General features: G+C 43.8%; 3 protein-coding genes and 1 long non-coding RNA gene across 7 annotated transcripts in view; 1 reads left to right on the top strand and 3 right to left on the bottom strand.

Moving 5' to 3' along the window:
- The window catches only part of LOC141599104 (uncharacterized), an 8,987-nt gene extending 4,144 nt beyond the window's left edge, over positions 1 to 4,843 (bottom strand). Inside the window, exons 1-2 of the mRNA XM_074419012.1 lie at positions 4,146 to 4,843; positions 1 to 261 (exon numbers count right to left, since the gene is read on the bottom strand). The exon at positions 1 to 261 is cut by the window's left edge and continues 389 nt beyond it. Of these exons, the coding sequence (XP_074275113.1) occupies positions 1 to 261; positions 4,146 to 4,701 (817 nt within the window). The 5' untranslated portion in view covers positions 4,702 to 4,843. The remainder of the gene's footprint in view (positions 262 to 4,145) is intronic.
- A 31,036-nt stretch (positions 4,844 to 35,879) lies between these two features.
- LOC141600587 (uncharacterized) lies at positions 35,880 to 58,349 on the bottom strand. Its single transcript, XM_074420827.1, has 4 exons — positions 57,685 to 58,349; positions 56,661 to 57,002; positions 36,948 to 37,096; positions 35,880 to 36,431 (listed from the first exon to the last, which is right to left on the bottom strand). The coding sequence occupies exons 1-4, from the start codon at positions 58,202 to 58,204 to the stop codon at positions 35,880 to 35,882; spliced, it is 1,563 nt and encodes a 520-aa protein (XP_074276928.1). The 5' UTR covers positions 58,205 to 58,349.
- Positions 37,182 to 41,553, top strand: LOC141599098 (uncharacterized). Of its 4 annotated transcripts, none has more exons than XR_012523714.1 (4): positions 37,182 to 37,740; positions 37,848 to 37,961; positions 38,640 to 38,753; positions 41,248 to 41,553. It is a non-coding gene; the product is annotated as an uncharacterized LOC141599098 (long non-coding RNA). The 4 variants fall into 4 exon arrangements; XR_012523717.1 differs by lacking the exon at positions 41,248 to 41,553 and adding an exon at positions 40,813 to 41,214 and having other exon boundaries at positions 37,188 to 37,740; positions 38,640 to 38,713; XR_012523716.1 differs by lacking the exon at positions 41,248 to 41,553 and adding an exon at positions 40,809 to 41,213 and having other exon boundaries at positions 37,189 to 37,740; positions 38,640 to 38,713.
- A 5,339-nt stretch (positions 58,350 to 63,688) lies between the features above and the next one.
- LOC141600586 (protein ACCELERATED CELL DEATH 6-like) lies at positions 63,689 to 64,276 on the bottom strand. The gene has a single exon (XM_074420826.1). It carries the CDS (start codon positions 64,274 to 64,276, stop codon positions 63,689 to 63,691), a length of 588 nt encoding a protein of 195 aa, XP_074276927.1.
- Positions 64,277 to 72,089: the final 7,813 nt, after the last annotated feature.

Here is a 72,089-nt window from a genome sequence, read left to right as displayed (position 1 = left end):
AATCACACATTTCCGCAGTTTCCGGAAATTCGCTTGCTATAGCTTGAATAGCACAAATATTGGACTGCTTTGCTGCTTTAAGTATAGGTGTCATGCCTCCTTCGTCAACAATATTGATCGACGCATTATTTCGACGAAGAAGAAGTTGTTTTATCAAATTTGATGATTCTTCGTTTGTTGGACATTTGCTTCCTTTGTATGTCAAACTTCCATGTTGCTTGTTCACTAGCTCTATGGTCTCTATTACCAATTGCTTGTCATCTGGAAAAACACTCAACAATTTTAGTTTCTCCTATATCTATTTAGAGCTGGCAAGTCTGACCCGGTCCGAGTAACCCTAACCCGACCCGTTAGAACCCGAAAATATTGCGATCCGAAACCCACCCGCCCCAATGACGACCCGTTACCCGACACGACCTGATGATCAGTGACCCGAACCCCACCCAGACCCGACTAAAATGATAATCTGACAATTATTAAGCTTAATATTGATCAAATTGAAAGCGATTTAATTTAGTGTTTAGTTTGATACCTTTGACTTAATTATGAACTAATTAAGCCAAATAATGGTCGAAAAAATAATTTTAATGGTAAAAAGTTGAAGTGATGCGATAAAATATCTAATAGACTCGATAGTGACCCGACCAGACACATTATTTGACCCGAAATGACCCGACCCGATAATGACCTAAACCCGACTCGACTCAATCCGAAAGGATATGCTGACCCGATACAACCCGAATTAGATATAACCCATCCCGACTTGACCCAACCCAAACCCGACCCGATTGCGGCATGGTAGTATCAGAGTTGCCCCTCTGAGTTGCCTCCAATCCAATCCAAAAGTAATACTCCCTCTGTCTCTGTCATTTGTTGTCCTTTTTCATTTTGAGGTGTCTCAGTCATTTGTTGTCCTTTCTATTTTAATAATGAATTTGATGAACAATTTGATCATTCACTGTCTATTTATTCCACTTGTCATTTAGTAATTGGACTCCGCCTCTTTCCTTGGTCTTTGTACCATAACCAAAAGACAACAATTAACCGGAACGGAGGGAGTATCTTTTTTTGGATGGTTTTCGTGATGATACTTTAAATGGGATTTTCTTTAGAAAAGAAATTTAGCTTAGCAAAAGATTTTTTTTTTAACAAATCTAAATATGTAGGTTAGTTTAATATTAAAAAAATAGTACTTTTTACTAAGCTAATAGTCAAAGTTTTAGAAGTTTGACCTCTGAAAAGTAGATGTGGGTATTTGGTACACGACGTGTTGAGAGAACGTTAATATATGCAAGATTTTTAATATATTTGACCAATCAATATGTTAATTTTAGGGTATGATCTGACATGCTGTTTACTCTCCTACTGGTTGACGTATTCTAAAATAGAAAACGTTATTTTCTTTTCTAAAAATAATCTATTAATATTAAACTGCTAATTATCAAACACTTTAATTAATTTTGCTAATTAAAATATGTAGATCAATCTTGTAATAAAATCTGTCATTTATAATCTGTTAGTTTTTGTAATATACTTATGTTAAAAATAATCCGCTGAATTGCAAACATAACTGTTACTTTTGAATTGGATATGACTGATTATATATTTTGATAAATGAACACATATTTATATTTCTCTTATATAATAAGTACGCCTTACTAATAGGTAGGGTTGTGACCGGAATGGACCGAACTGGAATTTCAAAAAATCATGCATAGGCCTACTTTTTCAAAATTCGGTTCATTGGACCAAATATGACCTAAGTTAAACCAGTCATTAAGCAGATCAAAATTTTACATACCTATTTTTAATAGATATGTTAAGAGAAAAGATCATGTAACGATAATTCCGGCTTTTTCGGTCCAAATCGGAGAAAACCGATCCCGGATCGAAAATCGAATGTTAAAAATTATTGGATCGGTGACCAAATCAAATTTTTAATCCCGATTCCAATCCAAACCGGTTCATTTTTTCGATGTCATTAATTTTGCACACCCCTAGTGATAGGGTGTTATGTTTAAGTCAATTTCCGTATTTGGCTACATAATCTCAAAAGATGTTCACGCCATGCATGTTTATTTATTTGGATGTCTAAAACTGAATTGAACTTAATTTATATTATCTGAATTAAATTGGAATTAATTAAACTATTTACTCAACTAAATACTAAACTAATCTTAATTTAAGTGAGTTTAACATAATTTAAATTAATCAAACTTAAATTAGCTAAACTTAAATTAACTTAATAAAACTTAACCCTTAATTTAACTAACTTTAAATTAACATAAGTATTTTTTTTTTCGAGTAAACTTTAAAGATGTTCACGCCATCCGTTCTAATAATTTGTTTATCTTTGATTAAAATACTTTTTTATCAGGGGCGGACCCACACTATGCTGAGGTGTAGCAAATGCTACACAAAAAAAAAATCCCATGGAAAAAACTGCTACACCAAAAAAATAAAAAAATTCCGTATCTTTTATTACTCTTTCTCCAATCAGTTAATAAATTCCTAAATTATCTCACCCATATTCCTAAAAATCTGTTGAATGAATTTCATTAATTATGTTGAATTCTCACCTCTATCAAAATCTAATCTCCACAACTTCCTTTTTTATCTTTAATTACCAAATGAACAATATCACTTTTCATTTGGGGAAAACTTTCATACCTTTTCAATTTACTCTCAAATTTCTTAATTTCAAACACAAATCACTATGGCGGATGATCCGACCCCGGGCATCACTGGAGCACCGCTTCATCAGACGTCTGACTCGCCGTGGACAATCGGACCACAGCTGCATCGCCCCACCACCACAAATCCGCCAGGTAATTTTAATTTCTACCTCTTATTTGTCATGTTGCCCTTTTTAGCAATTCAATTTCATTTGTACTATACAGTGAAGAGTTTGATTGAATGATTGTTGATTTACAATGATACAATGTCGACTGTCGTAGTAATGGGTTCATTAAAATGATGGTTAATTTTTGCAATTTAAGTAATTGGTTAATTGATGAAAATTGTAGTGCAAATTGAAACTGTTGGGAATTGGGATTTTGGGTACAAGAGACAAAAAGTTGCCGAGTAAAAATTGATGAAAATTGCATTGTTCATTACTTCATTTGTTTTAACAAAGGAAGTAGTCAAGTAGATAAGTACTCCGTAAGATGGTAGATTGCTTATTGATTAGTGACTTGTTTTGGAATCTTGTGACAAATCTAACTTCTTAAGTCTTGCTTAAGACGGACACTATTCATCTTAAATTTAAGACGGGTAAAATACTAATCACACGGTGGTAAATAAACATAATTTTTGACATTTTCATGGCAACAAGTGGGGTAATTTAAGCCGTCTTAAGTTTAAGACGGATAATACCGTCTTGGCGTCTTAAATGAGAATACAGTGAAGAGTTTTGGTGAATTTCTGACATTTACAATGTAGACATGTAGTAATGGGTTCATTTCTACTAAACAGTGAAGAGTTTTGGTGAATTTCTTTGTTTCTAATATTTGAACTTTCAGTAATCAGTAGATTAATTGTACATTATTTGACATATGACTCTAGATTCTAAATCCAAAAGAACAAGAGATGGAGTAATTACAAGTTTGTTGTCGAAAAAGGTTTCCAAATCAAACGAAGAATCAATCAGATCGATTGGCGAGTTCTTCGCCACTTAATGCTAATACTCAAGAAGGTGAAACTCATGAGAGAGGTAATTCAAACCCTACATCACAACCTTCTATTGTACTAAGATTAAGTGAAACTGAGATTGCATCGCTTCCACATGATCCGGGATTGAGGAAAAGAATATCAGATTATCATCCTAATGATCAGGAAATAGTCCAAAGGGAATATATTCGTAGAGGTCCTTGTCAACCTAAAGATTATGATTTTCCTCAAAAACTAATGGGCAAGGCAATTTTTAGATATGCGAACTCGTCGAATAGTGTAGAAATAGTTTAATATTTATTGTAATTGACTTTTTTTTTTAAAAATATTATCAATATTAGAATTTTGCTACACCGAATGAAAAATCCTGAGTTCGTCCCTGCTTTTTATAAAAAATATAAAAAGTAAATAAATGAGCGAATATGATGTGATAAAGATATAATACGAGTGCAAGAGAGAAGGGAGAGTAAAATTACCGTTGGCATTGTGTGTAACAGCAAGATGTAGAGGAGTCTCATTACGTTTGTTAACAAAGCCAGCAAGCTCTTCATCATGATCAACTAGATATTTAGCCACCTCAATCCTACCATGGATAATCGCCTCGTGAAGTGCCGTGTTGCCCTCTGAATTTGCGACTGCCCAAGGCCGCCGCTTCCTCGCCTCAGCCGCTCCTCCACCTCCTGCCACCTCGATTTCTCCTTGATACTGTACAGGCTCACCTATAGCCATATAGCGAACTAAAAGCTGGACAATTCCCATATTGCCCTTCTTCGAGGCAATGTGTAGAGGGGTATTACCGTCATTATTTTTTTGAGAGATTAATTTGAGTGGCGAGAAGTTGACCAAAGTCAACACAAATTTTATGAAGTCAATGCGGCCGTGAAGGGTTGCTATGTGTATAATATTATTTTTTCTCTGAGTTTTCGAGACCAGGTACTCGTCCCAAGACCCGGTCTCAATTTCTCTCACACGAGCTTCACTCAGGAAGCCCGTGTCCCCCTTCATCGCCGCCATGTATAACCCTTTTTCCATTGAATTTTTGTTAGTTAGAATGTAGCAAGTAGGTTAAGATTAAGAGTTGTCGCGAATTATGTAGCCATGCATGCATGTTCTATTTATAGAGTACGTACGTAGAAGCGTAGAACCAATGAACCATGCATGTTCATATTACGTAAGAAAACTTGAGTGGTACTACTTCGGACTTTACTAGTTAAAGCAATTGCTTTATTTTATTCTTTGCTTTCAAAACAATAAAATAATACTGTATTCCTTTATTTAATTCGTTCCTTGCTTTTGAAACCATATAAAATAAAGTTTTCCTTGTTTTTTTTCTTCGTGATTAACGTTAGAACACTATTACACTAATCGAAAAGAGGAATTTGTAAATATAATAATGTGTTTAATTATTTATTGTTTAACATTTTTTTTGAGAGAAAAGAACAATTCATTAATAGAACGCCATACGGCACTTACAACGAATAATTATAATCGAAAACAAATTTAATGGAAACCAAAGAAAAATAATTTTCTTATAAACTAGGGATCTCAAAACAGCATCTGACAATTCGGCTCGTCCTATTATCGCTATCTTTATGTAGCTTTTGAGAGGATTCTTCGTGTGATTTATGAGATAAAATTTACCTCTGACTGGTTCCAAAGATTGTTGACAAATCACTTTTACCCTTTGAAAGAACACGCTGCAAACCATCAACGAACTACTCTTGACCATATTACTGATTGATGGGGCATATTCTGCACCCTCTGACCAAGTCAACATATTGAGCAAGGTCAAAGATATCCACAGCAAGTCAACGGCTGGAACAGCCTAACCGACGCAGCCTGTCGGTCTGCCTCTTGTGCCTCGGCTAGGACACCTTGTCCGCCGGGGCACACATCCGCGAACTCATATCCAAGACCCCTCGGCGGCGAGCCAACAGGGCCCGACGGCCTGCCATGGGTCCCTCGGCCGAGGGTAGCTCAGTCTTTCCACCTACTAGCCACTTGGCCACTTGGCCACTACGTGACAAAAGGTGAAAGTCTATAAATACTCCTCAACTATCATTGAAGAAAGGATCCACAATTAACCTAAGAATCACTATTCATCTGGTAATATCTTCCTTATCTCTCTACAATACGCGCTTTGCTAAGTAACAACCACTTACCTCTCTAAGTTACTGACTTGAGCGTCGGAGTGAGTTCGCTCGGCCCAAAGCCGAGCCCTCAGTTTGTTCATCGTTTCAGGAGACCGCAAGGAGGATTCAACCAAGGGCATCATTCTACAAGCACGGGTGGTGACAAATAACTGCTCTGGAATTACACCCGGAACAATTGGCGCCGTCTGTGGGGAAAGATACTAGAAGCTAGTCACATTCATTCCCAAACAAAAAAAAAAACAAAACAAAAACCCACCCAAAAAGCTAAAAAGATGTCGAAACAACCAGAGAAGGTGTTGGTGGAGAACAAATTCTACCAAGACGACACATTCCACAATTCGAAATCGGGCGCCCCCACCTACCGTATCACCGATACAACGAACGGCACGCCCAAGGAACAAGATATGCCGCTGCCCGCCGACCAAGTCACCGTCCTGGGACATGTGGTTGATGCAAAGAAAGTCAAGCTACTCCTGGACATAATTGCTAGTACGCCGGCTCACACTGTCACACCGACAAGAGCGGCGGAACCTGTCCAGGAGACCAGGGCCCAAAATGTGACTCCAAGAGACTTGAATGGAGCACTAGAAGAAGCCAGCCCTGTCAAGACGCCGGGGGAACCCAGAGCGCTAGTGGTAGACCTTAGTCCTTCCCGCACTCGAGGGAGGACAGCGTCGCCGCAGCGCCGACGAGGCACCCCCCAGAGGAGTGAAAGAAGTCCGACTCGCCAAAGTCGGAGAAGAAGCCCGACTCATCAGAGTCGGAGAAGAAGCCCTTCCCGCCACGGGGAGAGGAGCCGGACTAGGGATGTGAGGAGCCGATCGCCGCGTGTCGTTCGGCACGTGGTCAGACAGCCCCCCTCGCGCCTACGTCCTAGATACCCCGGTGCCGACTAAGCTGAAGTTGCCACCTATAGCATACAAAGGAGAAGGCGACCCAACTGACCACGTCGAGGCTTACGAGTCTCACATGTCAGTATAGGAGCAACCCGATGAAGTTTGGTGCCGAACCTTCCCAACGACACTGCATGGGATGGCACAAAGTTGGTACAAGGGGCTAACCGACGGGTCGGTATACTGTTACGCCGACCTGAAGGACACGTTCCTAGCCCATTATTCCTGCAACAAGAGGAGGGCCGTGGAGACCTCGGACCTCCCGACTATCGACAGAAGGAGGCGAATCTCTCCGGTTATGTGAAGAGGTTCGACGCCAAGGTGCAAAGCAGATTCGTGAGTGAACAATGAACCGGCGCACCTTTCGCGCGATGAAAGGTCTCCCGAGAGGAGACCTAAAGAATGAGCTCATCAAGTGCGGCGGCCAAAGATTAGACTCCGCCAGGAAAATGGCCGATCAAGCCATTAAGGTGGAGGACTACCACAAAACCAGGGCAGCCCCCAAACCGAGGCCGAGCACTCGTAAAGAAAGCCGCCGGAGGACAACCCGGATGAAAGACGCCGAGACGATAATGGTTCACGGTCTGACAGGTCCACCAGGAAGCACAACTCGGCGGACGCCGGGTGGAGTTCGGGAACGAACCGCCAGAAGCGGTACAATGATTACACCCCACTGGCCGTGTCTGCCGCTGAGGTTTTCGCCTTGAGCAAGAACGAGGGTCAGAAGTGGGAGAGGCCACCCAGGCCGAGGAGTGACGGTGACACGAGCCAGTACTGTGAGTACCACGGCCACACCGGTCACCATACGGACAACTGCCGGCATCTGAAAAATGCCATTGAAGAACTAATCCGGAAGGGGAGCCTCGGCAAGTATGTCGCCAAAGGTCAAAAGACTGATGCCGGCGGTTCAGATAAGAAGTCCGTCTTCGAACGGATAGGAGTAATCCATGTTGTCATCGGGGGCAACGAGAACGGTGGGTCCGCTCATGGGCACAAACGACACCTGAACGAGCCGTATCAGCCATCAACTTTGTGCCCGACACAAATACTCCCGCTTCCAAAGATCCCCGATATAACCATTAGGAAGAGGGACTACGAAGGAGTCATCGCCCCTCACAAATGACCCGCTCGTAGTCCACTTGGACATAGCCCACCACCTGGTGAAGAGGTGCCTGGTCGACACAGGCGCCTACACAAACATCATGTACAGCGAATGCTTTCTCAACCTCGGTCTGAGGGTTGAAGACTTGAGCCCCTGCACCAACCCGTTGTACAACTTTTCTGGGGCCGGCCTGGTACCCCTAGGGTCAATCAGGCTGCCGGTGAGGTTCGGCGAGGGAAGTGCAGCCAAGAACGTTATGTCCGAGTTCGTGGTCATTGACGGCTCGTCCGCCTACAACGTTCTCATAGGCCGAGTCACCCTGAGCGAGGCCGATGCAGTAATGTCCGTCCGGGCTCTGACGTTGATGTACGTCTCGGACCGGGGGGAAGCGCATAAGCTCGTTTCAAAGAACGAAAAGAACGAAGTGGTCAATGTCCAAGTGTCCGCCAAAGGGTGCAACATGCAATCCTTCAAAGTGGCGAAGAAGTCAGAAAGGGGGAAGAGCCCGTCCTTGCAACATGAGGGCGAGCGCATGGATACCACCGTCGGCATGGTCGAAGGAGCGGAGACCGAAGAGGTAGAGATTGACCCAGGCCGCACCGTAACTATCGGTGTCAACCGGAGCCAAAATTCGAGTCGCACTCCTAGATCTCGCGAAAAAGAACAAAGACGTCTTCGCCTACTCAGCGGCCGAGATGCCAGGCGTGAGCCGGGAGGTAATTGTTCACAAGCTGAACGTACTCCCCACCGCTCGCCCTATCAAGCAAAGGATGAGGAACTCCTCAGCCGAGAAGGATGAGGCCATCAAAACCGAGGTAGATAAATTGCTGGCAGCAGGTTTCATCATGCCTTGTACCTATCCTGAGTGGTTAGCTAATGTTGTAATGGTGAGGAAATCATCGGGGGCATGGAGGATGTGCGTAGATTTTACCAATCTTAATAAAGCATGCCCCAAAGATTGCTATCCCTTGCCTCGAATAGATAGTTTAATCGACGTGACGGCAGGCTACACTATGCTGAGCCTGCTGGACGCCTTCTCAGGGTATCATCAGGTGTTCATGGCCGAGGAAGACATGCCCAAATGCGCATTCATCACTGCTAACGGCACATACATGTACAAAATGATGCCGTTTGGTTTAAAGAACGTCGGTGCAACTTACACAAGACTGGTGGACAAAGTGTTCCAAAATAAAAAAAGGGCGAAACATTGAGGCTTACGTCGACGATGCTATTGTAAAAAGCAGGTCCGACAGCGAGCACTTAGCCGATTTGCACGAGACATTTTGTTCACTAAGGAAGTACAAGATGAAGCTCAACCCAATGAAATGCAACTTCGGTGTCCGAGCAGGTAAGTTCCTCGGCGTACTTGTCAGCGCCATGGGAATTGACGCCAATCCGGACAAAGTCCAGGCGATCCTAGACCTGCCGGAGCCGAGGAATCGAAAAGAGGTCATGATGCTGACCGGGAGGATGGCGGCTCTAGCCCGATTCATCTCTCGGTCAGCCGACAAGAGCACCTCATTCTTCAAGGTGTTGAAGGGAAATAAAGACTTCGGCTGGGGGGAGGAGCAGAGCACAGCTTTCAAACAACTGAAAGCTCATCTTCAGACTCTCCCAACCCTGTCCAGGCCGATGCTGGGGGAAACACTGTACCTATACATAGCAGTTACCTCGGCCACGGTCAGTGCCGTGATCGTCAGAGAAGAGGACAAGCAACAACACCCAATCTACTTTGTCAGCCATACACTGTTGCCCGCCGAGAGAAATTACCCGCTGATTGAAAAAGCAGCCTTTGCCGTCGTCGTCGCTTCAAGGAAACTGAAACCCTACTTCGACGCACATCCCGTGACGGTCCTAACCGACCAGCCTTTGGAGAAAGCATTGGAAAAATTTGAGCAATCCGGCAGGCTCATCAAATGGGCAGTAGAGCTATCCGGCTTCGGCATTCAATACAAGCCGAGGCCCTCGATAAAAGGACAGGCACTAGCAGATTTCCTAGCCGAATGCACATACCAAGAAGAGCAAAACCCCGGAGTATGGGAGGTATACACCGACGGATCCTCCACGACGAACAGCTCAGGGGCTGGCATACTTATCATCAGCCCAAACGGGGACGAGTTTGAGTACGCCTTGAAGTTTACCTTCTCGGCCTCAAACAACGAGTCCGAATACGAGGCGGTGATAACCGGAGTCGAGCTAGCTGAGTCACGGGCAGAGCACATCATTTTGAAAACAGATTCACTCTTAGTGGCTAATCAAATCGAGAGAGAGTACGAGACTCGGGACGACGGGATGGTAAGATACCTGGAAAAGGTAAAAGCCGACACTTCGAAGTTAAAATCCTTCCAAATACTATGCATTCCCAGGTCCGAGAACAATCGAGCCGACGCTCTCTCAAAACTTGCCAGTTCAACTATCAAGAATATCAGTCGAACCGTGCTGGTGGACATCAGGAATGCCAAAAGCATTACTGAGGCCATCGGCGTGGTGGGCGACACAGAGGCCGAGACGACTTGGATGACTCCGATAATGAAGTACAAACTGATGAATGAGTTACGGAGGACCGCAGCTCTCGCGAAGATAAAGAGGATCGCAGCAAGATACTTGGTGTTTGAAGGAGAATTATACAGGAGGTCCGTGACAAGGCCACTCTTGAAGTGTGTCGGTCCAACCGACGCGGAGCTAATATTGACAGAAATTCACGAAGGCATCTGCGGCCATCACATGGGGGCAAGAACACTAGCCCACAAAGCTCTCCGAGCCGGCTACTTCTAGCCCACCATGCTTGCGGATTCCAGAGCCAAGACCAAAAAGTGCAACAACTGCCAAATGCATGCTCCGGTGATACATGCGCCATCCCGAGACCTCGCAGCCGTTTTAATCCCCTTCCTTTCGCACAGTGGGGGATGGATCTACTAGGGCCATTTCCAACGGCATCCGGCGGAAGAAAGTTCTTGATCGTCGCTGTTGATTACTTCACCAAATGGGTTGAAGCTGTGGCGCATTTCGCAAAGACGACGGCAAAATTTCGTCGAAAGGTAATCTGGGAAAATGTCATAACTCGGTTCGGGTTACCCCAAGTCATGGTATTCGACCACGGCCGAGAGTTTTGGAGTGACACAATAATGAGCTGGCTGGAAGAACTCGGTATCAAATTTGCATACTCCTCCGTCTGTCACCCACAGAGCAACGGACAAAGTGAGGCGCCAATAAAACAATCCTCAACGGTTTGAAGAAGACAAATTGAAGACCTAAAGGGAAGATGGGCCGATGAACTACCCGGCGTCCTGTGGTCCCTGCGAACCACGGAGAAAGAAGCAACGGGGTACAGTCCATTCCACCTAGTTTATGGGTCCGAAGCAGTCCTACCAATTGAAACAACGGTGCCAACATTCAGAACGGCCACCTTTAACCCGGTTGAAAATGAGGAAGGCTTAAGAACCTCGATAGACCTAGTTGAAGAAAGCCGAGATACAGCACGCCTCAACTTGGCGGTATACCAAAACCGAATGAGAAGAGCTTACAACCGAAGAGTCCACAAAAGGGACTTGAAAGTAGGGGATCTAGTCCTAAGAAAGTCAGCCGCCACCAACAAGGGAAACATTTATGGTAAACTAACGGCCAACTGGGAGGGCCCCTACAAAGTGGTTGAAGAGATGAGGCCGGGTACATACCGGCTGACCGACATGGAGGGTGTGCCTCTAATGAGCCATTGGAACACTGACAATCTCAGAAAATACTTTGTGTAGCGGCGGAGGTGTCCAAAACAATTGTTGACACCCCAACGCATGTTTATATCTAATGAAGAATCACCCAATTTTTCCATCAAAGTGTTAACCCCCTCCGCGGTCATATCAAGGCGACGCCCGCCCAAGCCAGGCAAATACCCCAAGAATGCTTTGTCGCGTCAGAACCCCTAGTCGCCTCGGTCAACCGAAGGCCTGGCAGGGGACACAACGATCGATACGCCAACTTGCGCTGTCGCGTCGTAACCCCTAGTCGCCTCGGTCAACCGAAGGCCTGGCACGGGACACAACGATCGATACACCAACTTGCGCTGTCGTGTCGTAACCCCTAGTCGCCTCGGCCAACCGAAGGCCTGGCAGGGGACACAACGATCGATACGCCAACTTACGCTGTCGCGTCGTAACCCCTAGTCGCCTCGGCCAACCGAAGGCCTGGCAGGGGACACAACGATCGATACGCTAACGTCGCTGCTCTTGCCAGAACCCCTAGTCACCTCGGCCAATCGAAGGCCAGGCAGGGGACACAACGGTCGATACGCTGACATGTTCAAAAAAAAAAAAGACGTTAAACACAACTGATGCGCATTCTAGCTGCCTCGGCTGAGCCGAAGGTAAAAATGAAAAAGCGCTCAGTTAATATCGGAAGAAGGCAAGAAAAGACCTCGGCCAAGCCAGAGGCAAAACAAGCGAACTTTGATTAATGACAACAGATTACAAACAAGGAGAATGCAGACGACGGCCGTCCCCATAGGGATAAGCCTAAACACAACCTACCAAGAGTTTTACAACAAAACAAGGGAAAGAAAAGCAAAAGATTACAAACATATCATGTGAAGCGCCAAAAATGGCAGGGAGGAAAGGCTCAATAGTTAGCCCCCGAACAGCTAAAGCTATCCGAGATGCCGGGTGAGTCTGGTGACGACCGCCCGTCTCCCTATGCCTCGTTGCCCGCCCCATCCATCGCAGCAGCATCTTCGGTGGCCGGCTCAGAAGAAGGCTCGACGTTTTCAAGTGCCTTTAGCCTCTCAGCCTCCTTCACCTTTGCATCATAGGCCGCCTTGGCCTCAGCTATCTGAGCCGCCTTCGCCGCCTCCGCCTTCTCCGCAAAGATCGCCCATCTCATCCGTGTCCGGTCGAATTTATCCCACGGGAAAGAGCCCTCGGGGACGAGTCTTTTGATTGCCTCCCTGGTCGCCTCCTCAGCCTGGTCCCGGAATTGGGCGCATATTTTAGGGAGGAGATCATCTTGAAGCATTTCAATATCCTTCTCCTTTTGAGCAAGGGTAGCCTGCGTGTCCCTGAGCGCCTCCGCCTGGTTATGGAACAGATCCTTCCACTCTTCCCTCTTGGCAACCACGGCGTCATAAGCGCCCTTATACCGTCCCGCTCCTCCATCATCTTGGCGTGGCGGCATCAAGATCCTCAACTTTGGCCCTCTCGGCCCCTAGCGCCTTCTCGCCTTCCTCCACACGCTTCTTGGCGAAGGAGATCCACTTAGCCTTCCCGCTTCTCCCTTTGCAAATGAGAGGTCAAGCTTGAGCCGTTGGATCAGTGGCCTAGCCTGGGCCATGGGCTCTTCTTGCTCCATAATGTAGGAGCCGGCCAGTTAAGTCCACTTCGCCAGCCTCTTGGATATTTTTGCACCCTCTGCCACAAGCTCGGCGGGGAACCTTCCGAGTACGGAGTCAACAAAGTGACATTCCTATCATCCGCCCCTCAGGTCGCTTCTCTATCTGCCGCTCGAAGAAACGGCGGCTACCGACGGCGGATCTACAAAAATTTACACAACAGATCCACGTCAACATTCATCGACACATCGTAGAGTCTCACATCGGGAATGCACAATGAACCAGCTAAGTCTGAACCACAAGTTAGGTCCGTACCAGTCTGGACCCTCTTAGTTGGAGGACCGGGTGAACCAGCCTTTTCCCCGGCAGCGGCGGAAGCCGGCAATGGCTCTTTCCTCTTCTTGGGAGAAGGAGGGCCCTTCGCAATGGTCACCATCCCCTGAGACATCGATGACCTCCACACGCTCCTTCGGACCGTTGGGGTTGAAGAGGAGCCGGGATCGACAACGCCGCAGACTGACCTTGCCTTTGATGTTCTCTTCGCACACACCCCGAGAACCCGTGCTTGAGCCGCCGCCTGATCCAGCGCCTTCAGCTGCTTGTCCATAAGTTCGTTGGAAGCCAACCTACGATCACGCGTGTCAGCCTGAGGGTGCTGCTCAACGACGTTCCCGTCCCTATCAAGCCCCAACTTCTTCAAGGTCTCCTCGTAAAGATCTTGGCCAAACCGGTCTGCAAGAAACCAGACAAGAGTTACGTAAAAGAAGTAAAACAAAGCTCTAAAAATAGGAGCGTAATAGGCAAAGATGGGCCTCACACCGACCCTACTCACCCTGGTTGAGGGCCGGTATGAGGCCGACGCGGCAAAGCAGCTCATCCTGCAGAATAATCTGAGTCGGGGCACCCATCCCTTCTCGATCAAATAGTCAGACGCCCGCTCCTCGTCGACTAAGGGCAACCTTGCTAGCATCCATCTTGTGCTTGCTCTGGGAGACCCATTTTTCACGCTCCCTTTTACTCTCGCACCGTAAGTTGACTTGGTGCTTTGAAGGACCGGGGCAACGGATAGTCATCCGGACTTTGACATACACCCACCGCCCCTTCCAAATCCTTGCAAGAGGAAAGCTTATCAACGGAGAGGACGCCCGCTCCATCTCGCACGCCGTACCACCCCACCTTACCGGGGGTCGATGCCCGAAGATGATGAAGCCGGCGGAATAAATTAACTGTAGGTACCTCCCCCTTGAAAAGACAGAGCCACACGAAGCCAACTATCGTCCTAACAGCCAACGGATGCAGCTGAGCCACGGCAACGTTCATAGCTTTGACGATGGCCGCGACGTATTTATTCAAAGGAAACCGGAGGCCATACTCCAGATGCCTGATATATACGCCGATATGCCCCGGAGGAGGGCAACAGACCGCCTGACCCTTCCTGGGATAACAATTTTGTACCCCTCACCGAAGTAGAAATGACCCTCGAAAGAGTTCCACCGAACAATCGGCGAATTTATTGGTCCAGTGCACGGTCGGACCGCCTCGCACGCCTCGCCGTGGCCTAGGATAGGCGGTCTCTCCGCACTGTAAGGAATCCCTCCCTCACATTCATCATCCTCCCCACCCTCCGGAGCTTTTGGATCGACTTCAGGAGACGGAGACCTAGGGCCCCCAAACCTTATCGGGACGGCGTTTAGTATCTCCTCCTCGTCAAGACGCGACGGAACCCCGCGCAGCTCACTAGGTCCAAAGACCAAAGAGAAGACATGTTACAACAAAACTTACGAGTTAAAAAGAGAATTTATTTGTTTACCTTGAAGAAAACTGCCACGCCGGAGTAATAATTCTGAAAGCTAGAGAGAGGTTTCGTCACAAGGGCTAGAAAGAAGGAAATTTTTGAGGAAATGAAATTGGTGGCCAATTTCAGGGACTAAGTACCCTATTTATAGAGGAAAGCCCATGAAGAGGGACCAATCAGGGCACAACCCATGAAACGTCACCAACCAGCGATTAGACACGTGTCGACATGCGACCACGGAATGTCAATCGTTGCAACAAATCGAATGTCAATCAATGCAACAGTGACCAAGCGTCTTCAACACGCCCTTCATATCTCTCTGCTGTTCATCTTCCTCGCCAAATTCCTAAGTATCTTTTCCGCCGCCACATGATCAACCAAGCCAAAAGCACCGCCAGGGGGCAATCAGAAACAAGCCGGCACTCTAAACCCTGGTCTCAGCCAGCGTCATTGCCTTTTCCACATCGGATGTCCATTGCACAACCATGTGGAGGGGGGATATCGTACGGCCTAAGCAGAGCGGCCTAAGCAGAGCCACGCCGAGGTAGAAGAAGCCGGGGCATAAAATTTTGAGTTACGCAGAATATACGCTCAACGTACATCGGAGCCCATACCACGGCATAGACTACGCTGGGGGCAAATTGATGGGGCATATTCTGCACCCTTTGACCAAGTCAACATATTGAGCAAGGTCAAAGATATCCACAGCAAGTCAACGGCTGGAACAGCCTAACCGACGCAGCCTGTCGGCCTGCCTCTTGTGCCTCGGCTAGGACACCTTGTCCGCCGGGGCACACATCCGCGAACTCATATCCAAGACCCCTCGGCGGCGAGCCAACAGGGCCCGACGGCCTGCCATGGGTCCCTCGGCCGAGGGTAGCTCAGTCTTTCCACCTACTAGCCACTTGGCCACTTGGCCACTACGTGACAAAAGGTGAAAGTCTATAAATACTCCTCAACTATCATTGAAGAAAGGATCCACAATTAACCTAAGAATCACTATTCATCTGGTAATATCTTCCTTATCTCTCTACAATATGCGCTTTGCTAAGTAACAACCACTTACCTCTCTAAGTTACTGACTTGAGCGTCGGAGTGAGTTCGCTCGGCCCAAAGCCGAGCCCTCAGTTTGTTCATCGTTTCAGGAGACCGCAAGGAGGATTCAACCAAGGGCATCATTCTACAAGCACGGGTGGTGACAAATAACTGCTCTGGAATTACACCCGGAACAATTGGCGCCGTCTGTGGGGAAAGATAGTAGAAGCTAGTCAAATTCATTCCCAAACAAAAAAAAAATAAAACAAAAACCCACCCAAAAAGCTAAAAAGATGTCGAAACAACCAGAGAAGGTGTTGGTGGAGAACAAATTCTACCAAGACGACACATTCCACAATTCAGAAATCGGGCAGTCCCCCACCGGCCGTATCACTGATACAACGAACGGCACGCCCAAGGAACAAGATATGCCGCTGCCCGCCGACCAAGTCACCGTCCTGGGACATGTGGTTGATGCAGCAAAGCTGAAGCTACTCCTGGACATAATTGCTAGTACGCCGGCTCACACTGTCACACCGACAAGAGCGGCGGAACCTGTCCAGGAGACCAGGGCCCAAAATGTGACTCCAAGAGACTTGAATGGAGCACTAGAAGAAGCCGGCCCTGTCAAGACGCCGGGGGAGCCCAGAGCGCTAGTGGTAGACCTTAGTCCTTCCCGCACTCGAGGGAGGACAGCGTCGCCGCAGCGCCGACGAGGCACCCCCCAGAGGAGTGAAAGAAGTCCGACTCGCCAGAGTCGGAGAAGAAGCCCGACTCACCAGAGTCGGAGAAGAAGCCCTTCCCGCCACGGGGAGAGGAGCCGGACTAGGGATGTGAGGAGCCGATCGCCGCGTGTCGTTCGGCACGTAGTCAGACAGCCCCCGCGCCTCGTCCTAGATACCCCGGTGCCGACTAAGCTGAAGTTGCCACCTATAGCATACAAAGGAGAAGGCGACCCAACTGACCACGTCGAGGCTTACGAGTCTCACATGTCAGTATGGGAGCAACCCGATGAAGTTTGGTGCCGAATCTTCCCAACGACACTGCATGGGATGGCACAAAGTTGGTACAAGGGGCTACCCGACGGGTCGGTATACTGTTACGCCGACCTGAAGGACACGTTCCTAGCCCATTATTCCTGCAACAAGAGGAGGGCCGTGGAGACCTCGGACCTCCTGACTATCAGACAGGAAGGAGGCGAATCTCTCCGAAGTTATGTGAAGAGGTTCGACGCCAAGGTGCAGCAGATTCGTGAGCTGAACAGCGAACTGGCAGCCTTCGCGCTGATGAAAGGTCTCCCGAGAGGAGACCTAAAGAATGAGCTCATCAAGTGCGGCGGCCAAAGATTAGACTCGCCAGAAAATGGCCGATCAAGCCATTAAGGTGGAGGACTACCACAAAACCCGGCAGCCCCAGCGAGGCCGAGCACTCGAAAAAAAAGCCGCGGGAGGACAACCCGGATGAAAGACGCCGAGACGATAATGGTTCACGGTCCGACAGTCCACCAGGAAAGCACAACTCGGCGGACGCCGGTGGAGTTCGGAACGAACCGCCGAAGCGGTACAATGATTACACCCCACCGGCCGTGTCTCGCGCCGATGTTTTCGCCCGAGCAAGAATGAGGGTCGGGAAGTGGGAGAGGCCACCTGGCCGAGGAGTGACGGTGACACGAGCCAAGATCGTGAGTACCACGGCCACACCGGTCACCATACGGACAACCGCCGCATCGAAAAATGCCATTGAAGAACTAATCCGGAAGGGGAGCCTCGCAAGTATGTCGCCAAAGGTCAAAAGACGATGCCGGCGGTTCGATAAGAAGTCCGTCTTTGAACGGATAGGAGTAATCCATGTTGTCATCGGGGCAACGAGAACGGTGGGTCCGCTCATGGGCACAAACGACACCAACGAGCCGTATCGGGCCATCAACTTTGTGCCCGACATACGACTCCCGCTTCCAAAGATCCCCGATATAACCATTAGGAAGAGGGACTACGAAGGAGTCATCGCCCCTCACAGCGACCCGCTCGTAGTCCACTTGGACATAGCCCACCACCTGGTGAAGAGGTGCCCAGTCGACACAGCGCCTACACAAACATCATGTACAAATAATGCTTTCTCAACCTCGGTCTGAGGGTTGAAGACTTGAGCCCCTGCACCAACCCGTTGTACAGCTTTTCCGGGGCCGGCCTGGTACCCCTAGGGTCAATCAGCCGCCGTGAGGTTCGGCGAGGGAAGTGCGGCCAAGAACGTTATGTCCGAGTTCGTGGTCATTGACGGCTCGTACGCCTACAACGTTCTCATAGGCCGAGTCACCCTGAGCGAGGCCGATGCAGTAATGTCCGTCCGGGCTCTGACGTTGATGTACGTCTCGGACCGGGGGGAAGCGCATAAGCTCGTTTCAAAGAACGAAAAGAACGAAGTGGTCAATGTCCAAGTGTCCGCCAAAGGGTGCAACATGCAATCCTTCAAAGTGGCGAAGAAGTCAGAAAGGGGGAAGAGCCCGTCCTTGCAACATGAGGGCGAGCGCATGGATACCACCGTCGGCATGGTCGAAGGAGCGGAGACCGAAGAGGTAGAGATTGACCCAGGCCGCACCGTAACTATCGGTGTCAACCTGGAGCCAAAATTCAGAGTCGCACTCCTAGATCTGCTGAAAAAGAACAAAGACGTCTTCGCCTACTCAGCGGCCGAGATGCCAGGCGTGAGCCGGGAGGTAATTGTTCACAAGCTGAACGTACTCCCCACCGCTCGCCCTATCAAGCAAAGGATGAGGAACTCCTCAGCCGAGAAGGATGAGGCCATCAAAACCGAGGTAGATAAATTGCTGGCAGCAGGTTTCATCATGCCTTGTACCTATCCTGAGTGGTTAGCTAATGTTGTAATGGTGAGGAAATCATCGGGGGCATGGAGGATGTGCGTAGATTTTACCAATCTTAATAAAGCATGCCCCAAAGATTGCTATCCCTTGCCTCGAATAGATAGTTTAATCGACGCGACGGCAGGCTACACTATGCTTGAGCCTGCCGGACGCCTTCTCGGGTATCATCGGTGTTCATGGCCGAGGAAGACATGCCCAAATGCGCATTCATCACTGCTAACGGCACATACATGTACAAAATGATGCCGTTTGGTTTAAAGAACGCCGGTGCAACTTACACAAGACTGGTGGACAAAGTATTCCAAAATAAAAAAAGGGCGAAACATTGAGACTTACGTCGACGATGCTATTGTAAAAAGCAGGTCCGACAGCGAGCACTTAGCCGATTTGCACGAGACATTTTGTTCACTAAGGAAGTACAAGATGAAGCTCAACCCAATGAAATGCAACTTCGGTGTCCGAGCAGGTAAGTTCCTCGGCGTACTTGTCAGCGCCATGGGAATTGACGCCAATCCGGACAAAGTCCAGACGATCCTAGACCTGCCGGAGCCGAGGAATCGAAAAGAGGTCATGATGCTGACCGGGAGGATGGCGGCTCTAGCCCGATTCATCTCTCGGTCAGCCGACAAGAGCACCTCATTCTTCAAGGTGTTGAAGGGAAATAAAGACTTCGGCTGGGGGGAGGAGCAGAGCACAGCTTTCAAACAACTGAAAGCTCATCTTCAGACTCTCCCAACCCTGTCCAGGCCGATGCTGGGGGAAACACTATACCTATACATAGCAGTTACCTCGGCCACGGTCAGTGCCGTGATCGTCAGAGAAGAGGACAAGCAACAGCACCCAATCTACTTTGTCAGCCATACACTGTTGCCCGCCGAGAGAAATTACCCGCTGATTGAAAAAGCAGCCTTTGCCGTCGTCGTCGCTTCAAGGAAACTGAAACCCTACTTCGACGCACATCCCGTGACGGTCCTAACCGACCAGCCTTTGGAGAAAGCATTGGAAAAATTTGAGCAATCCGGCAGGCTCATCAAATGGGCAGTAGAGCTATCCGGCTTCGGCATTCAATACAAGCCGAGGCCCTCGATAAAAGGACAGGCACTAGCAGATTTCCTAGCCGAATGCACATACCAAGAAGAGCAAAACCCCGGAGTATGGGAGGTATACACCGACGGATCCTCCACGACGAACAGCTCAGGGGCTGGCATACTTATCATCAGCCCAAACGGGGACGAGTTTGAGTACGCCTTGAAGTTTACCGTCTCGGCCTCAAACAACGAGTCCGAATACGAGGCGGTGATAACCGGAGTCGAGCTAGCCAGGGCTGCCGGGGCAGAGCACATCATTTTGAAAACAGATTCACTCTTAGTGGCTAATCAAATCAGAGGAGAGTACGAGACTCGGGACGACGGGATGGTAAGATACCTGGAAAAGGTAAAAGCCGACACTTCGAAGTTAAAATCCTTCCAAATACTATGCATTCCCAGGTCCGAGAACAATCGAGCCGACGCTCTCTCAAAACTTGCCAGTTCAACTATCAAGAATATCAGTCGAACCGTGCTGGTGGACATCAGGAATGCCAAAAGCATTACTGAGGCCATCGGCATGGTGGGCGACACAGAGGCCGAGACGACTTGGATGACTCCGATAATGAAGTACAAACTGATGAATGAGTTACCGGAGGACCGCAGTCTCTCACAGAAGATAAAGAGGATCGCAGCAAGATACTTGGTGTTTGAAGGAGAATTATACAGGAGGTCCGTGACAAGGCCACTCTTGAAGTGTGTCGGTCCAACCGACGCGGAGCTAATATTGACAGAAATTCACGAAGGCATCTGCGGCCATCACATGGGGGCAAGAACACTAGCCCACAAAGCTCTCCGAGCCGGCTACTTCTGGCCCACCATGCTTGCGGATTCCAGAGCCAAGACCAAAAAGTGCAACAACTGCCAAATGCATGCTCCGGTGATACATGCGCCATCCCGAGACCTGCAGCCGGTACTTAATCCCCTTCCTTTCGCACAGTGGGGGATGGATATACTAGGGCAATTTCCAACGGCATCCGGCGGAAGAAATTTCTTGATCGTCGCTGTTGATTACTTCACCAAATGGGTTGAAGCTGTGGCAGTACCTGCAAAGACGACGGCAGCCGTCAGAAAGGTAATCTGGGAAAATGTCATAACTCGGTTCGGGTTACCCCAAGTCATGGTATTCGACCACGGCCGAGAGTTTTGGAGTGACACAATAATGAGCTGGCTGGAAGAACTCGGTATCAAATTTGCATACTCCTCCGTCTGTCACCCACAGAGCAACGGACAAAGTGAGGCGCCAATAAAACAATCCTCAATGGTTTGAAGAAGACAGTTGAAGACCTAAAAGGAAGATGGGCCGATGAACTACCCGGCGTCCCCGTGGTCCCTACGAACCACGGAGAAAGAAGCAACGGGTACACCCATTCCACCTAGTTTATGGGTCCGGCGCCTTACCAATTAAGCAACGGTGCCAACATTCAGAACGGCCACCTTTAACCCGGTTGAAAATGAGGAAGGCTTAAGAACCTCCCTAGACCTAGTTGAAGAAAGCCGAGATACAGCACGCCTCAACTTGGCGGTATACCAAAACCGAATGAGAAGAGCTTACAACCGAAGAGTCCACAAAAGGGACTTGAAAGTAGGGGATCTAGTCCTAAGAAAGTCAGCCGCCACCAACAAGGGAAACATTTATGGTAAACTAACGGCCAACTGGGAGGGCCCCTACAAAGTGGTTGAAGAGATGAGGCCGGGTACATACCGGCTGACCGACATGGAGGGTGTGCCTCTAATGAGCCATTGGAACACTGACAATCTCAGAAAATACTTTGTGTAGCGGCGGAGGTATCCAAAACAATTGTTGACACCCCAACGCATGTTTATATCTAATGAAGAATCACCCAATTTTTCCATCAAAGTGTTAACCCCCTCCGCGGTCATATCAAGGCAGACGCCCCGGCCCAAGCCAGGCAGTCACCCCAAGAATGCTGTCGCGTCGTAACCCCTAGTCGCCTCGGTCAACCGAAGGCCTGGCAGGGGACACAACGATCGATACGCCAACTTGCGCTGTCGCGTCGTAACCCCTAGTCGCCTCGGTCAACCGAAGGCCTGGCAGGGGACACAACGATCGATACGCCAACTTGCGCTGTCGCGTCGTAACCCCTAGTCGCCTCGGCCAACCGAAGGCCTGGCAGGGGACACAACGATCGATACGCCAACTTACGCTGTCGCGTCGTAACCCCTAGTCGCCTCGGCCAACCGAAGGCCTGGCAGGGGACACAACGATCGATACGCTAACGTACGCTGTCGCGCCGTAACCCCTAGTCACCTCGGCCAATCGAAGGCCAGGCAGGGGACACAACGGTCGATACGCTGACATGTTCAAAAAAAAAAAGACGTTAAACACAACTGATGCGCATTCTAGCTGCCTCGGCTGAGCCGAAGGTAAAAATGAAAAAGCGCTCAGTTAATATCGCAAGAAGGCAAGAAAAGACCTCGGCCAAGCCAGAGGCAAAACAAGCGAACTTTGATTAATGACAACAGATTACAAACAAGGAGAATGCAGACGACGGCCGTCCCCATAGGGATAAGCCTAAACACAACCTACCAAGAGTTTTACAACAAAACAAGGGAAAGAAAAGCAAAAGATTACAAACATATCATGTGAAGCGCCAAAAATGGCAGGGAGGAAAGGCTCAATAGTTAGCCCCCGAACAGCTAAAGCTATCCGAGATGCCGGGTGAGTCTGGTGACGACCGCCCGTCTCCCTATGCCTGTTGCTGCCCTCCATCAGTAGCAGCAGCATCTTCGGTGGCCGGCTCAGAAGAAGGCTCGACGTTTTCAAGTGTCTTTAGCCTCTCAGCCTCCTTCACCTTTGCATCATAGGCCGCCTTGGCCTCAGCTATCTGAGCCGCCTTCGCCGCCTCCGCCTTCTCCGCAGCCTTCCGCCGCAAAGATCGCCCATCTCATCCGTGAAGTGGTCGAATTTATCCCACGGGAAGGAGCCCTCGGGGACGAGCTTTTTGATTGCCTCCCTGGTCGCCTCCTCAGCCTGGTCCCGGAATTGGGCGCATATTTTAGGGAGGAGATCATCTTGAAGCATTTCAATATCCTTCTCCTTTTGAGCAAGGGTAGCCTGCGTGTCCCTGAGCGCCTCCGCCTGGTTATGGAACAGATCCTTCCACTCTTCCCTCTTGGCAACCACGGCGTCATAAGCGCCTTATACCCGTCCCGCTCCTCCATCATCTTGGCAAAGTGGCGGCATCGCATCCTCAACTTTGGCCCTCTCGGCCCCTAGCGCCTTCTCGCTTCCTCCACACGCTTCTTGGCGGAAGGAGATCCACTTAGCCTTCCCGCTTCTCCCTTTGCAGCGGAGAGGTCAAGCTTGTGCCGTTGGATCGTGGCCTAACCCGGGCCATGGCCTCTTCTTGCTCCATAATGTAGGAGCCGGCCGATTAGTCCACTTCGTCGACCTCTTGGATATTTTTGCACCCTCTGCCACAAGCTCGGCGGGGGGAACCTTCTGGAGTACGGAGTCAACAGTGACATTCCTATCATCCGCCCCCTCAGGCTGCTTCTCTATCTGCCGCTCAGTAAGAACGGCGGCTACCGACGGCGGATCTACAAAAAATTTACACAGCGCATCCACGTCAACATTCATCGACACATCAGAGAGTCTGTCATCGGGAATGCACAATGAACCAGCTAAGTCTGAACCACAAGTTAGGTCCGTACCAGTCTGGACCCTCTTAGTTGGAGGACCGGGTGAACCAGCCTTTTCCCCGGCAGCGGCGGAAGCCGGCAATGGCTCTTTCCTCTTCTTGGGAGAAGGAGGGCCCTTCGCAATGGTCACCATCCCCTCGGAGACATCGATGACCTCCACACGCTCCTTCTGGACCGTTGGGGTTGAAGAGGGAGCTGGGATCGACAACGTCGCAGACCTGGACCTTGCCTTTGATGTTCTCTTCGGCACACCTTCGAGAACCCGTGCTTGAGCCGCCGCCTGATCCAGCGCCTTCAGCTGCTTGTCCATAAGTTCGTTGGAAGCCAACCTACGATCACGCGTGTCAGCCTGAGGGTGCTGCTCAACGACGTTCCCGTCCCTATCAAGCCCCAACTTCTTCAAGGTCTCCTCAGAAAGATCTTGGCCAAACCGGTCTGCAAGAAACCAGACAAGAGTTACGTAAAAGAAGTAAAACAAAGCTCTAAAAATAGGAGCGTAATAGGCAAAGATGGGCCTCACACCGACCCTACTCACCCTGGTTGAGGGCCGGTATGAGGCCGACGCGGCAAAGCAGCTCATCCTGCAGAATAATCTGAGTCGGGGGCACCCATCCCTTCTCAGCATCAAATAGCTGCATCGCCCGCTCCTCGTCATCACTAAGGGCAACCTTGCTAGCATCCATCTTGTGCTTGCTCTGGGAGACCCATTTTTCACGCTCCCTTTTACTCTCGCACCGTAAGTTGACTTGGTGCTGGAAGGACCGGGGCAACGGATAGTCATCCGGCACTTTGACATACACCCACCGCCCCTTCCAGTCCTTGCAAGAGGAAATCTTATCAACGAAGAGGACGCCCGGCTCCATCTGCACGCTGTACCACCCCACCTTACCGGGGATCGATGCCCGAAGATGATGAAGCCGGCGGAATAAATTAACGGTAGGTACCTCCCCCTCGAAAAGACAGAGCCACATGAAGCCAACTATCGTCCTAACAGCCAACGGATGCAACTGAGCCACGACAACGTTCATAGCTTTGACGATGGCCGCGACGTATTTATTCAAAGGAAACCGGAGGCCATACTCCAGATGCCTGATATATACGCCGATATGCCCCGGAGGAGGGCAATAGACCGCCTGACCCTTCCCAGGGATACCAATTTTGTACCCCTCACCGAAGTAGAAATGACCCTCGAAAAGAGTTCCACCAGAACAACTGGCGAATTTATTGGTCCAGGCACGGTCAGGACCAGTCTCGCACGCCTCGCCGTGGCCTAGGATAGGCGGTCTCTCCGCACCAGAAGGAATCCCTCCCTCACAGTCATCATCCTCCCCACCCTCCGGAGCTTTTGGATCGACTTCAGGAGACGGAGACCTAGGGCCCCCAAACCTTATCGGGACGGCGTTTAGTATCTCCTCCTCGTCAAGACGCGGCGGGGAACCCCCCGGCGCAGGCTCACTAGGTCCAGCACCAGCAGAAGACATGTTACAACAAAACTTACGAGTTAAAAAGAGAATTTATTTGTTTACCTTGAAGAAAACTGCCACGCCGGAGTAATAATTCTGAAAGCTAGAGAGAGGTTTCGTCACAAGGGCTAGAAAGAAGGAAATTTTTGAGGAAATGAAATTGGTGGCCAATTTCAGGGACTAAGTACCCTATTTATAGAGGAAAGCCCATGAAGAGGGACCAATCAGGGCACAGCCCATGAAACGTCAGCCAACCAGCGATTAGACACGTGTTAGACATGCAGCCACGGAATGTCAATCGTTGCAACAGTCGAATGTCAATCAATGCAACAGTGACCACGCGTCTTCAACACGCCCCTTCATATCTCTCTGCCTGTTCATCTTCTTCGCCAAATTCATAAGTATCTGTTCTCCGCCGGCCACATGATCAACCAAGCCAAAAAGCACCGGCCAGGGGGCAATCATAAACAAGCCGGCACTCTAAACCCTGGTCTCAGCCAGCGTCATTGCCTTTTCCACATCGGATGTCCATTGCACAACCATGTGGAGGGGGGATATGGTACGGCCTAAGCAGAGCGGCCTAAGCTGAGCCACGCCGAGGTAGAAGAAGTCGGGGCAGAAAATTTTGAGTTACGCAGAATATACGCTCAACGTACATCGGAGCCCATACCACGGCATAGACTACGCTGGGGGCAAATTGATGGGGCATATTCTGCACCCTTTGACCAAGTCAACATATTGAGCAAGGTCAAAGATATCCACAGCAAGTCAACGGCTGGAACAGCCTAACCGACGCAGCCTGTCGGCCTGCCTCTTGTGCCTCGGCTAGGACACCTTGTCCGTCGGGGCACACATCCGCGAACTCATATCCAAGACCCCTCGGCGGCGAGCCAACAGGGCCCGACGGCCTGCCATGGGTCCCTCGGCCGAGGGTAGCTCAGTCTTTCCACCTACTAGCCACTTGGCCACTTGGCCACTACGTGACAAAAGGTGAAAGTCTATAAATACTCCTCAACTATCATTGAGGAAAGGATCCACAATTAACCTAAGAATCACTATTCATCTGGTAATATCTTCCTTATCTCTCTACAATACGCGCTTTGCTAAGTAACAACCACTTACCTCTCTAAGTTACTGACTTGAGCGTCGGAGTGAGTTCGCTCGGCCCAAAGCCGAGCCCTCAGTTTGTTCATCGTTTCAGGAGACCGCAAGGAGGATTCAACCAAGGGCATCATTCTACAAGCACGGGTGGTGACAAATAACTGCTCTGGAATTACACCCGGAACACTGATGAAACTAACCCCATGAATAAATGGAAAAACCCCGAAATAAGGGACGGAAAAACGATTCTCACCAAAAGGGAGACTTTTATTGAATAAAAGATAGATATGCATACTATTGATTGAAATTTGAAACAATTTTGGGGCTTACCATCGATCGATTGATGATCGATAGGAGCCCCCTGTATAATATGATGGAGGCTAGGGTTTTTTTAGAGAGAGTTTTTTTAGAGAGAGGTATATGATTCTTGAATAACCTATTTATTGTTTAACATTAGTATAAAACATTCGCGTAACAAAATGTATACCATGAAACCGTCGTATGGTGTGAGTGTGCGACTACTTAAAAAGATCAATGAAGTTGAGGCATCGTCAAATCGATCAATCAGAGCTCGGGATACATGCTTTAGAGTATATGCGACTATATATAGTCGTAGAGCATTGTTTAGGTGTAGAGCATTGTTTAGCATCGTCAAGAAGTTGTTGTGTCATGATATGATAACCATTGAAATGACTGAATAAGGGTGTACTCAACTATAAGGAATTGGAACTCGGAATCGTATGTGAAAGATGTAATGCTTGGGTTTTCATTGATGATCAACGTGCATATAAATATAAAGATGTTAATAGATATTTCTTCCTAAATTACATGGGAACATATCTCTAATTATCTAATTAGTTTCTACAAATTAGGGAGGATAATATTTACAGAATAAACTGAATATATTGACAATATATTCTAACACTCCCCCTTAGTCGAACCGGGAGGAAGTCGTACGCTGAGACTAGAACGAAAATCTGTAAACAGAACCGAAGGGAGTCCCTTCGTAAAAATATCGGCTATTTGAGACCGAGTAGGAACATGATGAACCCGTACGTCGCCTCTTGATACTTTTTCACGAACAAAATGGATGTCGATTTCAATGTGTTTAGTTCGTTGGTGCTGTACGGGATTGCTAGCTAAGTAGATAGCGCTGACATTGTCACAATAAATAATGGTTGCTTTACGCAATGGGTGATGGAGCTCAAGAAGTAAATTTCGCAACCAACAAGATTCTGACACGACATTCGCTACTCCACGATACTCGGCCTCGGCGCTTGAACGTGAGATAGTAGGTTGCCGTTTGAGGCCCATGAAACTAAATTGTCCCCTAAAAAAACACAATAACCACTTGTAGACGAGTGTCGGGACAAAGCCGCCCAATCGGCATCGGTATAAGTAGTAAGAGTAGTAGGTGATGATTTAGTTAACCATAAGCCATGTTTCAAAGTGCCTTGTATATAACGTAAAATCCTCTTGAGGGCATTCATGTGAATTTCCATAGGATTATGCATGAACAAGCAAACTTGTTGAACCGCATAAGAAATATCCGGACGTGTAAATGTAAGATATTGCAAAGCGCCTGCCAAACTACGATAAAGAGTAGGATCACTAAAAAGAGGACTAACCGTGGAACTCAGTTTTGGTTTAGTGTCTACCGGAGTCGAGGAAGCCTTACAATTTGACATACCAGCCCGTTCCAAAATATCTGCTGCATATTTATGTTGAGATAAAAAAATTCCCGTATCATATCGAGTAACTCCAATGCCCAAAAAATAGCTAATAGGACCTAGGTCCTTCATAGCAAACTCACGTCCAAGGTTAGACATGATTTCCCGACGAAGTAACTCCGAAGAAGCGGTTAACAATATATCATCAACATATAATAAGATGAAAGCCGAATTACCCTTCCCCGTCACGGTAAATAAAAAGAGAATTATCACACTTACTATGCACAAAGCCGAGTTGATGCACAAACGTAGCAAATCGATTATACCATGCTCGTGGTGCTTGCTTAAGCCCGTAGAGCGATTTCCGAAGCAAACACACGTGATCCGGAAAACGTTTGTCGCGATACCCGATTGGCTGATGCATGTATACGGTCTCCTTTAGTTCCCCATGTAGAAAAGCATTTTTGACATCCACTGCCTAATAGACCACCCATGAGCTAAGGCAATAGACAATACCGTTCGAATAGTGGCGGTTTGGACAACCGGACTAAAAGTCTCACCACAATCAATTCCTGCTTACTGCGTTTTCCCGTCACCTACAAGGCGAGCATTGTGCCTTTCAAAAGAACCATCAGATTTTACCTTATGTCGAAAAATCCACATAGACCGTATTATATTCCCATGAGTAGGACGTGGAACAAGATCCCAAGTTTTATTACTAATTAAAGCATTAAACTCGTCATCCATTGCCAATTTCCAATTAAGGTCACGGAGGGCTATTAACGGACTTTTGGGCAGGGGTGATATGGCTACGGATGTATGAAGGCTAACTATAGTTTTCGGTTTGCGTATGCCATGGTCACCTTTAGTAACAGCCTTGGTGCCAACTGGAATGGTGCGAGGTGGGTTGGCTGTATTTGTGGTGTTCGAAACAGGGGAATCTGATGGAGGTGTGTGAGACACTGGTTCGTTGGTAGGTGTAGAAGACACGGTGGAGGAAGCAGATGCGGGTTGGGACGGTGGTATGAGTGGTGTGTTAGGCTGCCTGTTAAGGTAATCAAGGATATAGGGGGAGACATCATTACTAAGAAAATCATAAGACTTTGGGTCAGGGGAGTTGGTTTTAGAAAAGGGAAAAATACTTTCATCAAAACGAATGTGACGACTTATGATAATTCTATTAGTTTGACGGTCAAAACATTTATAACCTCGATGTTGGTCCGGAAAGCCTAGGAACACACATGGTAAGGAACGAGCCTGAAGCTTGTTAATTTGGGTCGATGGAATTAGGGGATAACAAAGACATCCAAATACTCTAATATGAGAATAAGAAGGTATTTTGTGATACAGTAAATGAACAGGGATTAATAGACTCAATTGTTTATTTGGTAAAATATTAAGCAAATAGGTCGTCATAGCAAGAGAGTGATGCCAAAAACTAGCGGGAATGGATGCATGAAGAAGTAAGGTTCGATTTATGTTATTGATGGATCTAATTTTTCTCTCAACCTTACCGTTTTGTAGAGACGTATGAAGACACGAGAAACGGAAAGTTAATCCATTAGATGCACAGAATTCGGTAAATGGAGTATTATCGAACTCTTTTCCATTGTCACATTGGATCGTCTTTATACTTCTTTCAAATTGAGTCTTGACAAAATTGTGAAATTTAACGAAAACATCAAATACTTGGGACTTTTTAGCTAATGGAAAAGTCCATAAATAATTTGTGAAATCATCAAGAAGCACTAAATAATAACGATGACCTACGGAACTTGAGACGGGCGACGTCCATAAATCGCTATGAATTATATCAAAAGGCATAAAAGTTCTTGTAATTGACGGAACAAATGGTTGCTTAATATGTTTACCAATAGAACAAGAATGACAAATTGTCTTTTTATTACTAGAATTACAATTAATCAAATTTTTGAGTCTAAGAGAATTAAAAATAACATCGCCAGGATGTCCAAGACGATCATGCCATATTGTGGACTCGAGAGCTGCAAAGGCGGCAGGATGTTGGACTAAATTCGTGGGTGTTATAGGATAGAGCGCCCCCTGACTCTCACATCTCATTAGCGGTGTCCCCGTCTTGTAATCCTTCACACAAAATCCAAAAGGGTCAAACTCAACTGTCACAGAGTTGTCAGTCGTAAACTTTCTAACTGAGACTAAATTTTTGACAATTTTGGGTGCATAAAGAATATTTCGAAGGGATAGGGGTGGATGTGGTTTGGGTAAACTGGTTGTACCGGTACCAATAATTGGAATTGATTGGTCATTTCCGACAAGAATCGAATTAGAAATGCTCGAATTAGTAAAAGACGAGAGATTACCTGTGTCGATGTCATGTGAGAAGTGGCTCCAGTATCCATATACCACGGATCAGGAGGAGAGAGCCCAAGAGTATACATAGCCTGTTTAATATCCGTTTGCGACGGGGGCGATTCAGCTGTGTATGCTTGAGGGCGAGCAGTGGGAGGGCGAACACCAGCCGGAGGGCGACTCCATGGAGCCTGAGGTCGAGTCCAAGGAGCAGTCGGGTAGGGGCAAGGAGGGCAGGCCCAAGGAGAGGGTCCCCAAGGCCAACCACCAAAACCGCCATAGCCACCACCGTATGCCGCTGCTTGCCATGGATATGACATCGCCGTAGCAGGAACCGAAGGTTGATTTGACTGACCATTATCACCCTGTTTTCCTTTCCCACCTTTACCTTTCTTTTTGTGCTTGTTGGACTTCCCCTGCGATGGAGGACGGCCAAGAATCGACGCTGTTGGCGACGCATCAGAATCATTTGCATACATGGCCGAAGACGAAGCCCCCGTTGCAGCCTGTTTTGCGATCCCTGCTTCCTCCAATGTCAACATCGACCGAGCCTGAGAGAAAGGTGGTAATGGTGAAGCTTGCCGAATTATGGTGCCCACACTGTGATATGCGTTTGTCAGTCCCGACACTAATTGAAGCACTAAACGGGTGTCGGAGACGGGAGAGCCAACGTTCTTAAGTTGATCAGCAAGGTTCTTAAGACGTTGACAATACGCAGAGACAGATGCGAAATCTGCCATCACCGTGTGAGAAAATTCTTGCTCGAGAGTCACCGCTCTCGAGTGTTGATTGTCTTGAAAAAGATCGCGAATGCGATTCCAACACTCCATGGCGGTGGAGTCATCTTCAACCACCGTGTGCAATAAATCCGTAAATATTGTTGCATAGATCCATTGTAGAACCGTCGCATCAATAGTGTCCCATAACTCTTTGTCCTCATCGGTCGTAGGTTTAGGAGCCTTTTTCTTTGGATCGATGATATGATGCAAGACACGATTGGCCTTAGCATAATTGGTAAAGAGAGCAACCCACAAACGATATTGGTCATTGTCCATATCGAGAGTGACGGAGACATGATTTTTGATGTTACTGACGGCAAAAACCGATGGCAGAGGAGAAGAGTTGCCTGTTTTTGAAGTTGCTGGAATGGTCACGGTGAATTGAAAAAGACAAAGATTGGATTAAAAAATTAAATGTCGTGAGGACTTAGAAAATAGCGGAAGCGATATCGATTTTAAGAGAGAAACCTGATACCATGAAAGATGTAATGCTTGGGTTTTCATTGATGATCAACGTGCATATAAATACAAAGATGTTAAGAGATATTTCTTCCTAAATTACATGGGAACATATCTCTAATTACCTAATTAGTTTCTACAAATTGGGGAGGATAATATTTACAGAATAAACTGAATATATAGACAATATATTTTAACAGTATGCTCAGGAATTATCATAGTGAAGTATGTAGGAGGAGAATGTATATATGATTCATTCTAGCACACTCCATATATCTCTCATTTATGTGTGTAGTAGTCGTATGATGGTTATTGGAGGATTTGTGCAAATTTGGGACCAATTTGGATAGTTTTATTTTGGAACCAAGATGGTGGAATGATGTGTTAGAATGCTGATGACTCGATTGAATGTATGGATTAGAGCATATTTTTCCAATTGCTAAAAATTGTTGACATATTATTTTAAATTGTTGATAATATTAATGAACTCGACTACTCGAGACTTCTAGTTAAGTTAGAACAATAACCTTTTACCAGTAGATTTAATTGCTAATGGATCGATAAATCATGTATGTACTTGTGTGCCTGAATATGCATGCATGCATCGATTTATATCGAGGTAAGCACTAGCGCGCCTATTTTCAAGAAAATGCAAAAAAAAACTTCTAATTTTTCAGTTGATTTTTCTTAAGACAGTCATATCCGTCACAAGTAGGGGCGGAGCCAGAAACTGATTATATGTAGGGCTAAATTGTCATTAGAGATTTATTTTTAAAAAAAAAACTAACTATTTAGTTAACGAATTTTTTTTTTGTCCCTCGGGAAGGACCGTACTCCTTACACCTAAGTCATTATAATAATTACATTTGGTAGATTGCCTTTAAGTGTAAATAGTACAGTCAATTTTTCCTAGTTAAATTTTGCTTCGTTAGGTTTCATTTGTACTAATCAAGATACATAATTTTTATCAAAAACAAAATCCAACTCTATTGTTTAATTTTTCACAAATATATCACCAAAAAGTCACTTTATAATCCAATTAATGAAATATAAAAGACAATTTTTACAAGGATATTATTTCATTAATTACGGACTATGGTAAATATTAGTTTGTACATTAGTTTTCGATCATATATTCTTAAGAATACTTCTCTAGTTAGTTTCTTATCGTGTATAAAAAAACCGTTTCTCATAATTTATTATTGTTAGAATAATTTACTACTCCCTCCATTCAACTCCACTTTGCAACTTTGGTTTTTACACGGATATTAAGGAACGGATTAAAAAAGTATTAAAAGTACATGGGGAAAGAGAAAGAAGAGGTTAAAAATATTAAAAAAACATAAAGGTGGGGTTTTATGGTGGGTTAGTGTGGGGTTTGGGTGACATTTTTTGTAAATAAAGATTTTCAATAAGGATAGAATTATCATTTTTTTAGCCAAATAAAGAAACCTGTAAAGTGGAGTTGAATGGACGGAAATGGAATACATGTAAAGTGGAGTTGAATGGAGGGAGTATACATTTAAGAAACTTAAAATGTCAACTTCACCATTAGAAAAGCTTGAAGGGCCTTGTTGTGGAATTTAAATAAAATTACGGATCTAATACCACCACTACGGTTTAATAATCTATAGACCAGAAAATAACGAATATGAAATTTTAATGTCCTAGAAAAGATAAATAGTTTGAGTAGTGGAGTACTAGGATATACTTGGGGGTAGTGTTGAAGAAGAAAAAGAAAAATGAAAAAAAAACCTCCACTTGGAGTTGAACGCGGGAATCCTAGGAAAGTTTATCATATATGAACCACTAGACTCATTGATTGTACTGATCCCTTGAACCTTTATATTTTTTTTATCCTCAAAAAGACCCTGGGCTACAGCCCATATAGCCCAATGGCTGGGTCCGCCCCTGGTCACAAGTATAAAACTGGTTAAATATTTTTCCATAGATAGATAGGAAAAGAGTTTATCATTCCTTAGTCATTCCGCATGCATTATATTTATCCTATCTATTTATTTAATTGTTTAAGAGGGATATGTCAATTTTAAAAGAGCATTTTAATTTTTATAATTTTCATCGGTTCAAAAGCAGGAAAGAACATTGATTATTATTATATTGATGCAGAAGCAAAGAATACATTATTTTATTGTGTTTAAAGCAAAGAACATAACAAAGTAGTCGACTTTTACGTACAAGTAACATGGATTGTCTCGTAGGAACTAGAGAGTACGAGTAGTATATAAATAGAACTATGCCTGCATGCATGGCTTCATAATTCACCAAAAATAACATAACCTCAATCCAATATAATCTTAATATAATCTCCACATTCATGGCTAATTCGAAGGGGAATACGCCACTTCACCAGGCGATTATCCATGGCAGGATTGAGGTGGCGAGGTATCTAGTTGAGCATGATGAGGACCTTGCTGGCCTTTTCAAGAAACGTAATGAGACTCCTCTACATCTTGCTGTTACATACACAATGCCAATGGTAATTTAATTCTTCTTTTTCTCTTGTTTACTTTGTCTTAATAATCTTATGTTTCATTCTACTAGGAAAATAAATAATAATATAATATGGTGTCACCGTGTCCGTGTGATACGGAACCTAGGTAACACCAAATTAGATATATTACGTATTCTATCTTTTAAATAGTCTTTCTTTTGATCTTGACTTGTGGGTGAGTAGCTTAAAGTCTTGTACTTAAGTGTTGAGCAGTTCCTTTAATGGAATATTTGACAATATCGATATCGATATTGAAATTGAGATGGACATTGGTTACTAGTATTGAGTTATAAGTTATAGGGCCTTTGAGCCGAGTTATGTTTACGGTCCACAGAGACCATGGTTATTGAGTTATTGAGTTGAAGTCGATATTGAGATGGAAATATTGTTTCGCGGTTTTATCCGCCAGTTCACTCACCCCTTGTCTTTGTCTTAGGGTCCACGACGAGAATACGATACATGGTTACATTGGATTATTATATTAAAAGATAGAGTAATGAGATGAGACTTGGTTAACTATTGGAATAAGAGAGTTTGTTATATAATGGAAATAGAAAGGAGTTTGGCTGATTAGTTATCAGGGAGTATTTTTAGCAAAGATAGTTTAAGAGGAGCACATACAATTGAAGAGAACTTGACTTTGTTGGATTGTCATAATGGTATATGGCTAGAGGATGAGCATGATGGTGATTCCTATTTGAGGTGAACTATTCGTACAATAGGATAACACAAGTTATTGGCACAATATTAGTTATCTTAAGAGTGAATTAGCTTCATTTGAAATTGACTTTGTTTCATTATCAAAAAAGAGCTTCATTATCAGTATTTGTGTCAAATTAAAATATAATTCTGATATTTGATTATTGTGTTCAAATTATCGTTTTATTTGACCTTAATTAGTGGTAGTAAGTTTTCTTTAGTTATAGTTTGCTTGTATAAAAATGATAATGTAAGTTTATAGCATTGATTAGTGGCTAATAGAAGGATAACTATAAAACTGAGACGAAGAGTTTATAGAAGAATCTCTGTGAACCACTGGAACATGAATTGTCACTTTAAAGGTAAGGAACTAAACTCTATTGTTTTGAAAATATTGATTGTAAGTGATAATTGTCCTCTATTTATTTTATATATCATCTAAGCAAAGTGAGTAAGTTTCCGAGTTATATTATTTTTGGAAGTAATTATACTATATTCTTAATAATATGACAACTTAGTTTTGTTTCAGAATTTACAATTTATTTAGCGTATTCGCTAAATTTGAAAGCTATAAGATTAGAGGATTAGAGTTTGGCTCACAACCCGCAGTGGCGAGCCGACATACAAAAATGCCCAGAATTATAGTTTGGCTCACAACCCGCAGTGGCGAGCCCGACATGAAATAATGCCTTAGTAGTTGTATGGAGTGGATTGATCCCCACTCCCGCCATTAGATGCTCGTATCTGGTGTAGAGGTGTGCACATTAAGTCTATGGCCAGTCGTTTCTTGTTAACCTCTTAGTCTCAAGGAAGTAAAGTTCTTACTATATAATTGTTGCCTACTTTGTTTATTTATGTCCTAAGGTGAATTATCCTCACTCTAATATTATTTATAAATAAGCAGAGATAGCTAATGTAATTTTGGTATAGCTAGAGATATGTTATTATGATAAGGAGGCCATGAATGTGGAGATTTAAGGAGTATTAACTAAGTGAACGTGAGTGCAGGAGAACACGCAATGAATTAAGTTGGTGTCCATATGTTGTTAGAAGGCTGATTATTTATATTTGACAGAAGAAAGATTTTATGAATATTAAGTTTCACATTGGTTTTGAGGTTGTGATATTTATGGGATTGGGCAGGGTACTTTGTACATTTGACAATATGGATTGAGATTGGTTACTTGTATTGGGGGTAGTTCCTTCCTATCTTATGATTTTATTTCAGGTTACTTCCGCTGCAGTTCAAAAGGATTTTATTTCAAGAGAAGATTTTTATTAAAGAATTTCAACCGCTAAATAAGCCAACGAAGGTTGGACTTGTATTGTAGTTGCGAAAACACCCATCATAAACATGATCATAATTGTGTAAAAGCAAATTTGAAGGATAAAGATAGTCAAGTCGATCAAAACCATCTTCATTTTAGCGCTTTTCATCATCCACAGAAGGCAATATATAACAAATGTGGATAAACACATTGTTATGATGTCTGCAACCATAAAAACCCAATATGCAGCTCGAACTAAAGAGGGTATTAAGTCCGAGCCAAGGAGAACTGGAGTTCCGATTATATCTGAGGTTATATTACGTGGATCGAGTTCACCATTCGTGTTAATATTGAATGTAATTGATGTTTTGTTGCTATTAAGATATTGATGCTCTTGTCGAAATCCGCCTGGTACTGTAAATGCTGCTGTGAATGCAATGGTTGCTAAAAGTACTGCTGTTACTCCAAGGGTTTGGGCGTAATTACTTACTTCTGATTGATCTACTCCGAAAAAGCTCTTCTCAGGTACATTCTTTAATATATTCCAAAGGGTTTGTTCCAACTGTTCCAAGAAAAAACAACATTGTTTATAATCCGTTTATAACGTGTGTTTTAAGGATACATGACAGAAAGTTAAACAATTGGATCAAACTGGGTATGGAAGATCAAATTGTTCATCAAAAACATTCTCATAACAGAAAGTTAAACAATTAACTGAGACACCCAAAATATATATAATAGGTAAACAACCGGGTGAAGTAAGTATTTATTAATTTATTTATTTATTTGTTAAAGTGAAGGTATTAGGTTCTCAGGGTGACTTTTAGAATCATGCTTCTCAAATTCACTAGAGAACCATCAACATTAAGTGAATTAAATAAACAGTTTTTATAGGACACATGTTAAAATTAGTAAGATCGATATTCTCATTAATTATAGCAAACTCTTTTTTTTTTGTTAACTAAAAAACGAGTTTGTACTTAAATATCTCATGAGAATATCTTGTTAATCATTAGATTATTAAAGTGCGCACGCACATTAGAAAAACCAATGAACAAAAATGGATGAAGCGACATACCGTACGAGGAAGATATTTTGCAAATATGATGGATGACATTACAAGTTGAGTGTCAATGTCACTATCCTTAACTATTTTATCAACTTCCTTATAACAATCAGGATACGGCTTAAGAGCTTTTAAGAGGTGATAGTTTTGCACTTTGACGGCTACTTTGAAGAGTTTAATTATGCAACAGGAGGTAGAGAACTCATCAAGAAGTTTGAGCAGAATAAGGTTGAGTTGCATTAAGTGTAGTTGTTGTGTATTATCAAAAGTAAAAATCTATCCCCCTTACTAAAATATGAGTAAGCACGGTTACTGTTCAAAATGAACAGTACCTAGGGACTGCGTTTTGGGGTCTTGCTAGAGAAGACGTTGCGTTTCGATTTCCCTGTGCTTTTTTGTCGCCTTCCCTTGACTTTACTCTTTCCTCAGCATTTTCATCACACCGCACCATTTTTCCCATTCCTCAACCCCAAACCTCTATCACTACCTTTTATCCCTTTCCTTCAATCAGTCTCTCTCACTTCAGTAGTTATTGTCTGCTCCCAAAACCTCCGTGGGCGATCAGATTCTCACCACCCCCTAAAGCTCTCGCCTTCTCCATCTTCTCTACTTTTATCCTTTTTCTTTCTTTGTAAGCTTCATAGACTAATTGCACTCATCACACCTTTTACATTCATTTTGGGTGTTCGATTGATATTTCGGTCAAAAGAAGCCACCTTTGTAATTAGGGTTTTGAAATCAGAGACAATCGGCTATATATTAAGTCAAGCTCGGAATTATTGATGCTCCTAAGATCAGAGTCAAGGTTGGTGATTCATCTGCTTAACTAGGTTTTGGATCTTATTAGTAACCTCTAATTTTATGTTAATTCCACTATTTAATGACTCTGCTTGTTTTGTTGACAATCTGCAGTGATTTGATTTCAGAATGGCGAGTAGAGTGAAAAAAGATGAGAAAAACGAGAGAAATCTACGAGGTCTTCATAAGCAAGCTGGAAATCGTAAGCGGATCAATGGCATTACTCTGGTATCATTTTATATTGTCTGTATAATGTGAAAAGTTCATTGATGCAAGAGTTGATGTCCATCAACTCCATCCCCAAACCCCCTTCATAAATGTATTCTTCCGTTATTCTCTACCACATTTTTACTAAATGACACGAACTACATTTCAATTGTAATTACAATCTGAACGACTGAACAACATGACTTGGGTGGATCCTTTATAATTTCTTTTCAAGCCTTAAGTAATTATGTTGCGCCTTTATAGAGTGTGAACTAAATGACTACATTGATTCTCAATAGATGGATTCTGAAGGTTTCTTTGTCATTAAGTATAAAAGTTTTATGAGGATAAGATTGATTAAAGAAGAGTGAATGCATCGCTTTCGTTGCATTAGTTGTTCCATATTGCAAAATTATATCTGAGTGAGATGCAGATGTTATTGTGAGTATTGTTCAAGTTTTTCAGATATTTTCTTTGTGGGCGCCACTATTTTCTCAGACTACATAATGATCAACCCTCAAGGCCTTAAATTTTGCAATTATCTCTTGTTGTTTACGTGTATGGCAAATCACGACGAGCTTCTTCCGTGCTCATTTCGTTCAATTGTGTAGAAACATATTTTACACTTACTCTCAGATATTCTGAGATTCTAATCTCTATACAATTTTGCTTCCTCATTTTTTTTCTCATATTTTGCAGTTCAGGATGGAAGCATTATACTCAATTCACTATTGTGGTTGTGAACAAGGATCCTAAATTTACAAAATACTCTGGTATATGTTTCCTTTTACAAAAAACTTCTGCTATATCTATGTATGTTTCCTTTTAGTTCTCTTTTATTCTTCAGTTATTGCGATAATGAGTGTTTTTTGTTTTTGCGATTATTTTATTTAATTATGAGATGGGTTATGATCATTTTGTGTGATTATGTTTACTTTTTAGGATTATTCATGAATACATAAGTTCAGGGCAATTCTAATGCATCTAAAGGAGATATCTTAGATAAGGAAAGTAGAAGCCAATATACGTGGTATATATAAAAGATATAGATTTTGCATAGGGAAAGTAGAAGCTAATATACCTGGTATATATAAAAGATTTGTTCTCGGCACTCTCTAGCAACACATCGAGTGATTCACGATGACAAAGTTGTATAACCATGATTTAAGAGAACACCAATCATACAATAATGGAAAGACCACATTAATTTGTTCAAAATGGTACATTTCCTCAAAACGATTGCCTATGCAATCAAGTTATTTTTTTTTTTTTTGGTGCGAAAGAGGGGCAAAGCCCCAAGAAAATTAATTAGTAGCTATTACACGGGGAATAGCTACCCCAAACATGTCTTCCCTAAGAATAGAACGCAACGCATTAAAAGGGGAATCTAAATGAGTAGGTAAAGTAGTGGAGTTAACTCCTCTATTAGCGAGCATGTCGTGACTCTCTTAGCTTCTCTAAAAGTGTGTTCCAGCTTGATCCGCCAATGGGTCTCTGCTATCAGCTCCTTGCATTGCTTTACTATAAATTTCAGGTTATTGCTCACCAGTTGGTCTTCGTTAATGAGGCTAGAACATGGCAAGTTATTATGTCAGCTATGAAACATATCATATATAGTTTAGACTCAAGATGCATGCACACTTACAATGTCAATCTAATATCAAGAAAGAGTATTACCCGTTTACCATTAATATAATAGGAATTGCTTTCTATTTGTCATACTTGATTTAGACTTGGTATACAAGTCAATCTGGTCGGGTTCGAGTTGAGTCAATTTCGGGCTTGTAGACTTCGGGCTATGCCGGGGTCATTTCGGGTTTGAGTCTTTTTCGGGTCAACTATTATCAAGTTATTTGTGGATAATAATCAAACATTCGGGTCAGGTTATACTTTGGTTCGGGTTAAATTCGAGTGTCGGGTCGAGTCAATTTTGTCGGGTCTATAACTTAATACGTTGTCCTATTCATTGGAATTGCATCATTTCTTCAGATCTTTCCCACAAGTTTTGGAAAAGGAGACGCCAAAGATCAATGCTTTGTTTGCCTAGAAATATGAGTTTATTTTTTAGGGAAACTAGAAATATGAGATAGTTATGTATTCATGAATAAATATGAATAATGAAAGGTTATATGGGTATATTGGCTTTACTTTCCTTATCCAAAATAATAAACAATGAAGAAGAATAACCATGTAGATGATGAAGAAATTTGGGTCATTAATAATGGAAGTTTATAAACTCATAATCGTTAAAGAGCCGGAGATTAGGTACATGATTACAAATATTCCAATTCTTTTACCTGTCTAATTGTGAAGAAGTTTTCGATTAGTAGTACATCTTTTATGAATTAATATGACAAACCCATTATGTACCAGTAGCTGATATTTGTTTCTGGACATGCAGCACAACTTTGAACAATTTCATTTTCATTGTGGGGAAATATAAGATCCATCCTGCAACCGTGTATTAACTATGTTACTCCGACTCTTCTAATTTTCTCGCTTATCCGTGTCCGACACTCGACACTCGGGCATGGGTATGACACTTGGACACTTCATTTTGGACCAAGATATGAATATTGTTCAAAAAAAAAAACAAATCCCACACTTGGACACACACCCATGTTGAATAATTCTAAACGAGTTTGAGTAACATAGTGTGTATATCAAATAAGTATCACAAGTATGCAGCGCTCATAGCACTGCATTCAATATGCCATCCCAATATGGCTCTCCTTCTTTGGCAAACAGAAAAGGCGACACACATTTGGGTAAACAAAATCATGGATCACCACACACCTAGATACTGTAAATGCAGCGCATTTTATTAGATAAACTTGCAAAAAAAAAGTAACAAAACTTTTTGCACAGGTAGATGGTAGCAGCAGTGGCAGTTATAATAACAGTAAGAAACAAGTAACATTTAGTGAGACCGCAATAAATGAAAGCAATGGAACAAGGAAAAAATCATGGAGATGATCAAGTACCCATGTGGGTTTGAAGATTATCAATAATGGTATTGCGAGATTGCTTGTTAACATGTTTAGGGTGACTTCAGTTGTTTTGATTGCTGATTTCTATCTGTTTTGTCTGGTACTTTTGTGATTTTTTAGAGACTGTTGATTTGTTGCACGTTGTGTGATACCTTCTTTTGGTATCTCCTCAGCTCTCAGCCCAAGTACAATTTAATTTCTAGGGAAAAAAATCTAACAGGGTTATTTTCATCAAAGGCGTGTCAGGTTTGTTTTGAAGTGTAGTGTTTCATGCTTAAGCATCACATACTCAAGAAATATAGCACTTTTATCTACAGGGAATACATGATGCTGGGTTTGGCTATTTAAATATAAGGTATTTCCTTACAGATTTGACTATATAAGGCATTTGAGCATAAGTTTATTTGCACCCTTTCAATTGAAAATGAAGTAGTTATATACCTGGTGGGGATAGTGAGAACGTATGAGTATATTATAATAAACTTAAATATTTGAGCAATTTTAATTTCTTTGAAGAAACTAAAAGCTAGGTATTGGAGGTCGAAGTGGTGGTGGCTAAAGTGGTCAGTCACGATAGTTGGTGGTTGGTGTCTCAGTTTTATTCCCCTTTTTCAATTCCAGTTGACATGTTAGATTATGAAAGAGATGATGACATTTCACGTCTTTTATTTGGATGTTTAATTGGTTTGTAATGTAGCTATACCTAGCTATACCTATAACATATGAACTACAACTTTTGATGTAATTTAAATAAGATCTCGGACTGGACTCGGGGCATGTGTGCCAAATTCACTCAAGGTTATCAAGATAGTAAATGCCAAATTGTTGGTTTTTTCAAACCATGATAAAAATCATGGGCATTGTTTTGCTTTTTTACTCTCATTACGCCACTCGAAAAAGGAACCTCAATAGCATATGTTTCTTGTAGCGACTTTCATGACCTCACTACAATCGAAGAATAAAATTACGTTGGTATAACTATCTTGGGGTACGGCGCGCGAAGCGCGCCGTACAACAACTAGTAGAAGTAAATACAAGGTAGAGTATATATGCATCATACAGCTAAGGCACAAGCTATTGACTGATGGACAAAGCATTTGTCCGGATAAAACATGTGACCTAGGAGTCCTTAGTACACTGTCCTACTCACAAGTCCTTTTCACCTTTAATCACAGTGCATCCTTTTTCCTAGTTCTAGGATTGTAGGTGATCCTACTTTGTACTGTAGAAGGATTTTGTGCAGTCCTAGGATTGTCCTCTTTACACTCCCCCTCAAGATGAGAGTGGAGACCAGACGAAACTCCCATCTTGGACAAGAGGTGCTTATGTTGAGAAATAGGACAGGATTTGGTGAAGATATCAGCCACTTGCTCCTTAGTGTTGACATAGGAGGTAGTAAGGAGTCCTTGTTGAATCTTTTCCCTGATGAAGTGGCAGTCCACTTCAATGTGTTTCGTCCTCTCATGATAGACAGGGTTAGCTGCAATTGCCAGGGCAGCTTGATTGTCGCATTTAAGGTGTGCAGGTCCCAGATGTTTGAGACCTAAGTCTTGGAGGAGTTGGAACAACCAGGTGACCTCACAAGTGGTCATGGCCATGGCCCTATATTCTGCTTCTGCGGAGGATCGAGACACCACACTTTGCTTCTTGGACTTCCAAGAAATAGGAGAGTTCCCAAGAAGTATGCAGTAACCAGTGGTGGACTTTCTACTGAATGCACAAGAAGCCCAATCTGAGTCACAGTATGCAGTGAGTTTTGCTGCGAAATTACTGGCAAAAAGAATGCCTTGATTAGGGACAGATTTAAGGTACCTAAGTACTCTTCTGGCAGCTTGCATGTGATCTGAGGTTGGTGAGTGAAGGAATTGGCTGAGTAATTGAACAGAGAAGGTAATATCAGGCCTGGAGATTGTGAGGTAAATCAGTTTCCCAACCAGTCTCCTATACACATCAGGAGAGGGAAGGGGAGTACCCTTGCCAGGTTCAAGTTTGATGATGGGATTGAGAGGTAGCTGAATGGACTTGGATTTGTCAACCCCAAAGGTGTGGAGCAAATCTAGAGTATACTTTTTCTGTGAGATGAAGATCCCTGCATCACTTCTTTCAACTTCCAATCCAAGAAAATAAGAAAGTTCTCCAAGATCTTTCATATGAAACTGAGAGCTGAGATGTAGTTTTAATGCTTGAATTTCATTTGAGGAGTCTCCTGCAATCACCATGTCATCTACGTAGATGAGGACCACAGTGGTACTCCCATCTTGTTGTTTGAGAAATAAGGAATGATCAGCATGAGATTGCTTGAATCCACAACTGATAAGGGCACTAGACAACTTTGAGAACCATTGCCTGGGTGCCTGTTTTAGTCCATAGAGAGACTTCAACAGCTTGCACACTTTCCCTTCCAGTGTTGTCTTGGTCCACTCCCCCTGTCCAGCAGCAGTGAGGATCCCATCACAGTAGCCTTGTGGCAATTTCATATAGACATCTTCTAGTAAGTCACCATGGAGGAAGGCATTAGCCACATCCATCTGACAAGTCTCCCAGTTATTCATGGCTATGACAGCTAGAAGAGCTCTGACTGTGGACATTTTTGCAACGGGGGCAAATGTCTCATCGTAGTCAATCCCATACATTTGTCGGAACCCTTGCACCACTAATCTGGCTTTGTGTCTCTCAACAGAGCCATCTGGATTATATTTTGTTTTGTATATCCATTTGCACCCAATTGCTTTTCTTCCCTTAGGTAGGTCAGTAAGTGCCCAAGTATCATTGTCATGGAGTGCTTGGAGTTCAAGATTCATAGCTTGAATCCACTTGGGGTCTTTAACAGCTTCTGCAAATGTAAGTGGATCAGGATTTCTAGCAGTGATGGCACTGACATGACCTACAAATGACTGAAACAAGTGGAGTTGAGCTACATTGGCAATAGTAGCAGGGGCCATCACAGGGTTGTTTACAATGAAGTCCTTTGTCCATGCTGGAGCCCTCCTGTCCCTGCTGGGCCTTGGGGTAGCAGCAGAGATGGAGACAGAACTGTCTGGTGGCTGCTCACTCTCCAATGTAGGAAGATCTGGTTGAGTGTTCTCTGGGACATCAGTCTCAAGGAAAAGAGAGGTGTCAGATGGTTGATTATGGTTGGGCTGACTAGGACTCAGCTGCTGATGCCCTGATTTCAGTGAGGGGAGGTACTGGGCAAAGTTCTTGACTCTGCAGGGAAAGACAGATTCATGGAACTTCACATCTCTAGAGACGAACACAGTTTTATTCACTATGTCATACACCTTGTAACCCTTTTGTGACAAGGGGTAGCCAAGAAAGATGCATGGGATGCCTCTTGGGTTAAACTTATCTTTATCTCTGCGGGGATTATATGCCATAGTGAGGCATCCAAAAACCTTCATCCTACTGTAATCAGGAGCCTTGTGGAACAACATCTCATATGGTGTTTTATTTTGAAGTAAGGGAGTGGGCAATCTGTTGATAATGTATGCGGCTGTCAGCACACAGTCACCCCAGAAAGACAATGGAAGTCCTGAACTAAACCTGATGGCTCTGCTTATCTCAAGCAAGTGCCTATGTTTTCTTTCAACAACTCCATTCTGTTGGGGTCTATCTATGCAGCTGGTTTGAGACCATATTCCTTTGGACAAACGAGACTCATTTCGGCTCCTTCTGTGAACTCTAATCCATTATCAGATCTAAGGGTTTTAATAGTTTTGTCAAACTGATTTTGGATAAAATTGTAGAAGTTCACAAGTAAGATAGAAGCTTCAGACTTATGTTTCATTAAGTACACCCATGTGGCTCTTGAAAAGTCATCCACAATGGTCAGGAAATACTTGTGTCTCCATCTTGTTTCCTTTCTATATGGTCCCCAGATATCTATGTGTACTTGTAACACCCCCATTTATTTAAGGGCCTGAACTAGGACTCCTCAGATAAAGAAGGGCGTTACCATCTCGGAAATCCGAGGCAGTAGATAACAAAGGGAAAGATAACAGTACTTTAAATTAAAAAGGTTATAATGTTTACAACGGAAATAACGCATGTCTTAAATAAAAACAAAGTCCGACAACTAAACAAAATAAAGGTGAGCTAGCTCTAAGTCAGGTGATCCATGCTCTCTCCCCCGGCTCCCAATGTCTCAACAACTCACAATCTGCTCCCCATTAAAAGGATCATCACGGGCATACACGAATACACAGGGTCAACCGCGAGGTTGAGTAGGTAATACGATATAATAAAGAATGCAATGCTATGCTCCTCCAATCAACTCCATCACACACATCCCCAAGACGCCCAGACCATACCGATCCCCTAGGTAGACTATATATATCGACCGTAGTCGATCCGCCCGCTCGCGACGGAGGACACCAGGGCAAGTCTGCGAACCCGCCTGGGCCTTAATCACAACAATCTCATCTCCTCCAACTCCAACTCCAATGCAAATGCAATGTATGAAATATATGAAACAAAAATGCTCAACAGGATAAATAAGATAGTCAGGTATGTCATATAATTCCAAACATGTCAACTCTTTATAATCATAAAATTCAATCAGTGTATTCCCCTACCTCAAATAGCGGTGATAAGCTAACTGCAGATCAGAAGTATTCCACCCGAAATTCGCCACCTAACATATATATATAGCATAATTAATTCTCTTACTAATCCCGTTCCCATAATCAAAAGTTACTATAAGTAGAAACCTTCCCAATTTAGAAATTACTAAAAATAGCAAGTTACTAAAAATAGTAACTTTCCCGAAATAAAATCCCGACTCAAAGGCTAAAATACATTATTCCGTCACCGCTACTTAAAATTAACTTAATAATCAAACTAATAATGTAAATATTAGAAGTATACACATTCCCGACTCATTAAAATAAAACCCGTAACAAAACTAATTCAAAAACAACGCACAACCCGACACACGCGCACCCCCTTTTTCAACCCGTCACAACTCGCCCCTCAACCACCAAACCTCACCGCCGACCACCAGGCCTGACACCAGGCCTGGCCTGGCCACCTCCCACCACCACCAACGTGGTCGACCCACGCCGGCGGTCAGAGCCACCACCACCAAACCCCCTGCCTGCGTTCCTGCCGCCACAAATGACACCAACAGTCCCCTTTCCCAACTCGCCTACCACCACGACACTCCCCTGCCACCTTACCAACCACCACCGTTGACACCACCGTCGCACGGCGACTCTGACACATGTGGCACCACCGATTCGACCTCCCCCGAGTCCACGGTGGTGCCACCCCTTTTTCCTATGTCTGAAACACAAACAAAACCCCCAACCAACCCCGACACCTAAACACCACCACTGCAACCACCACCAGCAACGACCACCACCACCCGACTCGACTCCACACCAACAACACATCCCATAACCCCACGACAGCCACAACAGTCCCTAAAAGACGCATAACACAATACAAAACAGTGGGACAGAAATGAAAACGGGAAACCTTACCTATGACGGTCGTCGACCTGTGCTTTTCCGGCCAGTACAACCACCCTCGACCACTAGCAAAGGCTCCCCTAGACTCACGGCAGACCCTATTCCCCCCACACTCACTGGCGTGCGTTCGTTGGCTGCGGTTGTTGCTTGAGGCGTGAAAGAAAGAGGGTGATGATGGTGAAGTGTAGAAAATGACGGTATGAAGGGGTTGGGTTTTAAAGTTAGATTAGGGTTTCATTTTAGGGTTTTTGGTAGGGTAAAAGGTAAATGGGTAAGTGGGTAGTAAGTGGGTAAATGGGCTATGACAGCTTGACCCAAAATGTCACTCAATTATAAACCTGACTCATCTTACGATATGACACGATATGAATTAATCGATTACTTTTACGCTACTATTAAATAATAAAACTTGCCCAAACGATAATAAAATACGGGGTATTACAGTCTTCCCCCCTTAAAAAGAACTTCGTCCCGAAGTTCGCTCCCATACCAACATGTCATACGAAATATAAAAGACATCTCGTATAACTAACACGTTTAAACACACAACTAGACTACATAAACACGAAATGTTACATTCTACCCTCCTAAAAAGAAAGTTACGTCCCGTAACTTACCTCAAGTGAACAGATGTGGATAACTCTCTCTCATCGCGGCCTCGGTTTCCCAGGTAGCCTCCTCTGCTTTATGATTAGACCACAACACTTTCACTAACGCAGTCTCTCCGTGCCTGGTCTTTCTAACCTTCTTGTCCAAGATCTCCTTAGGCGTCTCGATGTAAGTCAACTGCTCGTCCACCTCGACCACATCATGGCTCAAAATGTGCGAAGGGTCACTCATATATCTCCGCAACTGAGAAACATGGAAGACATTATGTACCCTGGCTAAAGCTGGTGGTAAAGCTAGCCGATATGCCACTTCCCCAACTCTATCCAGGATCTCATATGGCCCGATAAACTTCTGGCTCAACTTTCCCCGCTTCCCGAATCTCATCACTCCCTTCATCGGAGATACTCTAAGAAGTACTTTCTCCCCCACCTGGAAAGAAATGTCGCTTCTCCTAGCGTCAGCATAGCTCTTCTGCCGGTCCTTGGCAGCCCTCATCTTCTGCCGAATGATCTGCACCTGCTCAACCATCTCTTGAATCATCTCTGGTCCCAAAACTACCGCATCAGCTCGATCATCCCAACACACAGGACTCCTACACTTCCTGCCATACAGAGTCTCAAATGGAGCCATCCCAATACTAGCGTGGTAACTGTTGTTGTATGAAAACTCAATCAACCCCAGTCTATCCTCCCAAGACCCGCCGAACTCCAAAACACAAGCCCTCAACATGTCCTCGAGAGTCTGAATAGTCCTCTCCGTCTCGCCCATCGGTAGGCGGATGAAAAGCGGTGCTCATCTTTAATCGAGTACCCATTAGTGATCGCAACTCCTGCCGCTGAATTTAGATAGAAACCTGAGTCTCTATCGGAAATGATGTCCTTGGGTACACCATGCACTTCACCACAAACCGAACATAAGCCTTGGCCAACTCGGCTTTACTCCAAGTATCCTTCATGGGGATAAAGTGAGCCGACTTGGTTAGCCTATCCACGATCACCCAAATCATATTGTTACCTTTCTGAGTTCGAGGCAACCCAACAATGAAATCCATGGAAATGCTTTCCCACTTCCACTCTGGCACATCTAGTGGTTGAACCTTCCCTTGCGGTCTCTTATGTTCGCCCTTCACTCTCTGGCATGTCAAGCATCGAGCTACAAACTCAGCAACCTCCCTCTTCATATTCGGCCACCAAAAGGTCTTCTTGAGGTCCTTGTATAACTTATCTCCCCCAGGATGAACCGAGTATGGCGTAGCATGAGCCTCAGTAAGAATCTTCCTCTTCAGCTCCTCATTATCCGGAACACACCACCGTCCCCCAAACCTCAGACTACCATCAGCATGGATAACAAACCTGGAATCAACCCCACTTCTGCTGTTCTTCTACATCGTGCGCGCCACTTCTGAATTCTAGCATCGGCTTTCTGTAGCTCTCTGATCTCCTCATATAACTCCGGCTCAACGGTCAAGTCCCCAAGAATCTCTCCTCTCCGGATCATGTGGATTCCCATCTCCCGCAGCTCATTATGCAACCTCACCCTAGATCCGCACTTTGCTCAAAGCATGGATGGATTTCACCTTAACGCATCCGCTACGACATTCGCTTTCCCTTCATGATAAAGTATCTCCATGTCATAGTCGCCAATCAATTCGATCCATCTCCTCTGCCTCATGTTCAACTCCTTTTGTGTGTAAATGTACTTTAAGCTCTTGTGATCGGAAAACACTTTGAAGGTAGCCCCATAAAGATAATGTCGCCATAGTTTGAGCGCAAACACCACGCCCCCAACTCCGGATCATGAGTAGGGTAATTCTCCTCATAGGTCTTCAATTGTCGAGAAGCGTAAGCGATTACCTTCCCGTTTTGCATCAATACGCACCCCCTTTACCCTTCTTGGAAGCATCAGTATACACCTCGAAATTATCATTCCCATCTGGTAGAGCAAGTATAGGAGCTGTAGTGAGACGTTCTTTGAGGGTTTGAAACGCCTTCTCACAACTCTCATCCCAAACAAACCTGTTCTCCTTCCGCATTAATGACGTCAATGGCTTTGCGATCTTTGAGAAGTCCTTGACAAATCTTCGGTAATAACCTGCTAGCCCCAAGAAACTTCGGATCTCACCCACATTCTTAGGACTCTGCCATCTCGTCACTGCCTCGATTTTACTAGGATCAACCGACACCCCTTCCTTGGAAATCACATGTCCCCGGAAAAGCAACTTTCTTCAACCGAACTCGCACTTGCTCGACTTGGCATATAACTGGTTCTCCTCCAAAGTTTTCAAGACTAGCCTCAAATGTTCCTCATGTTCCTCCTCATTCTTGGAGTATACCAGAATATCATCGATGAATACAACCACGAACTTGTCCAGGTAAGGACCGAACACTCGATTCATCGGTCCATAAACATCTTCTTTGGCGCATTAGTCAACCCGAATGGCATGACCACGAACTCATAGTGCCCATATCTTGTTCTGAAAGCGGTCTTAGGTATATCCTCGTTCTTAATTCTCAACTGGTGATAACCTGACCTCAAATCGATCTTAGAGAAAACTCCGGCTCCACTCAATTGATCGAACAAATCATCGATCCTTGGCAAAGGATAACGGTTCTTGATGGTCACATTGTTCAACTCACGGTAATCCACGCAAAGTCTCAAGCTTCCATCTTTCTTCTTGACAAACAACACCGGTGCTCCCCAAGGTGAAACACTAGGCCGTATGTAACCTTTCTCTGCTAGCTCATCCAACTGCTTCTTTAGTTCCTCCATCTCCTTTGGTCCCATACGGTAAGGTGGTTTAGAAATCGGCCCTGTTCCCGGCTTCAGATCAATGGAAAAGTCCACCTCTCTCTTCGGTGGTAACCCTGGAATGTCCTCCTAAATACACTCTCGAACTCCCTCACCACTGGAATCTCAGACACCTTAGGGGTCTCCGCCCCATTATCCCACATCTGACACAAGATTAACTGATCCCCTTTCCTCAGACTCGACTTTAGGGTATTAACAGATATGAATTTGACTCTTGGCTTGACCACATACCCCTTATAAGACACCCTAGTTCCCTTAGGTCCCCTCAAAGAGATTTTCTTCTGATAGCAGTCGATAAAAGCCTTGTACTTCCCTAACCAGTCCATCCCCAGAATCACCTCAAAACCCCCAAGGGAAACTCTATAAGGTCACCGTGAAACACAACCTCTCCGATCTGGATTGGTACCCAGTGTAGACTCTATCACAAGACACCGACTTCCCCGAAGGTACCACTACCGAATCAACAATTCTATCATATGACTTAAGATTTAAGACTCTGGCATGTTCCGCAGATATAAAAGAATGTGTAGCTCCGGAATCAAACAACACAAAGGTGGGTTTAGAGTTAACAGGAAAAGTACCAGTCACAATATGTGCATCCTCCTTTGCTGCTTCCTTCCCCATGGCAAAGAGCTTGCCACTGGACTTAGCTCCGGACTGACTCGATGAAGCGGTATTGGGTTGCTTGTTCCCCTCGTTCTGGTTCCTCTAGAAATTACCACCCCCGCTGGACTGGTTTTGCTGGCTACGGTTACGTAGTTCTTTGTAGCTTCCTTAATAATCGTTACTTGCCCCGATCGGGCACCTCCCCATAGCCGTGTTAGGAGTACGGTAGGCTGCCGTATCCCGATCCCACCGTCCGAGACCCATCAACCCGGATGTAGGTGTCCTAAGCCCCCAGTTTGGTTTCCTCCGAACTTGGCACTCAAACTTCCTGTGTCCCAGCTTCCCACACCCGAAACAAGTGATCCTGGACGCATCACCTCCAAGACTAGCACCTCTGAAACTGCCTCCGCTTTGGTTCCTCATCCCCCCAGGAGCACTATTGGTGGAGTATCCACTGAACTTGCCTGAATTCGGCTTCTTGGCCCCCGTATTATCACTGACAGTTTCCGACTTCCTCTTCTCAGCTTTTCCTTTCTTATCCTCTTTGATCTGCTCGGAGAGTCTTTCAAAGCAGACCACTCTCGGGTAGATGTCCCGAACGGTGGTAGGTGGAGCTGCCGTGAGTCTCTTTTTGATATCCACCGTCAAACCCCTCTCAAACCTCATAGCCAGCATGGTCTCGTTCTTTGCAAATTCATCGATGTATGATGCCAACAGTCGGAACTTCATATGGTATGTTTCCACTGTCATGTCCTCTGTCATCTTAAACGTATCAAATTCCTCCCTCGGCTTAGCTTTCTGAACTCGGCATGAACTGATCCGTTAATATCACTTGAAATTCTAACCAAGACACGTATCCTTCCTCAATGTCCCTAGCGACATGTCGAATCTCCGCCTTGTTCCTATTCCACCACTCCCCAGCTGTAGCCCTGAGGTAGTGTGCAGCTTGGTCTACTTGCGGCTCTTCAGACAAGCTATCGGCTCGAATAGGTTGGTGAACTCCCGACACCAATCTCCCGGCAAGTGAGGTTCCCCCTCCCAGGTGAAGATGGTAGGGTTATCCCTCGCCACTATTGTACTCATCTTAGCGGGGTCCATTCTTTTGGCCTTTAGGGCCTCATTCTCACCAAAGAGCGGTCTAACTCTTCCTGGGTGATGTTTACAGCCGTGTTCCTTCTTGGAGGCATGACTACAAGAGAATTTTAGGAATTAGCTGCAACACAAAACACTTTGGCAATTCTAGCCAATTCTTTTACTCTTATCTTACTTGTCTATCTAGCATGGCTTAGGGATCACATAACCGCATATCACTAGACATAGCCTTCTGACACAACTTTATAGATGTATAAGTATAAATCAACCTTAAAACATGCAAAGTATTATGCCACAACCTCCTATCAACTCTTTATGCAACAATTATCATATCAATCAGTTAATACTTAGGCAATAATATATGGAGTTATGCTCAATATCATGCAACTTCTCTACCCTTCCTCTCATATGCACTCAGGGTTCCCGGGTCAAACTAAGAGGGCCAATGGTTCGGTGTGAGGGGGCCCCTAACTCATCCCTTACCTTTAGTGTGCTCCCCGACGCTTTTGTCCCGGGGTTCATTTTATTTAGACTCTTCCTATATTCATTGGATTCATTGGTTTAGGCCTGAAGATCGTTCGCTCTGATACCACTTTGTAACACCCCCATTTATTTAAGGGCCTGAACTAGGACTCCTCAGATAAAGAAGGGCGTTACCATCTCGGAAATCCGAGGCGAGATAACAAAGGGAAAGATAACAAGATTTCTTTAAATTAAAAAGGTTATAATGTTTACAACGGAAATAACGCATGTCTTAAATAAAAACAAAGTCCGACAACTAAACAAAATAAAGGTGAGCTAGCTCTAAGTCAGGTGATCCATGCTCTCTCCCGCCGGCTCCCAATGTCTCAACAACTTTGTCAATCTGCTCCCCATTAAACGGATCATCACGGGCATACACGAATACAGTGGTCAACCGCGAGGTTGAGTAGGTAATACGATATAATAAAGAATGCAATGCTATGCTCCTCCAATCAACTCCATCACACACATCCCCGCACGCCCACCATACCGATCCCCGGTAGACTATATATATCGACCGTAGTCGATCCGCCCGCTCGCGGCGGAGGACACCAGGGCAAGTCTGCCGAGAACCCGCCTGGGCCTTAATCACAACAATCTCATCTCCTCCAACTCCAACTCCAATGCAAATGCAATGTATGAAATATATGAAACAAAAATGCTCAACAGGATAAATAAGATAGTCAGGTATGTCATATAATTCCAAACATGTCAACTCTTTATAATCATAAAATTCAATCAGTGTATTCCCCTACCTCAAATAGCGGTGATAAGCTAACTGCAGATCAGAAGTATTCCACCCGAAATTCGCCACCTAACATATATATATAGCATAATTAATTCTCTTACTAATCCCGTTCCCATAATCAAAAGTTACTATAAGTAGAAACCTTCCCAATTTAGAAATTACTAAAAATAGCAAGTTACTAAAAATAGTAACTTTCCCGAAATAAAATCCCGACTCAAAGGCTAAAATACATTATTCCGTCACCGCTACTTAAAATTAACTTAATAATCAAACTAATAATGTAAATATTAGAAGTATACACATTCCCGACTCATTAAAATAAAACCCGTAACAAAACTAATTCAAAAACAACGCACAACCCGACACACGCGCACCCCCTTTTTCAACCCGTCACAACTCGCCCCTCAACCACCAAACCTCACCGCCGACCACCAGGCCTGACACCAGGCCTGGCCTGGCCACCTCCCACCACCACCAACATGGTCGACCCACGCCGGCGGTCAGAGCCACCACCACCAAACCCCCTGTCTGCGTTCCTGCCGCCACAAATGACACCAACAGTCCCCTTTCCCAACTCGCCTACCACCACGACACTCCCCTGCCACCTTACCAACCACCACCGTTGACACCACCGTCGCCGCACGCGACTCTGACACATGTGGCACCACCGATTCGACCTCCCCCGAGTCCACGGTGGTGCCACCCCTTTTTCCTATGTCTGAAACACAAACAAAACCCCCAACCAACCCCGACACCTAAACACCACCACTGCAACCACCACCAGCAACGACCACCACTCTAACCACCACCACCCGACTCGACTCCACACCAACAACACATCCCACAACCCCACGACAGCCACAACAGTCCCTAAAAGACGCATAACACAATACAAAACAGTGGGACAGAAATGAAAACGGGAAACCTTACCTATGACGGCTGTCGACCTGTGCTTTTCCGGCCAGTACAACCACCCTCGACCACTAGCAAAGGCTCCCCTAGACTCACGGCAGACCATATTCCCCCCACACTCACTGGCGTGCGTTCGTTGGCTGCGGTTGTTGCTTGAGGCGTGAAAGAAAGAGGGTGATGATGGTGAAGTGTAGAAAATGATGGTATGAAGGGGTTGGGTTTTAAAGTTAGATTAGGGTTTCATTTTAGGGTTTTTGGTAGGGTAAAAGGTAAATGGGTAAGTGGGTAGTAAGTGGGTAAATGGGCTATGACAGCTTGACCCAAAATGTCACTCAATTATAAACCCGACTCATCTTACGATATGACACGATATGAATTAATCGATTACTTTTACGCTACTATTAAATAATAAAACTTGCCCAAACGATAATAAAATACGGGGTATTACAGTACTAGGTCAAACATTTCTGCAGCCTTGTCTGCTCTAGTGGGAAAAGGAAGTTTAGTTTGTTTAGCCATAGAACAGGTTATACAAATTCTTTGGTCATTAAGCCAAGATTGTGATATACCAGGAATGAGTTTTAATTTACTATCTGATGCATGACCCATTCTCAAGTGCCAAAGATCTTTGTTCTTGTCATTCAATTTTGGCAAATCATTACATAGATGGTCAGGAGCATTACACTGTCTGAAAATTATGCTACCTGAACTACTTCCTTGATTGGCAAAGTTACCAACTAATCTATCATTACATGAGTCATAATTATCAAGTCCAAAAGAAACATTAGCTAGCTTAGGGTGTGACTTCTGGTAATTATTTAGTAAATAGTAAACACCCTTATACTCTCTTCCAATTCCCTTAATCTTCCTGGTTTGTAAGTCCTGTATGACACACAAATGTTCATAAAATTCCACAAAGCATTGTTCATCCCTAGTTAATTTATGAACTGATAAGAGATTGTGTTTAAAGGCAGGTACACACAACACATTTTGCAGAGTCAGTCCATTTTCAAATGTGTATGTTCCTGTGTGAGAAACATTTGTGGTTTCTCCATGTGGTAGATTTATTTTTGATGTTTTGTTGAGTTTGATGACTCTGTCCAAGATGTTCAAATCACCAACCATGTGATTTGAAGCCCCAGAGTCTATGATCCACTCTTGTGGTGTGTGAGATGTGTAGTTACAGTTCAGGGATGTCATACCTGCGAAATTAGCTTCCATTTCATCCTCTGTTTCAGGATAATGACTTGCACCTTTGCCCTTGCTCATCAGTTGCTCAAATTGCTGGGTTGTTAGAGTAATGGTTCCCCCAACATCACCCTGAGCATCTCCCAGTGAGGCATTAGCACTCATTTTCCCAGATTTGTAGTTGAACTTAGACTTGCCCTTGTTCATTCCAGACTTGCCTGGTTTGGAGCCTGATCCTTGGTACCCTCCTCTTTGTCCTGATCCTTGATATCCTCCCCTTTGCTTGTACTCTTGGGATTTTTCAGGGAAACGGATGGACACAGGGTGATCAGCAGGGTATCCAACCACTCTCCAACATGTCTCCTTAGAGTGACTCTTGTTTTTGCAGATAGGACAACCAAGTGCATCTTTGAGTCCTCCTTGAATAGTTCCTGGACCAGCAGAATGTTGTCCATAGAAAGCAGAATTGTCAAGCTCCATTTTATCTCCCACTCCTTTGTAATTTTTCCTCTGAGCTTCTTCCTGTTGAAAAATAGCAGCTGCTTCTTCAACAGTGGGCAGGGGAGACATCATCAGGATGTGACTCCTCATAGTGGAGTAGGAAGGGTGCAGACCATTCAGAAATTGGAATAGCTTTCTTTCATCTTGCTCTTGTAGTTGTGCATTCAACCAAGCATTGGTTTCAGCTGTCACTTGAGTGACTGGTGGCCAGTCTGACATGATCTCAAGGCTTTGCCACAAGATCCTTAGCTCTGTGAAGTACTCACAGACAGATTTGTCACCCTGTGATAGCTCATCTAGCTCTCTGTTGAGCCTATACTTCCTCGCTCCATTGCTCACAGAGAACTGACTTTGCAGGTAATCCCAGATTTCTTTTGCAGTTTTGACGTACATAACTGACCTTTTGATAGGCAGCTCCACATTGTGTAGGATCCAAGTGATAAGAAGGCAGTTGCAAGTGTCCCAAGCTGCTTCTCTGAATGCATCATTTTTGGGTTTCTTCACAACTCCAGTTAGAAATCCCAGTTTCCTCTTAGAGCAGACGGCAATCTCCATTTGCCTCTTCCATTCCAGGTAGTTTTCAATACCAGAAAGTTTGGTGTCAACTACAACTGGATGGGTGCTCTCTGCAGGGTGCAGGTAGAGAGGATCCGTGGGATCCATAGTGAGAGAGTTAGTTCCTGAATTTGTTGAAGTGTTTGTGGAAGCATCAGTTACCACTGTGTTGTTTGGGTTTGTCATTGTTGACATTTGTTGATGTTGTGTTTTTGAGGGTTAAGAAAGAAGTTGAGTTTTCCTGGGTTTCAAGGAGCAAACTCAGCTCCTTTAAATAGATTAAAGTTGGAAGTCAGGTAGTTGAGGATGAGTAAATGCTCTCCTTCTTGTGTGGTTATCAGTCCCCTCCTTCCTGGGCTCTGATACCATGAAGAGTTTAATTATGCAACAGGAGGTAGAGAACTCATCAAGAAGTTTGAGCAGAATAAGGTTGAGTTGCATTAAGTGTAGTTGTTGTGTATTATCAAAAGTAAAAATAGAAGTAAATACAAGGTAGAGTATATATGCATCATACAGCTAAGGCACAAGCTATTGACTGATGGACAAAGCATTTGTCCGGATAAAACATGTGACCTAGGAGTCCTTAGTACACTGTCCTACTCACAAGTCCTTTTCACCTTTAATCACAGTGCATCCTTTTTCCTAGTTCTAGGATTGTAGGTGATCCTACTTTGTACTGTAGAAGGATTTTGTGCAGTCCTAGGATTGTCCTCTTTACATACTTCGACGGGTGTCTTTCCTTCATTATTCCTTACATTCAAGAGCTGTTTGATCGGCTCATTATTTACGAGTAGTTTCCGCATTGCCTCTTTTTCTTCGACACGAGACGACTTTGATAAGTTAAGTTGGTGCCAAAATATGCTGCCTTTGTTGTCTTCAAGTTTAGCTGATTCTGGACAAATTTCGCAGATAATTTCAACTTCTTTGATTTTTCCAGATTTAGCTGCTCGTAGTAAAGGTGTTAGACCGTCTTTGTCACGCATGTATGCAGCAGCTGTATATGCTTTTAGTACCGTCTGTGTGAGTTCCGGACATACCTTCACTTTGCCTTGTTCAACCACTAATTAACATGAACAAATAAATATATATAAATTAGTTTTACACTTGTGCTGAATATTTTGATGAGAAAATTAGATGAAATTTATAGAAGTCATAAGGAGTATTTTAATTAAAGGAGTAAGACAAATAAATTGAAAGAAAAAAAATTGAATAAAGTTAGCACAAAATGGAGACCATATACTCTCTTCGTCCCAATTATTTGTTTACATTTTTTATTCTTTATAAGAGGTATTTTAATCAAAGAAATTAAATAATTGAGACGCAGGGGAGAGAATATAATTTTGTTAAATAAACAAAGAAACAGTGAAAAATAAAAGATACTAGTTTTACTCCCGTGCAAAAAAAAAAACGCACGGGTCGATTTTAAATTATCATATACTGACTTTGTATGAATATAATTAGATATAATATTTATTTTATCAACAATTAAATAAAAAAAATGTGAATTGAAATTAAATTAGCGAATTGACATTGAAATTAAATTAATAATGAATTAAATAAATTACCCAAACATTTGCAGAGAATTTATCGTTGAAATTTTAATTAATTGTTGAGATCATGATAGGATCCACATTAGAAAATTATTTTTTTACCCTAAGATCAGCAGCCAATTACAATTCTCCAAAAGAAAAAAAACTTGACTTTTATACTATGTAAATATTCTGTAAGGTAGAGTGTCTTACCGATATGACGACATAAGACATGAAGGGGTGTCTCATTTTGATAGTTGACAAGAGCAAAACCACTTTTATCCTCCATCTTTTCCAAGAATGAAGCAATCTCATTAGCACTTGGAGAATCCCACCATAACAATGCTTCATGTAGAGGTGTATTTCCTTTTGCATTTTTCACTTTCCATGGTGGATAATAAAACTCTTCTTCATCACTTGCTAATTCCTCTTGATACTTTTTAAAATGATGCATAATACGATCCAAAAATATCTGTGTTATTTTATGGTCGCGTACAATTATGTGTAAAGGAGTATCGCCTTCAAGGTCACCTTGACACAAAAGAATTGGAAATTTCTCCACCACCTTTGCTACAAAATCTAGGAGTGTATTATTATTATCGTCGTCGTCATCATCTTCATCAATGTTATTATACTTATGAACCATGTTTGTATTTTTCCGAGCTTTTAAAATTCCATGAAGAATATTTCCTCCACCAAGGCAGCCATAATCTGACAAACAATTTCCTAACATGTCGATCCTTTCTCTTAAGTAACCCAAATCTGTCTTTAGTATAGCTTCCCTAAACTTGATTATTTCTTCTTGAAATATTGTTGAAGAATTTGGTTTAGAGATTGTCTTTATTTCCTCATCTAGCTGCAAATTAATTCAATATTTTGAATAAAATAAACATTGTTAAATGTAGCTAATAAGGGAGCTGGTTATATTAAACCGTTTGATAAATTAGTTAAAAAGGTAGCTTTAATATGATAAAATGACATAAACGACTTACACAAAAATAAGCTAACTGATAGCTCCAAAAAAAAAAAAATAAGCTAACTGAAATTTTGATCGAGATAATACAGCATTTTTAATATCAGATAATTGAATATTCTGTTGTTGGATTAAAGCCGCAGCAGAAAGACCCTCCTTATTTTTAATACTAAAGTTCGCCGAAGAATCTAACAAGGCCTTAAGCATTCCAAAATCACAATCCAGTTTTGATTGATGTTTTTTACTAGTAAAGCCCGCCGAAGAATCTAACAAGGCCGCCTTAGGCATTCCAAATTCACAATTCAGTTGCGATTTATTATGTTGTTCAATAATATCCTTGACGACCACCAATGCCGGAGTATTTCCAAAGCAATCTTGTTGATCCTTTAGACAAACAATTTGAGGGATTTTCATTAGGGTTTTTGCATCCTCATATCTCTTGGTTTTGATCAAATGTAGTATTGTTTGACCGTCGGAATCACACATTTCTGCAGTTTCCGGAAATTCGCTTGCTAATGCTTGAATAGGACAAATATTGGACTGCTTTGCTGCTCTGAGTATAGGTGTCATGCCTGCTTCGTCCACAATATGGATCGACGCATTATTTCGACTTAGAAGAAGTTGTTTTATCAAATTTGATGATTCTTCGTTTGTTGGACATTTGCTTCCTTTGTATGTCAAACTTCCATGTTGCTTGTTCACTAGCTCTATGGTCTCTATTACCAATTGCTTGTCATCTGTAAATCAAACTCTTAACAATTTTAGTTATGTCGTTAATTCATATTCCGTCCTTATCAGTCAATAGTTTACATTTGTTTTATTTCCTCTCACAAAATAATAAACTGTTCATTGGGATAAAGCAAAATAAAGCAATCGTTAATGGTAGCTACTTAATGTTGTGTGTGTTGCTTGGTTTTCTACTAACAATTAGTCTTGCTGAAGACGGGTCGGAGTAAGTGACGGATAATGCCACTCACAAAACGGATAGGGGGACAAGGTGGGGGCACCCCCATGTGCTTCCCTCTCTCCTCTATTTGGGTCATTTGTGAGGGAAAATGGTATCCGTCACTCCAAAGTGACGGATACGTGCCGTCACAAATGAGATTTTGTGTTCTACTAAAAGTTACCGGTATACTGTACTCCCTCAGTTCCGGTCATTTATTTACCTATTTTATTTATGAGTGTCTCATTCATTTATTTACCTTTCTATATTGAGAACTTTTTTAAAGGATAATTATTTGATCATCCACATAATATATTGTCTATTTGTCTAACAATAACAACCCCACAAATGGTCCCTTCCTCTATTCATAGTCTTTATGCTAAAACCAAAGATAAACAAATGGTAGATATAATTTGATAAATAAACCTGAATTTTTATTTCTCTTCTACAATATTTAAGCCCCGTTAAGGCCCTAACTATTAGTAAATATATGTAAATATATTCTTGCCTAGTTTAGTTATGGTAAATCTCGTAAATATTGTTGCATATTAGGTAATATCTTACTGTACAAACTCTATATATGATGAATACAATTCTCAACCCTAATTAGGGGATTATAATCTATTATGGTATCAGACTAGGTTAGCATAAATCCTAAACTAGCCGCCACCGTCGTTCTTGCTCAGCCGTGTGTTTGACCTCTCGTCACCATGCCTGGCCAAGCCGCTCCTCCCCCCACAAAACTTCATCCTGTTTACTCGGTCACGAACATCCAGCATAAGGTTCGTGTCCTTGATGGCGTCAAGGTCCCGTACTCGTCATGGGTTAAGCTTTTCAAATTGCACACTCGTGGGTACAAGGTGCTTCATCATATCGATGGAACACCAAAGCCGGCTGAAACCGACAGTACCTACGCTGAATGGTGCGAGATTGATGCCCATGTCCGTCAATGGATTTACGGGACCCTTAATGACGACCTCCTTTCGCGCGTCCTTGAAGAAGAATCCACCGCCTCCGAGGCCTGGGTTCGCGTGAAGAACATCTTCACGAATAACAAGGGCGCTCGTGCTGCCGCCCTCGAACAAGAGTTCTCAACGCTCAAGCTCGAGTCTATGCCATCTCTTGAGGCCTACTGTCAACGTCTCAAGGAAATTGCTGTCCAATTAAAAGTTGTCGATGACGCTGTTACCGATCAACGTCTCGTACTCCAGCTTGTTCGTGGTTTAACATCCGGGTACGATACTACAGCCGCCTACATCAATCAGACCCTTCCCACTTTTGCCAACGCGTGTAGCATGTTGGAACTTGAACAACAACGTCAAGCGAGCCGTGAAGAGCCCCCTACGGCGTTGGTTGCTCCTTCCTCTCCTACTGCTGACGGTTCTGGCTCTGGTTGGGTCGATCAGAAGCCCTCGTCTTCAAATCCACCACGTGCTAAAACAGGTGGTGGTCGTTCACAAAAGAACAATGGCCGCAGCGGTGGCCGTTCTCAAAATCGTGGCTCTAAACCACCCTCAACCGCTGCTCCTTCAAATTGGGTTCAAATTCCATGGTCCCCACCTCCATGGTCACAACCATGGAATGCTCCACCTTGCCCGTACCCCACTCAACCGGGCTGGTCTTCACCATGGCAACCCTGGACTGCTCAACAGTCCCCTCGGCCTCCTGCACACCCACGTGCTACTTGGCGTGCTACTGCCCCTCCTGGCCCTCCTCCCTCTGCCCAGGCGTTTGTCACTGACTACGAACCACAGCAGCTCACGGATCTTGGCCAAGCGTTCCATGCTATGTCATTCAATCCAACTGACGGTCAGTGGTACATGGATACGGGTGCTTCGTCGCACCTAACCTCCGATGCAGGTACTCTTACTCCTTCTTTTAATGCATCTAATATTCGGTCTATTTTTGTTGGTAATGGCCATACTATTCCAGTTCGGGGAACGGGCACCTCGACAATCGCTACACAAGACCGAAACCTGCACCTCCATAACGTCCTATACACACCCAACATAATAAAGAATCTTATTTCCGTCAGACAATTTACTAAAGATAATAATGTCTCCGTCGAATTTGACCCACTTGGTTTTTCTGTGAAGGATCTCCAGACTGGGAAAACGATTCTGAGGAGCAATAGTCATGGCGAGTTGTATCCAGTGTCTTCCTCCGAGTCATCCACATCCGTCAACACACCTTTTGCCGGCCTGACCTCGTCCACATGGCATCACCGGCTCGGTCATCCTAGTCCCGTCATCATTCAGCGTCTTCGAAGTCATTCTAGCATTAATTTTAATAAAGAGCATGTACCTCGTCTTTGTCCGTCTTGTCAAATTAGTAAGCATCGACGATTGCCGTTTATCGAGTCTCAAAATTCTACTTTATCTCCATTTGATATTATACATGCCGATTTATGGACTTCTCCTATTTTAAGTCACACTGGTTACAAATATTATCTGGTCCTAATCGACAATTTTTCGCAATTTGTATGGGTGTATCCTCTTAAATTAAAATCGGACGTGTTCACTAAATTTCAACATTTTGCCTCCCTTGTCAAAACTCAATTTAACTTGCCCATTAAATCTTTTCAATGCGACTTGGGCCGTGAATTTGATAATCACTCTTTTAGGACATTCGCTAATACCAATGGCTTAATTTTCCGCTTCTCATGCCCACAAACTTCCCCACAAAATGGCAAAGCCGAACGTATGATACGTCGTCTAAATGAAATCATGTTAGTCTTATTATCCCATGCCTCACTTCCTCCCAAATATTGGGCCGACGCCCTTCACACAGCTGCATATCTCCACAACATTCTCCCTTCTCGTCTCCTACAATATCGCTCACCCACTTCCGCTCTCTTCCTCAAAGAACCATCTTACTCCCATCTCCGCGTTTTTGGCTGTGTCTGTTATCCTAATCTCACGGCCAAGCAACCACATAAGCTTGCGCCTCGGTCCACCCCGTGTGTCTTCCTTGGTTACCCTTCTGAAAATCGGGGATACAAATGCCTTTCTCTCGACACAGGTAAAATCATACTATCTCGCCATGTGACCTTTGATGAATCCGTGTTCCCTTTCGCGTCCTCCTTCACAGCTAAACCCGATACATACCAGTTCCTCCAACCGCCTGACACACCCTTGCCCCCTCACCTGTTCGACAACTTCGGCCAGCCCTCGTCTATTACTAACTAATAGGGTGTTATGTACGAGTATAAGTCAATTTGCATTAGTACTAAATGAATAGGCTACATGACCTCAAAACATGTATAGGCCATGTTTATTTGGACTTAAGTAGGATTAACTGAACTGAATTTTATACGTCCCGAATTGAACTGATTAAAATTAATTAAACCATCTACATACTTGATTAACTAATAAATTAATCTTAGTTTAAATGGGTTTAACATAATTTAAAGGGGTTTTTTTGATAACTGCTACTGTATAATTCAGATTTTTCTAAATGTTATCAAAGTAAAATTTCTTTAAAAACTGCTACCAATATTGTTGGTTCGGTTTAAAACTAGCTATCACATTAGGTTAGAAAGCAAAAACAGAAGATCTCAGGCATTCATTTCAAATTGTCATCTTAAGTTGTATTTTTCTTCCTTTAATTCGTCAACACCTCAATTGATTTTCAATTTCACCAATTTTAATTCTCATTCTTAATCTTTCTCTCTATTCCATTAATCTGATTCCCATTTCTTATTTCAATTTTTTTTTTCAAGTTCAGGTAATTATTGTATCTCTTCTTTTTTCTTCCTCTATTTGATATAACCATTGTAATTTTTCAAATTAGGGGTCTTCATTTTTCTTTTTTTTGGGTTTGTAGCAATGTCGAAAGGGGGCAATGATTACAAGAATTTCAGGGCAATTAAATGTGGTTGTGGCGTTCCAGTTGCTCTACTGGGGTCATCGACACAAGACAACCTAGAGTGTAGGTTTCATAAGTGCAAAAAGGGAGGAATTTGGGGAAGAAGTAAAAACGTACATGAGATTGGAACACATTGCGGATTTAGATTAGATGTAAACCCTAATCTAGGATTCAATTTGGAGAACAATTTTAAGGGTTTGAGATGATTTTCACAACCCCAATTTAATTGGGAAGTAATTTAATTTTGGTCGAATGATGAGTGAAGTTAAAAGATTAGGTTAAAAAGGTGATGTGTTTGGGTAAATGGAATATGGATGATATGAATGAGGAGAGGGTAAAATAGGGGTATTATTATCTTCTTATGCGTAAATATGAGGTTCGTGGTCATTTGGTAGTTAGTTTTAAACCGAACAAAAGAAATATATGATAAAGATCTAATACAAGTGCAAGAGAGAAGGGAGAGTAAAATTACCGTTGGCATTGTGTGTAACAGCAAGATGTAGAGGAGTCTCATTGCGGTTGTTAACAAAGCCAGCAAGCTCCTCATAATGCTCAACTAGATATTTAGCCACCTCAATCCTACCATGGATAATCGCCTCGTGAAGCGCGGTGTTGCCCTCTGAATTTGCAACTGCCCAAGGCCGTCGCTTCCTCGCCTCATCCGCTCCTCCACCTCCTGCCACCTCGATTTCTCCTTGATACTGTACAGGCTCACCTATATAGCGAACTAAAAGTTGGACAATTCCCATATTGCCCTTCTTCGAGGCAATGTGTAGAGGGGTATTACCGTCATTATTTTTTTGAGAGATTAATTTGAGTGGCGAGAAGTTGACCAAAGTCAACACAAATTTTATGAAGTCAATGCGACCGTGTAGGGTTGCTATGTGTATAATGTTATTTTTTCTCTGAGTTTTCGAGACCAGGTACTCGTCCCAAGACCCGGTCTCAATTTCTCTCACACGAGCTTCACTCAGGAAGCCCGTGTCCCCCTTCATCGCCGCCATGTACAACCCTTTTTCCATTGAATTTTTTTTAGTTAGAATGTAGCAAGTAGGTTAAGATTAAGAGTTGTCGCGAATTATGCAGCCATGCATGCATGTTCTATTTATAGAGTACGTACGTAGAAGTGTAGAACCATGCATGTTCATATTACGTAAGAAAACTTGAGTAGTACTACTTCGGACTTTACTAGTTAAAGCAATTACTTTATTTTATTCTTTGCTTTCAAAGCAATAAAATAATGTGTTCTTTGCTTATTGTATCACTATAATAATACTGTATTCCTTTATTTAATTCGTTCCTTGCTTTTGAAACCTTATAAAATAAAGTTTTCCTTGTTATTTTTCCTTCGTGATTAACGTTAGAACACTATTACACTAATCAAAAAGAGAAATTTGTAAATATAATAATGTATTTAACTATTTATTGTTTAACACTAGTATAAAACAGTCGCCTAACACAATTTATACTATGAAACTATCGTATGGTGTGAGTGTGCGACTACTTAGAAAGATCAATAAAGTTGAGGCATCGTCAAATCAATCAGAGCTCGGGTTACACGCTTTCGAGTATATGCGACTATATATAGTCGTAGAGCATTGTTTAGGTGTATATTTTTTATTTATTTATCGAGGGCGAAAAGTATAGAAGTAGGAAGAAGTTGTTGTGTCATGATATGATAACCACTAAATAAGGGTGTACTCAACCATAGGAATTAGAACTCGGATAGTATGCTCAGGAATTATCATAGTGAAGTCTGTAGGAGGAGAATGTATTATGATTCGTTCTAACACACTCCATATATCTCTCATTTATGTGTGGTGTAGTCGTATACTCGTATGCAATGGCGGACCTAGAACTTAAGTAATGGAGGCACAAATTTTTTGTCTCGGTATCATCTTGAATCTAAAAAGCATTTTTAAAATTTTTAAAAATCCTAAACTAATGTTGTATATAGAACAAAATCCTACAATAATTGGTCATTTAATTTATAATTTTTTTTCGTAAAGTGATTTTGTTCCGGGTGTAATTTCGGAGCAGTGTTTTGTGACCACGTAAGCTTGTGGAATGATGTCGTTGCTTGTCTCTTCCTTTCGCTCTCTCCTGTAAAAGATGAACAAACTGAGGGCTCAGCTTGGTACCGAGCGTTCTCACTCCGACGCTCAAGTCAGTAAACTTAAAGGGATAAGTTGTATGTTACTTGGCAGGGTATATTGTAGAGAGATAAGGGAGTTTATACCAATTTGTGAGATGTTTAGGTTATCTTTTTTTTGGATCCTTTTCTCAATGAGAGAAGTGGAGTATTTATAGACTTTCACCTTTTGTCACGTAGTGGCCAAGTGGCAGAGCAGGCGGAAAGACTGTTCTACCCTCGGCCGAGGGACCCATGACAGGCCGGCTGGCCTGGTTGACTCCATGCCGAGGGGACTGGATGTGAGTACGCGGATATGCTTCTCGACCGGCTAGTCTGCCGAGACCGAGACCCAAGTGACAGGCCGACAGGCTGCGTCGGTTAGGCTGCCTAATACGTTGACTTGTTGTCTTTTATCTTTGACCTTGCTCAATATGTTGACTCGGTCAGCGGGTGCAGAATATGCCCCATCAATTTGCCCCCAGCGTAGTCTATGTCGTGGTATGAACCTTCGATGAGTGTTGAGCGTATTCTGCGCAAGTTGAATGTCTTCTCCGGCTTCTTCTTCCTCGGCTTGGTTCTGTTCAGGCCGTACCGTATCCCCCCTCCACATGGATGTATAATGGACATCAAATGTGGAAAATTAAAGGAAATGGCGCTGGGCGAGACCAAGGTTGAGAGTGTCGTGTGCTTTTGATTGCCCCCGGCCGGTGCTGCAAAGCTTGGTTGATCAGCTGGGCGTTGGCAAGTAGATACCAGGAAGCGTGTCAAATAAGAGTGGTTACTGTGTGTCGATTGACATTCCGTGGCTGCATGCTTGACACGTGGCTTGGCATTGATTGGTGGACGTTTCATGGGCTTTGCCCTAATTGGTCCGCTTCATGGGCTTTGCTCTATAAATAGAGCAATGTGCCCTGTTTTTTGGCCATCAAACTTCATTTTCTCAAAAAAATTTCCTCTCTCTTAATTTTTATTTCGAAGAAATTTCTCTCTAGTCTTCAAAGCGTTACTCGGCGTAACATTTTCTTCCAAGGTAAAACAAATTTTTCAACTTTTATTTGTTAAGTATTTATTGTTACCATGTCTTCTGCTGATGCTCAACCCAGTACCTCTGCACCGGGGGGCGAACCGTCGCATCCTTATGAAGAGGAGCCACTGGTTGTCACCCTGATAGGGTTTGGGGGTCCTAAGTCGCCTTCTCCTGAGATTGATCCAAAATTTTTGGAGGGTTTTGAGGATGACGATGATGATGAGGCGACTCAATCTGATTCGGAGAGGCCGCATCTCTTGGATCACGGCGACGCCTGTTCGATCAGTCCTGATCGTGCTTGGACGAATAAGTTCGCTAGTTGTTCCGGTCCAGATCTCTTTGAAGACCATTACTCCTTCGGCAGGGGGTATAAAATTGTTATTCCTGAGGATGGTCAGGCGGTCTGTTGTCCTCCTGACGGCTGTATCGGCGTGTACATCAGACACCTGGAGTATGGGCTCCGGTTTCCTCTTAATGTACACGTTGCTGCCATAATTAAGGCTATAAACGTCGCCGTGGCACAACTGCATCCGTTGGCCATCAGGACGATTATCGGCTTCGTGTGGCTTTGTCTTTTTAAGGGGGAGGCCCCAACGGTTAACCTGTTCCGCCGGCTTCATCATCTTCGGCAGTCTACCCTCGGTGGCACGGGGTGGTACAGCATACAGACCGAGGCGGGTTATGTTACCGTTTCGAAGTTGACATCTTGCAAGGATTGGAAGGGGCGGTGGGTATACGTCGAGGTTCCGGAGGATTATCCATTGCCCCGGTCCTTCCAAAGCCGCGTCAATTTGCGGTGCGAGAGCAAGGGGGAGCATGATAGATATGTCTCCCGTAGTAAGATTAAGATGGACGCCCAGAAGGTCCATCTTAATGAGGACGAAAAGCGGGCCATGGGGCTGTTCGAGGCTGAGAAGGATGGCACGCCGAAGGGATGGATGCCCCCGACGCAGATCATTCTTCAGGACGAGCCGCTTTGCCATGTCGGCCTCATACCGGCCCTCGGCCAGGGTGAGTGGGGTCGGTATGAGGCCTATCTTTGCTTTTTATGTTTCTGTATTTGAACCTTGGTTTATTTCTTTTGCTTAACTCCCCTTCGTTTCTTTTGCGACCCGATTTGGCCAGAATCGCTGTCTCCGTCCTCGAGAGGTTGGGACTTGACGAGAACGGGAGAGTTGTTGAGCTGCATCCTAAGCCCGCGCCACGTGATCGCAGACCGGCCCCTAACGAACTTATGGAGCAGCAGTTGAAGGCAATGGATGTGACGGCGGCTCAAGCGTAGATTGCTGGTAACGTGCCGCGCCGGAGACCAAAGACAACGTCTACGGCGGCAACGGCGTCAACTCCAGCTAAAACTTCAATCCCCGTAATCCAAAAGGAGCAGGTGGTCGTTGATGTTGAAGAGGAGGTCACCGTTGTGGAGGCTCCTCCTTCTTCGAATAAGAGAAAAGAGGCAACGCCTGCCGCCGCTGCTGTTATCGAGCCCGGAAAAGAAAAGGGGCCAGTTGGCCCTCTGTCTAAGAAGGCCAGGACCGGTACGAATCTTACCCATGGCTCGGATTTAGCGGGCTCTTTAGGCATTCCTGATGACAGGCTCTCTGATATGTCAATGAATGTTGACATGGATGCTTTGTCTGAATTTTTTGTAGATCAACCGCCGCCGGCTGTCGATCCCACTGAACGGCAATTGGAGAAGCGGCATGTGCAGGCGGGCAATCAAAATGTCACCGTCGACTCCTCATCCCTGAAGGTTTCCCCCGCTCAGCTTGTGGCGGAGGGCGCAAGGTTGTCCAAGAGGCTGGCGAAGTGGACTGAACTAGCCGGCGCTGACATTACGGAGCAAGAAAAGCTCATGGCTGAGGCAGCTCCTGCGCTCGAACGGCGTAGGCTTGAGCTTGCTGCTTCTAAGAAGAAGGCCGAGAAGGCTAAGAAGGACTTCGTCGCCACCTTGGAGAACTTCCTCACTCAGCGAAAGCTTAAGGAGGAAGCTGAGAAGCGGGTCCTAGCCGAGAGAGCCAAGGTTGAGGCTGCGTTGGCTGACGCCGCTAAGCTGCGGGAGGAGAGAGAGAAGCTTAATGGCGGTTACGATGCTATGGTTGAGCAGAGGGAAAAATGGAAGTCCCTGCATCTGACCGAGGCGAAGGAGCACAGGAACACAAAGGCTATCCTTGCTCAGAGGGAGAAGGATATTGAGACGCTCAAAACTGTCATCATCCCTGACATGTGTGCCCAGTACCGGGACCAGGCTGAGGATGCTACCAGGGATGTAATTAAAGAGCTCTTTCCTGAAGGCTCCTTCCCGTGGCAAGATTTTGACCGGCTTCTTGATAAGAAGGCGGATGCTGCGGAGGCAAAGGCTGCAGAGAAGGCAAAGGCAGCGAAAGCCGCTCAGGAAGCTGAGGCCAAGGCGGCCCATGCTGAAAAGGTGAAGGCGGCTAGGGAGGAGGCTGAGAGAGCAAAGGCAGGTGAAGCTGCCAAGTCGGCTTCTGGGCCGCCCACTAATGATGATTATACTACTGCTGCCGGCGGCGAGCAGAAACAGGCATAGGGAGACGGGCGGTCGTCACCGGATTCACCCGGCCCTTCAGACAGCTTCAGCTGTTCGGGGGCCAACTATTGAGCCTTTCTTCCCTGCCATCCTTTTGGCGCTTCAAGTCTTATATCTGTAACCTTTTGTTGTACTTTTCGTTTTTGTTAGACTTTTGGTAGGTTGTGTTTAGGCTATCCCTATGGGGACGGCCGTCGACTTTGTTTTGCCTCATCCTGTAAACATTATTCAATAAAGTGTTTATTTTGCCTCCATTAAGTTGTCTTCTTACGTTTCAACATATTGAGTGCTTTTTCGTTTTTACTTCCGGCTTGGCCGAGGCAGTTAGAAGGCGCATCTCAATTGTACTTAAACGTTTAAACATGTTGGCATGTCGGTCGCTTCCTCCACCACCCCCGGTCTTAGCCGAGGCGGTCAGATTTGCGCTTCCCAACCGTCGTTGTGAACATGTTAGCGTATCGGTCGTTGTGTCCCCGTCGCCCCCGGCTTTGGCCGAGGTAAAACGAGGTTACGGCTCAACAGCGTTCGTATCTGTAGACATATTGATCGCTTCCTTTGCCGGGCCTTCGGTTGGCCGAGGCGGCTAGATTTGCGTCTCAACTGTACTTATACGTTCCTATTAGCGTATCGGTCGTTGTGTCCCCGTCACTCCCGGTTTTGGCCGAGGCAATCGAGGTTACGGCTCGACAGCGTTCGTATCTGTAGACATATTGATCGCTTCCTCTGCCAGGCCTTCGGTTGGCCGAGGCGGCTTGATTTGCGTCTCAACTTTACTTATACGTTCCTAAGCATGTTGGTCGCTTTCGCGAGTATCAACTGCATTTGGCGTGACTGCCCGGCTTTGGCCGTGGCGTCTACTTTGGCATGACTATGGAGGGGACAAGTATTTTGATGGAAAACTTGGATTATTCTTCATAAGGTATAATCATGCGTTGGGGTGCCCACAACGGTCTCGGACACCTCCGCCGCTATACAAAATATTTCCTTAAGTTGTCCGTGTTCCAGTGGCTCATTAAAGGAACACCCTCCATGTCTGTCAGCCGGTATGTCCCCGGCCTCATTTCTTCAACCACCTTGTAGGGTCCTTCCCAGTTGGCCGTCATTTTTCCATGGACGTTTCCTTTGTTTGTGGCGGCCGACTTTCTTAGGACTAGATCTCCTACTCTTAAGTTTCTTTTGTGGACCCTACGGTTGTATGCTCTTCTCATCTGGTTTTGATATACTGCCAAGTTGAGTCGTGCTGTTGGAATATGTGTCCTCCGACAATAATGCGATCACGACTATTGATCATGATGATCACATGTTTAAGTCTCATTATATAGAATACAATTGGGAAGTAATATTGTTACTGTCAACTGGTCAACATATATCGGTAATGATTGGCTGACTAGAGTTTGACATTACTGTCGTGTGACGGTGGTGATCAGTTGAACCCCTAGGTCATACCTAAAGGGCAATACTCTTAATTGATTATTTAATTAATCGTATAACGTTACGAGTTAATTAAATTACTTGAAAATTGACGGACGATTTTGGAAGTATAATTTACGTATCAAATTGAAATGTGATTAAATGAGATACGGTCTGAGTAATTGAATTGTATCATTACTCGGATGAAATAATTGTTTAGTGTAACAATTAAATTTGAATGAATTATTATAAATACAAACTGTTGTGATTTATAAATTGGTAAAATATTTCGGCACATGTAATTATGAAATTACCAAATCAATTTTTGTATATGACGTATTTTTACTAATACGTTGATTTTTAATATGTTAAAAATACATAACATATTATGTGACATATGACATGTTACATATTAACAAATTGACAAAATAATATGGACTCTATATTATCCATTGTACCGAAATTAAGGGGTAGTGGAAGCTAATATTGTGTTTGTTTAATTATTATAAGAACACAATGATTACCTACTTTCCTAGCCATGCAACCCTAATATTCTTGTGAAGACAAATGTGTTCATACATTGGCTCCCCTAAAAGCCCCCATTCCACTCCGGTTTGATGAGAAAACCATCATTGGTTTTTCATCTAATTTTACCTATTATTACACTAAAATGTGTTAGTGAATATTCATTCAATTGATCATCCAAAATATAAGTTCTAGTGAGAAGAAAAATCCTCTCTTCTTCTCTCATAAAAACCGAAATATTCAAGGGTTAAATAATATTTTTGGTTCAATTTTCTCCTAGATTAATATTATACTAGTACTTATAATATTAATTAGATTAAGTGTTAAGCCTTGGGTATAAAGCTTGGGGAGAGATCTTATACTTAGATCTTGTTCATCCATAAAGGAAAGCTCAAGATCAAAAGAGAAAGGTGATCTCTTTTGTGCCCTAATAACCGAAAATCCAATGTAAGGACATGATTTCTCTTCTATTTATATTATTGTTTGCATGCATAAAATCCGTTTTAATTTTATGACAAATTAATTATGACATATATGAGTATGTTAGTATGTATATGAATCTACATTTCCTTCAATCGGTATCAGAGCTACGGTTGTTTGCATGCAAATTGGTTAAAAGTTTTTCCGAGTTATATGAATAACAAATAAAACTTGTAAAATTTGTGTTATTATGATATATCACGAAATTATTACATGCATGTTAATATTTATGGTCCTAAAATGTTTTAGGATATTTTGGTTAATTTTTCGGATTTTTATTGTTCATAATTTACAATAATGGCATTTAAATGTGATTTTATGAGTAAAAATGTCATTTTTGGTCTAAAATTAGCTATACTTCGAATTTTCACTTGGTTTTTGGATATGTTGTCATATATATTATTTTGAGATAACCTGTAAATTTTCATAATTTTTGGACTTGTTATGCTCGAAAAATGATTTTTTCATTATTAAATTCGGATTTAAGTGAAAAATAGGTTAATATGAGTTAAATTTCGAATCTGGTCATAGAAAATTAATATGTTGTCACATGCAATTTTACAAGATGTGTGTAAAATAATTGGCTATAAAGAAGTCTTTTTGCATGATTTATGAATTTTTGAAGAAAAATAGCATAAATAGTGACATTATTAGTGGAAAATTAATAAAACATAATCTATGACTTAGGAAAAACGTCTAATGTGGCATTTT

Source organism: Silene latifolia, chromosome 9 (genome assembly GCF_048544455.1).
Source record: "Silene latifolia isolate original U9 population chromosome 9, ASM4854445v1, whole genome shotgun sequence".
NCBI classification, from domain to species: Eukaryota; Viridiplantae; Streptophyta; class Magnoliopsida; order Caryophyllales; family Caryophyllaceae; genus Silene; species Silene latifolia.
Note: the sequence above shows the minus strand (reverse complement) of the source record. Positions and strands in the feature narration are given on the sequence as shown.

What these genes read in the sequence shown, in the direction of transcription:
- LOC141600587 (XM_074420827.1), bottom strand. Translation starts at nt 58,204, where the DNA reads ATGTTAGGAAATTGTTTGTCAGATTATGGCTGCCTTGGTGGAGGAAAT. An exon ending in AAAGACACCCGTCGAAGTAT is followed by an intron (nt 37,097 to 56,660) that starts GTAAAGAGGACA and finishes TCTTCAAAGTAG; the next exon opens with CCGTCAAAGTGCAAAACTAT. An exon ending in CAAAATATCTTCCTCGTACG is followed by an intron (nt 36,432 to 36,947) that starts GTATGTCGCTTC and finishes TTCTTGGAACAG; the next exon opens with TTGGAACAAACCCTTTGGAA.
- LOC141600586 (XM_074420826.1), bottom strand. Translation starts at nt 64,276, where the DNA reads ATGGAAAAAGGGTTGTACATGGCGGCGATGAAGGGGGACACGGGCTTC.